Genomic DNA, 60948 nt, shown 5'->3' with positions numbered 1-60948 from the left:
GTAGTGGTTAAGTGCTACAGCTGCTAACCAGAAGGTTGGCAGTTTGAATCTACCAGGAGCTCCTGGGAAATTCTATGGGGCAGTTCTACTCTGTCCTATAGGGTTGCTATGAGTTGGAATGGACTCTACTGCAATGGGTTTGGGGTTTTTTTGGTGCTAAACCCTTACGCACTAAATCATTTAATCCACGTACCGATCCTCATTTTAGAAAGGCAATAATTGAGCTATAACAATATTAGGTAAACCTGCCCAAGGTCTCAGAGCAAGGGAGTGGTGGAATCAAGGTTCAAATTAGGCTATCCCATCCCAGAGCCAGCATTCCCAAGCACTTCTTACTGGAGAACTCAGAGAAAGTCATTTCAGTAGAATGAGAATGGCAGAAATAAGTGTGTTTGGTTTTAAATAGTAGGTGATGAGGAAGCAAAGACAGAGAATAGATTTTCAGTTCAGGATATTTTCTTCATTAATCAAATATCTGAGTGCTTATTTTGTACCAGTCCCTACTGTGTGTGCCTTAAAAACTATGGTGTAGTCCTTGCCCTGCAATTCTCAGGCTAGGAGATGGAGAAAGGAGATTGAAAAATAATACTTTGAACAGGAAGCAAGACTCAGGAAGGCTTTGCTTTGTTTCTTAATTCTAAGATAATGAAGATTTAGGCATATTTATAGATTAAAGGAAAAAAGCCATTGTAAGGGAGAATTTGAAAACTCACCAGACTCATCTATCAACCTTCAGACAGTAGTAATTTTCAATAACAATAGTTCCTTTATAGATGTAAAACTTACAGACCAATTAGCATCCTAGATACTTGGCATTTATGTGGTGAATATGATTGCTATTGATGGATAAATTCAGTTAAAGGCATATTTTAAGTCAGAATTATCTTCTCTAGGTGCCAACAGGGATAAAATTTCTGCTTAGTGGTTTGGAGAAGTAGTTCTAATGTAATATTTTTCCTACCTCATCACCCATTTCTACTTTGTTACTATTTTTGTGCAAACCTCTTCACAATTATCGAGACCTAATTTATTACAGACATTTTTCTCAAGGCAAAAAAAAAAAAAAAGGAATTAATGCAAACTGGACAAATTGAATGAATTAATTAGTACATTAATTAATTATTTTCCTAGATTCCAAAAGCATGAATTTATCATGCAGGCATGCAGTGATTTAAAAAAAAAAAAAAAGCACTATTATATAACTTAGACAGATTCTCCAGAGGCTATCTTGTTTTTCATATAAAGAGCGTTGTTTCAAATGAGGGTGTGGAAACCAGCAAATGTTGGCTCCTGTTTTTGTTGTGTACCTTCCAGAACTTTTTAACTGAAGACTCTTTGCACTGTAGCTCTTTCCACAGAAAGCTGACTGATATTTGAAGAAGTGTTTTCGTTTCTCCAAGAAAAATATGATGCATCTTTTTCAAGCTTCACTCTTATTCTTCAATATATGTACTTTTATTTGTGGAGAACCTATACAAGGTAACTGTGTACATCATTCCATGGTAAGAATTTCAGCAATGTTGCTTTTGCTGGGAAAGTATGATTAGATAGCTTTTAACATAGAGTCTAGAATTTCTAAATAATTTATTGTACTACAAAGTATAATTTGGAGAATATTTTAGGTATTTATTTAGAAATGTTAAGATTTCACTTAAATGATAATATTCTTAAACTTAGGAAATCATAAGCTGAGAACTGGCTCAACACATTTCTTGAGAAAATATTTTAAAGAAATTGCTGACCTAGGTTAAAAACTAGCTAGCAGCTTTCCAATTCACTTTGATAATGAAATATTTGATGGGTAATAAAAAGTTCACCTTGCTGTTTTTAACCAGTCTGTAAACTTCTTTCTTCAACTATTGTCTTTTGAGTGATTACCAAGGAAATTAGAAATTTTTTTCAACTCAATGTCAGAATGATATCTAATATCGTGTATGCAATACTATCGGTAGCTGGGATTTTAACGTCCACGTACTTAAATATTGATTTATAATTTTTAAGTGTCATGAAATACCAAAATCAAATTCCAAAGTTCCCTGACTGAAGCAAGAACAATTCTGGGAAAGCTCGTAGAAATAGTAAATAAGTTAATTCTCTAAAATACTTGGTAAAATTTAAGATCCTTATTTAGATCTGAAAAAACATACCTTGCAACTTAAGTTTTTGAAAACATCTCATGTGTCAATTATTGTAGGAATATAGGGAAAAAGCAGGAAGTTAAAAATAGATCTATGTAACAAAATCCAAGCACCCTTGCATTATTCACAATAACCAAAAAGTGGAAACAACCCAAATGCCCATCAGCAGATGAATGGATAAACAAAATGTGATATATACGTACAATGGAGTATTACTGTGCAGTAAAGAGAAATGAAGTCCTGATAAATGTCACAACATGGATGACTCTTGAAAATATTATGTTGAGTGAAATAAGTCAATTTCAAAAGGACCTATATGATCTCACTAATAGGAAGTACATAAAAAGGGTTTAATAATGGTTACCAGGAAAGGGGGGGATGGGAAAAGAGGGAATCAGTGTTTAGGAAGCAATGAGTTTCTGTTTATGGTGATAGAAAATTTGGCAATGGATATTGGTGATGGTTACAGAACATGATTGATGTAATCAGTCTCACTAAATTATACACACGAAAAATGTTGAATTGACAAATGTTGTGTCATCTATATATTTACAACAATAAAAAATATGTAAGCATTTTTTGGGGCAAACACTTTTATAATTTGATTTGCTTTTTACCTTTTTCTCAATATCCAGGTCAAAACAGAACAAAACTTGTTGTTTTTTTCTTTTAATGACAGAATTATCACATCTATATAACTTCTACCAAAGAATGCTTTTATGTTGAAGAAACCAACAATTAGAGATACCTTTAGAATGACTGTAGTTGGCTTTTTATAATGACATCTGTTGTTGATTTTGCAAAGTAAAATTCCATGCTAAGTTTTGTTTCTGTCGTCACTGCTAACCTTTCAAAACTACGAATACTTTAACTTTCAAATCTGTGACTATTTTAAATTATACAGGAGAGACATGCCTCCTACATATTTCCTCCCAATTCCTAATAAAGGTGGCAGAAAGTCTATTTGTCATAGAATTGTTGCATGCATCTCAAGGAAACCTTTTAATCCCTTTTCAAAGAATTTTAAAATTGCAAGATTTCTGGAAGAGAAATGGCTCAACACTATATCACATGTAGAAATGTAAAAAAGTTAAAGGTCAAGCCCACAATGTCACAGTTATGGAAAGTAGACCCTAAAGAAACCCTCTTAAAATATGAGAGAAAATAGAGAGTGAAAGTTTTGCATTCATTTACACTTACTATTTATAGTTCAAATTTATCTTTAGGGTTTATCTGTGGAAGTTTGAACTAACCAGTTCATTATGTTTTTTTCTAACAATTATCCTCATGTATGTCCTGAAATCTCACCTTTTTCCTATAGTCTTCTTATTTATTGTATTGGATCATATAACATATTTAATATTTTTTTGTTCTTTCTTTTTATTGAAAGGATTCTTCATCTGCCAACGTTGTAGAAGATGAATCTAATGCAAAAGACGAAAGCAAAAGTAATGATACTCTTTACCAGGAAAACTGTGAAGAATCATATGATGTTAAGCCTAAAGTTACACGAGAAGAAAAGCATTTCATGTGTAGTAAGTATTAAGAATAACCAAAATTGTAAAGGTATATGATTTATTATTTTTTGTGTAGGCATAGGAAAAATATACTTTAGCATTTGTCTGGGTCATTTTTTTGTTGTTCATTAAAAACGTTTTTTTAAAATAATATTGCGTTTTCAGCAAAGGTTTACACAGGAGTTTAAGTTTCCATTTAACAATTTTTACCCAAGTTGTTCAGTACGTTGGTTACATTCTTCAGAGTACATGAACATTTTTATTATTTCCATTCTGGTTTTTCTGCATCCATTAATCTAGTTTCCCTGCCCCCTACATTCTCATCTTTATTTTAAGTAATTGTAGACCATTTGGTCTCATACTCGTGATTTTTTAAAGAAGCAAAGTAATCATGGGTGATATTCATTATTTTTTGAGCCAATTTGTTATGTAGCTACAAGGTGACCTCAGGGGTTAGTTTTAGTTCAAGGTTTGAAGAATATCTTACAGCAATAGTCCTGGGGAGTCTTGCAGTCTCAACAAGTCCAGCAGGCCTGGTTTTTAACTTTAATTTTTTTAAATTTGAGGTTTGTTCCACATTTTTCTCTGATTCTATCAGGGTCCATTTATTGTGGCCCTGACCAGATGGTCAGTAGTGGGAGCCAGGTACCACCTAGTTCTTCTGGTCTCAAGGTAGATGAGGCCATTGTTATTGTAGACTGTCTGGTAGACTAGTTTCTTCTTTCAGTTTTCGGTTTCCTTCTTTCCCTTTTGCTGCAGACAAGTAGACTCCAATAGTTGTATCTTAGATGGCCACTTATAAGCTTTTAATACCCCAGACACTACTCACCAAACTAGGATGCAGAATACAACTTTATGAACTATATTATGTCAATCGACCGAGATATCCCACGAGACTATGGTCCTAATCCTTCAAATTCAGGAGTCCAGTCCTGCAAGGTATTTGGTTATGTCTAAGAAGTATCCATAACTGTGCTCCCTATGAGCATTATTATATATATAAATATATGTGCATACAGTCACATAGATGCATATACATATACATATGAATACACCTACATGTACACAAATATTATACATACCTATGCCTTTATGCCTACATACATACATACGTATATGCCCGCACATATTTTTTTAATTGTTTTTGCTGTTGTTTCAACATTTTATATGCCATAGCAATTACTAACAGGTCTTTTTTTCCTGTGTACTTTTTTAGTGACATTGTTTACCTTTGTCAAGCTGTGTGCACTTCACCCTCATTCTTTGTTACCTTTCCCATTACCAAAAATAACAAGTGTGTACTATCTAGAGAGTGAATCCCCCTACCCACCCCCAATCTCTGGTAACCACTAATGAACTTTAATTTACTTGTTCATGTCATTTCATAAAAGTGAGAACATACAACGTTTATTTTTTGTGATTGACTTATTTCGCTTAACATAATGTCCTCTGGGTTCATCCATGTTCCAAGATGTTTTGGAAACTCATTTTTCTTTATCACTGAGTAGTATTCCATTATATGTGTGTACCACATTTTACTTATCCATTCATCCGTTGATGGGTACTTAGGTTATTTCAGTCTTTTTGTTATTGTGAATAATGCTGTGATGAGCATAGGTGTGAGTGTGTCTGTTCGTGTTACTTCTATGAGATCCCTAGGATATATACCTAGGAGTGGAATTGCTGGGTGATATGGTAGCTCTACCTCTAGTTTTTTGAGGAACCTCCAGATTGTTTTCCACAATGGTGTCTGGGTCATTTTATCTACATCTTTATCATCCTAGGCTAGAGGCTTTATGTGTTGGTTACATAGTAAAAGGTGCCTAGTAAATATTTGGTAGATTAATGAACCCTTCCTCTTTAGAGCCTTGTGGCATCAATTGACCGCATAGGGAAGCGGAAAACCAGAGGGCACTAATAATAGTATTGTACAATTGAACTAGGGCTATTTTCTTATTTTCGTCTGAACCATTAGCAAATTTCATCTTAGTTTGAAAGTTTCATTCATTCATATGAAGCAACAATTACAATAGGTGTAATACAAATTTGCAGCTGATTTATGGTTGTTGTTGTTGTGTGCCAGCAAGTTGATTCCGACTCATAGTGACCCTATAAGACTGAGTAGAACTGCCCCATAGGGTTTTCTAGACTGTAATCACCAGGCCTTTTCTCCAGTGAAGCAGCTGGTGGGTTTTAACCACCAACCACTCCATTAACAGCCAAGCGCTTCTTTGATTTATGGTAGCAAATGACAAAAAATAGAAAGTTTTAAAGTCTTGATTTTTGTTTCAAACTGTTTAGTAACATTACAATAATTTTCATGGTCTATCATATGTATGTAGGGTCAGGGATGGAGAAGGAGGATCAGAAGGGGAGTTGGTGATGATCTGATTCAGCTATAGGGCTGTAACTCTTGGGTCAGAAGTATAAAAAGCTCGCTTTAATGTAGCTAATTCTATGTGTAATACAAGTGTCTCAACCTTCTCAAACCAGTGAGCGCAACTTCAGGTCCATTAGCCCAGATTTCTACATCCAGGAAAAAGATAATAGAAAGTGAGATACTGAAAATAATAATAAAAAAAAAAAGAGATGAAACTGGGTGAGGTAGATTAAAAAAAGATAAAAATTATTAATGTATTTTACTTCTAGAGTAAAATTTGGGAACATACATAGAAATAAAAATTTTTAAAGGATAATGTATGCAATAATGTATGGATCCTTTTGTTAAAAAGGACATCGTTGGTATAACTGGCAAAACTTTCAGAGGGTCTGAAAAAGATATGGTAGTCAATGTTTATTTCCTGATTTTGATGGCAGAATTGTAGAGAATGTATTTGGTCTAGGAAATAACATACTGAATTATTCAGGGATGAAGGGACATCATGAGAACTCATTCTCAAATTATTTTGGAAAAAAAGTTCTTTGTACTGTTCTTGTGAATTTTCTGTAAGTAAGATTGGTGCAAAAAACAAGTTTGATAAAAAAAGAAAAATGTACAGTATAAGTTCAATCAGAAACTAACCCAAACATTTGACTAAGGTTTATCTTGTTGTGTATATGGATATGTGTGTTTGCAATTTATTTATCTAAAAATGCAGCATTAACAGAAAAAATATAAGCAAAGATTTATTTTTGAGATGAACTTGCATGGTATGGTATGGGACTGTTACTTTTTCCTATCTTATCTAGTAAAAACTGATGAGTCTTGAACCTCTTGTGTCTATACCCCATCTTACAAAGTGAGAATTGACATTCAGAATGTCTCTCAATTATAACAGATGAAATTATTTTGATTATTCTATATTACTGTTCTATTATATTCTATATTACTATACTATATTATTCTATATAATTATTTTGAGTATTCATTTTACTTGGGTCCACAATCAACTGCCATGGAAGCAGCAGTCAAGAAATCAAAAGACCCATTACATTGTGTAAATCTGTTGCAAAGGACCTTTTTAAAGTGTTGAAAAGCAAAGACGTCACCTTGAAGACTAAGGTGCCCCTGACCCAAGCCATGGTATTTTCAAGCACATCATATGCATGTGAAAGCTGGACAATGAATAAGGAAGACCGAAGAATTGACACCTTTGAATTGTGGTGTTGGCGAAGAGTATTGAATATACCATGGACTGCCAAAAGAACGAACAAATCTGTCTTAGAAGTACAGCCAGAATGCTCCTTAGAGGCAAGGATGGCGAGACTGCGTCTTACATACTTTGGACATGTTGTTGGGAGGGATCACTCCCCAGAGCAGGACATCATGCTTGGCAAAGTACAGCACCAGCGGAAAAGAGGAAGACCCTCAATGAGGTGGATTGACACAGTGGCTGCAACAGTGAGCTCAAGCACAACAACGATTGTAAGGATGGCTCAGGACCGTGCAGTGTTTCGTTCTGTTGTGCATAGGGTTGCTATGAGTTGGAACCAACTTGATGGCACCTAACAACAACAACAATCCTGAGTTAAGAAAAATGTATTAATTAGAATATATAATTCTGAGTATTTATAAATGAGATATTATTGTGCTTATGTATTTATATAAAATCATTTGAAATTTTATATCTTCATTTCCTCTAATAATATTATATTTAGCCCCCATTTTTATTATGGTTTAAGGAAATTTGCAAAATTCTATTGTTTCCTACACACGAAGTACCAAAAAACTACTAAGAAATATGATGGATGAGCAACAAGCTTCCTTGGATTATTTATCTAATCAGGTATGATGTTTTTAGTATTATGTTGTTATTGCATGTGTATATGGACATAGAGTTCGTTGAAGGCACAATCATTTTCATTCTTTCATGCAATCATATTATAGACATTCACTTAGTGCCTACTATTTGAGAGGCATGATAGTAAGTCTCAGGCAAATGGAAAAGAATTAAAAAAAAAAAGGGCCTGCTAAAAAAAAAAAAAAAAAAAAATTTTTTTTATCAAGGGATATACAGGCTATGGGAACAGAAGGACAAAATACTGTATTGAAAAAGTGTTGTGGATGTTGTTAGAATGAGAACACAAAAGAGGGAGAGATTCAAGAAGGCCTCCTAAAGAAGGAAGCCTGTGAGCTGAGTCATGGAAGATGAATAATGCTTCCAAGGTCGCAAAGGTTGGGTCAGATGGGAACTACTTGGGGTTGGTGCAGGGTGGAGTGGTGGGTGAGGTTGAGAGTGTGTAAGGTAAATTGAGGTAGGCAGGAACTAAATCATGCCACACCACAGAGCCACCAAGGTGTTTGAGCAGTGAAATGACATGATCAGATAGACAGCTTGTGTGGAAGATGGTTGGGGAAGGGCAGAGGGAAGAGGGAGGAGGCCAATGAAGAAACTAGAGCAGTGGTTCAGGCAAGATATGAGGAGCAGAACTACAACAGCAGTCAGATGCAGAAAAGGGGCAGACAGGCAATGTTAGGGAGGTAGATGCTACTGAGCTTAATGATTGCTATTTAGCTATGCCTTTAACCAAAAAAAATAAAACAGAACAAAAAACAAACAAAAAAACCCACCCAAACCCATTGCCCCTTCAGTTGATTCCAACTCATAGTGATCCTATGGGACCGAGTAGAACTGCCCCATAGAGATTTCCAAGGAGAACCTGGTGAATTCAAACTGCCAGCCTTTTGGTTAGCAGCCTTAGCTCTTAACCACTACACCACCAGAGTTTCTAGCTAAGCCTTTAATGCTTTGTTAAAGCAGTAAGGGGCTCAATTTAGAAAAATATGCATCATTACATATTTCAGAGCTGGGTTTATAAGGGGCTTGGAGATATTAGAGAATTCAGCTAAATAAGGTTTGTTCAAATACAGACTTGCTTTAATGTGTATGTGTGTGCATGTGTGTATTTAGGTTAACGAGCTCATGAATCGAGTTCTTCTTTTGACTACAGAAGTTTTCAGAAAACAGCTGGATTCTTTTCCTCACAGACCAGTTCAGTCACATGGTGAGAACATTCATATTTCAGCCTTTTAATATTTGTCTTCTATTGCTTAAAATTTTCTTGAACCAAACCAAAAATACAAGCAAACAAAAAAAACCATTGCTATTAAGTTGATTCTGACTCATAGCAACCCTATAGGATGGAGTAGAACTTTCCCCTAAGGTTTCTAGGAAGTGGCTGGTGGGTTTGAACTCCTGACCTTTTGGTTAGCAGACAAGCGCTTAACCACTGAGCCACTAGGGCTCCACTGTGCCACCCGGGCTCCTTTTTCTTGAATAGGTTGGTGCATTGAAAAGTTTTTTTTTTTTTTTAAACATAGCTCATTTCTATCTAGCAGACTAGACAGGTAACACCTGCCATTAAGCAAATTACATTGCAGATAATGTGTCCTTTCCTAAATTGGGAAACTTTTCTGATCACTTACAAGTCATGGCTGTATAAAGATATCCTGAATTTGTTGAAAATAGCATTGTTTTATGTAACTGGGCTCTGGCCTCCCCTTATATGTTAGTAATAATTAACCTCCAGTTAGAAGAAGAGATAATTTCAGAGTTCCTTCTGCCTATAAAAAAAATTTTTAACATGTTCAAACGCTTGCGAATTTGGATATAAAATTTAAAAAAGAAACAAGACAGAAATAAACTTGAAATTTTGTAATAAAATATGGTAGATTAATTCCTAGAGGCTTGGGCTCCTAAGAAAGGTGCCCTATAAACCTTAAAAACTTTACAATTTATAAATTAATACCAAGAAGTTCCAAACAAATAAATATAATTGAGGGCCTAGTATATGATCTTTCTTTTTCCTTCCAAAAGGAAAGGAATGAACGTTACTGAGAATATCCTATGTGCCAGGTACTAAGACAGGCTTTTTCACATGTTATTTTTTATTACTTTGTTGTATCTCATTTATTTCCCATATCTACAGAATCAACTCGATGGCAATGGGTTTGTGTTTTGTATCCCTGGCTAAGTAGTGTAACATGGAGGTTAAGAACAAGGACTCTGATGCCGGACTGCTGGCTTCAGATCCCTGATCCACTGTTTCTTCAGCCTCAGTTTCCTCATTAGCAGACTGATAGTACTTACCTTATAGGGTTGTTGTGAGATTTAAATGAGTAAATACATGAAAAGCTCTTAAAATAGTAAATAGTAAGAGCAATATAAGGATTTTTTATGATCACCATCATTGCTGGATGAGGAAAATGAAACTCAGAAATTCTAAATAATTTGTTTACGTTTATTTGTTCCATTTCCAGGGGTGTAAAGCAAACATAATATAACATTGTTTTATAGCTAACATTTTGTAGATAGCATTATCTGTGTACTTACTGTGTGCTAGGCAATGTGCTAAGTGCTTTACATAATGCCTTACTATGTAAATTTTCAGAATAACACTGTGAAGTAGATGTTGTTAGGTGCCGCGGAGTCAATTCCAACTCATAGCGACCCTATGTACAGCAGGATGAAACACTACCTGGTCCTTTGCCATCCTCACGATCATTATGCTGGAGCCCATGTTGCAGCCACTGTGTCAATCCATCTCGCTGAGGGTCTGCCTCTTTTTCACTGACCCTCCACTTTACCAAGCATGATGTCCTTCTCCAGGGACTGGTCCCTCCTGATAACATGTCCAAAACATGTGAGACGAAGTCTTGCCGTCCTCGCTTCTAAGGAGCATTCTGGCTGTACTTCTTACAAGATAGATTTGATAGATAGTATTGTTATTGTTCTGATATTACACATGAAGACAATTAGGCTCTGAGTGGTTAAGTAGCTTTTTTAAAATGATTAAAAAATTTTTTTTTGTTGTTGAGAATACACACAGCAAAACATACACCAATTCAAAAGCCTCTACATGTACAATTCATGGACATTGACCGTATTTTTTGAGCTGTGCAACCATTCCTACCCTTCCTTTCTGAGTCGCTCTTTCCCTATCAACACAAACTCACTGCCTCCCAAGGTTCCCATCCAATTTCTCGAATTTCTGTTGTCAATTTGATCCCGTATAGATAGATCTGAAAGAGCACAATACTCAAGGCAGGCATTCGTCACTAGTCAGGCAAAACCATTGTTTGGTTCCAAGTGGTTAAGCAACTTAGTTAATAGTTCTTGGCTAGTAAGGAGTAGAACCAGAACTCTGACCCTGGCATCTGACTCCTGAATCCCAAGGTCTCACATTTTATTTACCTAGGTAATTGAGGCTGTCAGGATTGAACTTATTTTATTACATTCATAAGAGATACCACAAAATAGAGTATCTTACAGTAAAATGTATTATCCATCTCCATGTATCTATGTTTATAGTTCCCTGAGGAGTGGGGTTCTTTGGAGAGAGTGACTATGGGGTACTCCAATTTCAACTACAGTGAACAGAGCAGAGTATTGCCTTGAGCGGTAATTTCTTCTTGGTGAAGTGATTTCCTATAGGAAGTCACTACATCCCTATAGCAACCCTATGGGACAGAGTAGAACTTCCCCATAGGGTTTCTAAGGAGCACGTGATGGATTTGAATCACAGACCTTTTGGTTGGCAGCCATAGCCCTTGACCACTACGGCACCAGGGTTTAGTAGTCCGTAAACACATTGGAGTCTCTGAAGTTTCAAGCAGAGTAGTCAAATGTGTGTCAACAGTAGTTAATCCATTTATCCCTGGGTTTCCTCATTTCCATTTATATAGTTTCCTTTACACATTATGCCTAATAAGATAAACCTAAATTCCTGAAGGGGCATTATTTATTGGGAAAGAGGATACATAATTTTAAAATATGTTAAATAAGTGTCTATCCCAAATGAAACTTTTAAACTGTGTAGAACACTAAAATAACTGATTTTATCAGTGAAGGCTCATTGCAGCATAAATCCCTTAATCCCTATTCTTCCATATATTTTCTCTTTATTTCTAAAATTGAGATTATTTTTCATTTCCAAGAAGTCCATCACATTATTTTGGAGATTCTAATACCAATTTCAGATAGCACTATCAAATCTCTCTTATAAAATGATTAAATCTTAAACATACATTTGAACGTACCCCAAATAACTAATTTTACTTTTCCAGGTTTGGATTGCACTGATATTAAAGATACCATTGGCTCTGTCACCAAAACACCAAGTGGCTTATATATAATCCACCCAGAAGGAGCTAGTCACCCATTTGAGGTAAAGTTTTCCTTTATTGAAAACTAAAAACCAAACCCCTTGCTATCATGCCAATGGCAACTCATGGTGACTCCAAGTATCACAGGGCAGAACTACCTCTTAGGGTTTTCTTGGCCGTAATCTTTACAGAAGCAGGTGAGCAGGTTTTTTTCCTACGGTACTGCAGGGTGATCAAACTGCCAAACTTTAGGTTAGTAGCTGAGCACAAACTATCTGTGCCACCTACAGACCTTTTCCCCTTATTATGTGGAATAAAATAGGCATCCAATTTAATTAACATTAACATTTTACTTGTTTTGATATTTACATTTTTTTCTTGAAAAAATTTTATAAACTAATAAAAGCTCCAGTTTCAAAATTTTGGTTTTCTTAATTCTAATTCCCAGTCCAGTAAAAGGACTAGACAGTTTATCTTTCACTTTTCTATTTGAGTTTTCATGGTTGGACTCTTTAAAGTAAATCCATTTGGAGCAGGGTCTTATATTGCCCTTAAGGCAGGCAGAACTTTGCTATATAAATACAGATTTGCTTTAATTACCATATGGATATTAAAGAATAATTGTGCATACTGGCTTGGGGCTTACTAAGAATACTTCTGATTTCTCTTTCCACATATGGTTTTAATTTTCTTTGAAGATAAACAATTTTACATGATTACATAAGAAATTAATAAAAAAAATCTTTTCCTAGTGTTTGAGGAAGATTGAAATGCTGATCCATTCTTTTTTTTCTTTTTGTTATTTTTATTTCACTTTAGATGAAGGCTTACGGAAAAAACTAGCTTCTCATTAAAAAGTTAGTACACATATTGTTTTATGACATGGGATAACAACCCCAAGGCATGTCAACGCTCTGTCCCCTCCTGCTTTCCAGTCTTTGCCCCTGGCCTGGTGTGCCCTTTTAGTCTCGTTTTGTTTTATGGGCCTCTCCAATCTTTGGCTGAAGGGTGAACCTCAGGAGCGACCTCATTACTGAGCTGAAAGGGTGTCTGGGGTCCATACATACTCTCAGGGTTTCTCCAGTCTCTGTCACGCCAGCAAGTCTGGTCTTTCTTTTTGAGTTAGAATTTTGTTCTACATTTTTCTCCAGCTCTGTTCAGGACCCTCTATTGTCTATCAGAGCAGTCAGTGATGGTAGCTGGGCACCATCTAGTTGTACTGGACTCAGTCTGGTGGAGGCCATGGTAGATGTGGTCCATTAGTCCTTTGGACTAATCTTTCCCTTGTGTCTTTAGTTTTCTTCATTCTTCCTTGCTCCCGAAGGGGTGAGACCAGTGGAGTATCCTAGATGGCCACTCACAGGGTTTTAAGACCCCAGATGCTACTCACCACAGTAGGATGTAGAACATTTCCTTTATAAACTATGTTATGCCAGTTGAGCTGGATGTTCCCCAAGACCATGTCCCCACAGCCCTCAGCACAGCAATTTGGTCCCTCGGGGAGTTTGGATGTGTCTATGGAGCTTCCATGACCTTGCCTTGTACAAGCTGTGCTGGCTTCCCCAGTACTGTGTACTGTCTTACCCTTCAGCAAAGTTACCACTTATCTACTGTCTATTTAGTGTTTTTCCATCCCCACCCCTCCCCACCCTCATAACCATCAAAGATTGTTTCTTTTTGTGTGTAAACTTTTTCATGAGTTTTTACAGTAGTGGTCTCATACAATATTTTTCCTTTTGTGATTGACTTATTTCACTCAGCATAACGTCCTTCAGATGCATCCATGTTATGAGATGCTTCACAGATTCATCATTGTTCTTTATCATTGTGTAATACTCCACTGTGTGTATGTACCATAGTTTGTTTATCCATTCATCTGTTGATGGGCATCTAGGTTGTTTCCATCTTTTTGCTGTTGTGAACAATGCTGCAATGAACATGGGTGTACATATGTCTATTCATATGACAACTCTTATTTCTCTATGATATATTCCTATGAGTGGGATTGCTGGATCATATGGTATTTCTATTTCTAGCTTTCTAAGGAAGCTCCATATTGTCTTCTAAAATGGTTGTATCATTTTGCATTCCCACCAGCAGTGCGTAAGACTTCCGATCTCCCCTCAGCCTCTTAAACATTTGTTATTTCCTGTTTTTTTTATTCGTGCCAGTAATGCTGGGGTGAGATGGTATCTCATTGTGGTTTTGATTTGCATTTCTCTGATGGCTAGAGATCACTAGTATTTCCTCATGTGTCTGTTGGCCATTTTAATGTCTTCTTAGGTGAAGTGTCTGTTCATTTCCTTTGCCCATTTTTTAATTGGATTATTTGTCCTTTTGTTGTAGAGGTGTTGGATTTTCTTGTAGATGTAAGAGATTAGAACTGTTTCTGATTTGTAGTAACCAAAACTTTTTCTGGTACTGTAGGTTCTCTTTCTACTCTTTTGGTGAAGTCTTTTGATGAGCATAAGTGTTCAGTTTTTAGAAGGTCCCAGTTATCTAGCTTATCTTCTGGAGTTTGTGTGTTGTTCTTTGTGGTTTGTATTCTGTTAATGCCGTGTATTAGAGCCTCTAGTGTTAATTTTTTTTTTTCTATGAACTTCATAGTTTTTTGGCTTTATATTTAGGTCTTTGATCCATTTTGAATTAGTTTTTGTATATGGTGTGAGGTATAAGTTCTGTTTCATTCTTTTTGCAGATGGACATCCAGTTTTGCCAGCATCATTTGTTAAAAAAGAGTCTTTTCTGCATTTGATGGACTTTGGGCCTTTGTTAAAAATAAGGTGACCGTAGGTGGATGGATTTACTTCTGGGCTCTCAATGCTGTTCCATCAGTCAACGTGTCTGTCGTTGTACCAGTACCAGGCTGTTTTGACTGTGGTAGCTGTATAGTAGGTTCTGAGGTCAGGTAGTGCGAGTCCTTCTACTTTATTCTTCTTCAGTAGTGCTTTACTTCTTCAACAGGGCTTCTCCCATTTCCATGTAAAGTTAATGATTAGTTTTTCCATCTCTTTAAATAATGTTTTTGGTATTTGGATCGGGATTGCATTATATTTGTAAATTGCTTTGGGTAGAATTGTCATTTTTACAATGTTGAGTTTACCTATCCATGAGCATGGTATGTTTTTCCATTTATGTAGATCTCTTTTGGTTTCTTGCAGTAGTGTTTTGTAGTTTTTTGTATAGGTCTTTTACATCCCTGGTTAGATTTATTCCTAAGCATTTTATTATTTTTTTTAGGGGCTATTATAAATGGTATTATTTTCTTTTTTTTAATTAATTTATTTTGCTTTACGTGAAACTTTACAAATCAAGTCAGTCTCTAATACAAAAACCCATAGATGCCCCGCCATGCACTCCCAGGTTTTCTCCCCTTAATGAGACAGCACATTCTTCCTCTCCATCCTGGATTCCCCATGTCCATTTAACCAGCTTCTGTCCCCCTCTTCCTTCTCATTTCACCACCAGATAGGAGTTGCCCACGTATTCTCAAGTGTCTACTTGAGCCTCAATGTTCACTGCTCACCAGCATCATTGTCTAGCTTATAGTCCAGGCCAATCCCTGTCTGTAGAGTTGGTTTCAGGAATGGTTCCAATCTTGGGCTATCAAAGGGTATGGGGACCATGACCATCAGGGTCCCTCCAGTCTCAGTCAGACCATTAAGCCTTGTCTTTTTATGAGAATTTAAGATCTGCGTGCCACTGCTGTTCTCCTCCTCCACCAGGGATTCTCTGTTGTGTTCTCTGTCAGGGCAGTGATCAGTGGTATCTGGACACCATCTAGTTCTTCTGGTCTCAGGCTGATGGAATCTCTGGTTTTTGTGGCCCTTTATGTCTCTTGGGCTCATATTTACCTTGTGTCTTTGGTGCTCTTCATTCTCCTTTGCTCCAGGCAGGTTGAGACCAATTTATGCATCTTAGATGGCTGCTTGCTAGCATTTAAGACCCCAGATGCCTCTCACCAAAGTGGAATGCAGACCATTTTCTTAATACATTTTGTTATGCCAGTTGACCTAGGTGTCCCCTAAAACCATGGTTCCCAGACCCCTGTCCCTGCTACTCTGGACTTCAAAGCTTTTTTTGTTGTATTGAGGAAATTTCCTTGCTTTTGGTTTAGTCCAGTTGTACTGAATATCCCTGTGTTATGTGTTGCCCTTCCATTCACCTAAAAAAATTTTTGTCTACTATCTAGATAGTGAAGAACCCTCTCCCTTCCTCCCTGCCCTCTTAACTATCAAAGGCTATTTTCTTCTCTGTTTAAACTTTATCTAGAGTTCTTATAATAGAGGTCTCATACAATATTTGTCCTTTTGCAATCGAGTAGTTTCACTCAGTGTAATGCCTTCCAGATTCCTCCATGTTACGAAGTGTTTCACAGATTCATCGTTGTTCTTAATCATTGCGTAGTATTCCATTGTGTGAATATACCATAATTTATTTATCCATTCATCCGTTGATGGGCACCTTGGTTGCTTCCATCTTTTTGCTATTGTAAACAGTGCTGCAATGAACATGGGTGTGCATACATCTGTTCTTGTGAAGGATCTTATTTCTTTAGGATATTTTCCAAGGAGTGACGTTGCTGGGTTGTATGGTAGTTGTATTTCTAGCTTTTTAAAAAAGGGCCAAATTGATTTCCAAAGTGGCTGTACCATTTCACATTCCCACCAGCCATGTTTAAGTGTTCCAGTCTCTCCACAACCTCTCCAACCTTTATTATTTTGTGTTTTTTGGGTTAATGCCAGCCTCGTTGGGGTGAGATGGAAGCTCATTGAAGTTTTGATTTGCATTTCTCTAATAGCTAATGATCGTGAGCATTTCCTCATGTATCTGTTAGCAGCCTAAATGTCTTCTTAGGTAAAGTGCCTCTTCGTATCCTTTGCCCATTTTTAAATTGGGTTATTCGTCTTTTTATTGTTGAGTTTTTATAGTATCATGGAGATTTTAGAGATCAGACACTGATCGGAAATGTCATAGCTAAAAACTTTTCCCAATCCGTAGGTAACCTTTTTACTCTTTTGGTGAGGTCTTTGGATGAGCATAGGTGGTTGACTTTTAGGAGCTCCCAGTTATCTAATTTCTCTTCTGGTGTTTGTACATTGTTAGTAATGTTTTGTATACTGTTCGTGCCATGTATTAGGGCTCCTAGCATTGTCCCTATTTTTTCTTCCACGATCTTTATCATTTTAGATTTTATAGTTAGGTCTTTGATCCATTTTTAGTTGGTTTTTGTGCATGGTGTGAGGTATGGGTCTTGTTTCACTTTTTTGCAGATGAATATCCAGTTATGCCAGCACCATTTGTTAAAAGACTGTCTTTTCCCCATTTAGCAGACTTTGGGCCTTTGTCAAATATCAGCTGCTCATATATGGATGGATTTATGTCTGGATCCTCAATTCTGTTCCATTGGTCAGTGTAGCTTTTGTTGTATCAGCACCAGGCTGGTTCTAAAATCAGGTAGAGTGAGGCCTCCCACTTTGTTCTTCTTTTTTAGTAATGCTTTACTTATCCCGGGCTTCTTTCCTTTCCATATGAAGTTTGTGATTTGTTTATCCATCTCATTAAAAAATATCACTGGTATTTGGATCTGAATTGCATTGTATCTATAGATTGCTTTTGGTAGAATAGACATTTTTACCATGTTGCGTCTTCCTATCCATGAGCAAGGCATATTTTTCCACTTATGTAGGTCTCTTTTGGTTTCTTGCAGTAGTGTCTTAAAGTTTTCTTTGTATAGGTCTTTTACATCTCTGGTTAAATTTATTCCTAAGTATTTTATCTTCTTAGGGGCTATTGTAAATGGTATTGGTTTGGTGATTTTCTCTTCAATGCTCTTTGTTGGTGTAGAAGAATCCAACTGATTTATGTATGTTTATCTTGTATCCTGATACTCTGGTAAGCTCTTCTGTTAGTTTCAGTAGTTTTCTTGAGGATTCCCTAGGGTTTTCTGTGTATAAGATCATGTCGTCTGCAAGCAGAGATACCTTTACTTCTTCTTTGCCAATTTGGATGCCCCTTATACCTTTATGCAGCCTAATAGCTCTGGCTAGGACCTCCAGCACAATATTGAATAAGAGTGGTGATAAAGGGCATCCTTGTCTGGTTCCTGCTCTTGAGGGGAATGCTTTCAGTCTCTGTCTGTTTAGAATGATGTTGGCTGTTGGCTTTGTATAAATGCCCTTTTTAATGTTTAGGAATTTTCCTTCTATTCCTATTTTGCTGAGAGTTATTATCATGAACGGGTGTTGGACTTTGTCAAATGAATTTTCTGCATCAATTGATAAGATCAGGGGGATCTTGTCTTTGTTTTATTTATGTGATGGATTACATTGACTGTTTTTTTTCCTGTTGAACCATCCCTGCATACCTCATATGAATCCCACTTGGTCACAGTGAGTTATTTTTTTGATATGTTGTTGAATTCTATTGGCTAGAATTTTGTTGAGGATTTTTGCATCTAAGTTCATGAGGGATATTGGTCTGTAATTTTCTTTTTTTGTAGTGTCTTTCCCTGATTTTGGCATAGGGGTTATGCTGGCTTCATAGAATGAGTTTGGGAATATTCCATCCTTTTTTATGCTCTGAAATACCTTTAGTAGTAGTGGTGTTAACTCTTTGAAAGTTTGATAGAATTCTCCAGCGAAGCTGTCAGGGCCAGGGCTTTTCTTTGCTGGGAGTTTTTTAATTACTTTTTTGATCTCTTCTTTTGTTATGGGTTTATTTAGTTGTTCTGTCTCTGTTTGCATTAGTTTACGTAGGTAATGTGTTTCTAGAAATTTGTCCATTTCTTCTATGTGTTCGAATTTGTTAGAGTACAATTTTTTATAGTATTCTGTTAAGATTCTTTTAATTTCAGCTAGATCTGTTGTGATATAATCCATCGCATTTCTTATTTGGGTTAATTGCTTCGTCTCCTGTTTTTCTTTTGTCAGTCTGGCCAATGGCTTATCAATTTTGGTAATCTTTTCAATTGGTCTTGTTAACTCTTTCGATTGTTTTTCTGTTTTCTATTTCATTTAATTCTGCTCTAATTTTTATTATTTGCTTTCTTCTGGTGCCCGATGGTTTCTTTTGTTGCTCTCTATTTGTTCAAGTTGTAGGGATAATTCTTTGATATTGGCCCTTTCTACTTTTTGTATGTATGCATTTTTTGATATAAATTGACCTCTGAGCACTGCTTTAACTGTGTCCCAAGGGTTCTGATAGTGTTTTCATTCTCATTGGATTCTATGAATTTCTTTATTCCATCCTTGATGTCTTCTATAACCCAGTCATTTTTGAACAGGATACTGTTCAGTTTCCAAGTGTTTGATTTCTTTTCCCTGCTTTTTCTGTTATTGACTTCTCTTTTATGGCTTTACGGTCAGAGAAGATACTTTGTAATATTTCGATGTTTTGGATTCTGTTAAGGCTTGCTTTATGGCCTAATATGTGGTCTATCCTAGAGAATGTTCCACGTATGTTGGAAAGGAAAATAGTTGGATGCTGTTGGGTGAGTGTTGCGTATATGTCTGTGAGGTCAAGTTTGTTGATTGTGGCATTTAGCTCTTTCGCGTCATTATTGAGCTTCTTTCTGGATGTTCTTTCTTTCCTTCACTGAAAGTGGTGTGTTGAAGTCTCGTACTATTATTGTGGAGCTGTCTATCTCGCTTTTCAGTGCTGTTTGTTTTATGTATCTTGAAGCCCTATTGTTTGCATAAATATTTAATACGGTAATCATTATATAGTGTCCTTTTTCCTTATCCTTTGTGGTAGATTTAAGTTTGAAGTCTGTTTTGTCAGAAATTAGTATAGCCACTCCTGCTCTTTTCTGATTGTTGCTTCCTTGGTATATGTTTTTCCATTCTTTGAGTTTTAGTTCATTTGTGTCTTTAAGTCTAAGGTGTGTCTTTTGTAGGCAGCATATAGACGGATCATGTCTGCCACTCTGTCTCTTTATTTGTGCTTTTAGTCCATTTACATTCAATGTGATTATAGATAGGTATGAGTTTAGTGCTGTCATTTTGATGTCCTTTTTTTGTGTGTTGTTCACAGTTTAATTTTTCCACTTTTTTTTGTGCTGAGTAGTTTTTGTTTGTAAATTGTGTGTTCCTCTTTTTCATTGTTATTGATTTTGTTTTTGCTGAGTCTTTATGTTTTTCTTGTATTTTATTTTGATGTGTAGGATTGTTAGTCTCTTTTGTAGTTACCTTAATATTGTTTTTTTTTTTTTAATATTGACCCTTATTTTTCTACATTTAAACCTAACTTGTATCTCCCTATATTGCCTTGATTTCCTCTCCATATGGAAGATCTATCACTACTGTATTTAGTCCCCCTTTATTGATTTAATGTTGTCATCTTTTACATAATGGTATTGGTGATTCTCTGTTTTGAGCATTTTTTTATCCTGATATATTTTTGTGATTTCCCTGTCTGGGTTTATATCTGGCTGCTCTGTCCTGTGTTCTAGTGTTGGACTGATATCTGATATTATTGATTTTCTAACCAGAGAATTCCCTTTAGTATTGCTTGTAGTTTTGGTTTGGTTTTTGCAAATTGTCTAAGCTTCCATTTATCTGGAAATGTCTTAATTTCACCTTTGTATTTGAGAGACAGTTTTGCTGGATATACGATTCTTGGTTGGCAATTTTTCTCCTTCAATGTTTTATATATGTCCTCCTATTGCCTTCTTGCCTGCAAGGTTTCTGCTGAGTAGTCCAAGTTTGTTCTTATTGACTCTCCTTTGCTGGTGACTTTTCACTTATTCCTGGCAGCTCTTAAAATTTTCTCTTTATCTTTGGTTTTTGGTAAGTTTGATTATAATACATCTTGGTGACATTTTTGGGATCTGTCTTGGATGGGGTTCGATGTGCATATTGGATAGATATCCTTTCATCTTTCACGATGCTAGGGAAGTTTTCTGCCAACAAATCTTCAACAATTCTCTCTGTATTTTCTGTTATCCCTCCCTGTTCTGGTACTCCAATCACTTGTAGGTTATTCTTCTTGATAGAGTCCCACATGATTCTAAGGGTTTCTTCATTTTTTAAAATTCTTTTATCTGATTTTTCTTCAAATATATTGTCACCAAGTGTTTTATCTTACATGTCACTAATTCTGACTTCCATCTCCTCAATTCTGCTCCACTGACTTTCTCCTGAGTTGTCTAATTCCGAAACTTTATTGTTAATCTTCTGAATTTCTGATTGCTTTCTATGGATTCCTGCAGCCTATTAAATTTTTCATCGTGTTCTTGAATAATCTTAATTTCCTTGACTGCTTCATCTGTGTGCTCCTTGTTTGCCTGATCTCCATCCTGATGTTTTGAAGAGTTCTGTATATTAATCTTTTGTATTCTATATCTGGTAATTCCAGGCATACATCTTCATCCAGAAGAATCCTTGATTCTTTGTTTTGGGAGTTTGTTGAAGTAATCATGGTCTGCTTCTTTATGTGATTTGATATCGACTGTTGTCTCTCAGTTATTGTATTTATCTATTTTATTTTTACTCACTGTGTCCTGGCTTCTTGCTTTGTTTTGCTTCAATATACCCAAATAGGCTACTAGAGTGAGCTAACTTGATTATTGGAGCCTTTGAAGCACTAATGTCCTGTTATCAGATGGCTAGAGCTGTTACCAGGTATATGAGCCTAGGAGTTCTTTCATTATTCTTGTATAGATTCAGCTCAGGTGTCCCAGTAGTTGGTCACCTAGTGTGTGGTGTAGGCTCTCACCTAGAATCTAGAGGAGAATTGGCAGTTGGTGTATGCACAGGTTTCTGGTAGCAGCAGGGGGTCACGCTCTGAGGAAGGCAGGGAGCTGACAACCTTCTCCTGAATGTCTGTGAGGAAGGCACATCCCTGTTCTCTAGAGCACTCTGGTGGGTGGGCTCTGCTGCCTTACCATAGGCATCCAATGCTTTTAACTGTAAGTACTGGTAGGCAACACTTATCCTTGGACCCCTGTTGTAGACGGCTAGGTGGCGTAGGTGGAGCCCCTAGTCCTCAGGCCCCTTCTGTGGGTAGATGAGGGCCTTGTTTAATAGGCACAGTGGTATCAAACATCAATAACCTGCTTCTCCACCAAACTACTGAAACAGTTATAGTCAGACCTCAAACAGATTCATCCTTGCAATATAGCAGCCAGATCCCATCTGCTGTAATGGGGTCATGTGGATCTATGCAGGGGTGAAAGACAAAGTCTGTGGACTGCTTGTACGTGGACTGGGGCCACTTCTGCTCTGAGTTTCCAGATTAGGTGCTTGTACATGGACTGGGGCCACTTCTGCTCTGAGTTTCCAGATTAGGTGAGTCGGCAGAGTATTTTCCCCCCATTTGTTAATTTGTTCCTTCTCCAAGGCCGGGAGAATAGTTCAGGAAGCACAGCAGGACCTATCTCAGGCCCAGGGAAATAAACTGTTAATGAAGCTGGCTGGGGCAGAGGGAGGAGGGATCAGATAGATAGGAGAGAGTTCTTTCAAAAGGAGGAGCTATTAGATCTTCATGGTAAATTAGAGAAAACCACTTATCTTGTGCTGAGAGCCCTGTTTTATCTCAGATTCTGGAGGCATGTGTAGATTTTGTGTGCTTCCTTCGTCCCTGCTGCGGTCGCGCCAGGGGTTCGGGGCTGCGCCACTTCGCTTGCCTTCTTACGCTGAAGCAGCTGCATCCTAAAATCCACTACCAGCTCCACCACCGTCACTCCAGGGGGTCAGGGTTGCGCCACTTCACTTGCCTTCTTTTGCTGAAGTAGCCATATCCTCGAACACTACCACCAGCCCTGCCGCAGGGGAATAGGGGCTGATGTGCTGCTGCTGACTCGGCAACTCCTCCCTGCTTCCGCACCATCTCTCCCTCCACTTGTCACTCAATCCAAATTCTTAACTTTGTCTTTGACGCTCAGGGTTCCTAACTTGTCATATATATAATCGATTCACTTGTTTTTTTGGTTCGTTGTTGTAAGAGGGACCACCGGAAGTGTCTAACTTCTCTGCCCCGCCTCTTTAACTCGGTATGGTTTTCTTGATTTCCTTTTCATCATTCTCTCCATTGGTGTATAGGCATCCAACTGATTTTTGTGTATTTATCTTGTATCCTGCTTCTCTGCTGAATCTTTCTATTAGTTCGAGGAATTTTCTCGTGGAGTCTTTTGGGTTTTCTATGTATAGTATCATATCATCCACAAATAGGGACAGTTTAACTTCTTCATTACCAATTTGGATGTTCTTTATTTCTTTTTCTTGACTTATTGCTCTAGATAGGCCTTCTAGCACAATGTTAAATAGGAGTGGCCATAAAGGGCACCCTTGTCTTGTTCCTGTTCTCAAGGGGAATGTTTTCAGCCTCTCTCCATTAAGAATGATGTTGGTTGTTGGTTTTCATTGATGCTCTTTATTATGTTGAGAAATTTCCCTTCTGTACCTATTTTACTGAGATTTTATCAGGAATGTGTGTTGGACTTTCTCAAATGCCTTTTCTGTGTTGATTGAGATGATCACATGATTCTTTATTTATGTGGTGGGTTATGTGGATTGATTTTCTAATGTTGAACCATCCTTGCATACCTGGTATGAATCCTACTTGGTCGTGGTGTATTATTTTTTTGATATGATGCTGAATTCTATTGGCTAGAATTTTGTTGAGAATTTTTGCATCTATATTCATGAGAGATATTGGTCTGTAATTTTCTTTTTAGTGGTATCTTTGCCTGGTTTTGGTATCAGGGTTACGCTGGCTTCATAGAATGAATTTGGAAGTATCACTTCCTTTTCTATGTTCTGAAATAGTTTGAGTTGTGCTGGTGTAATCTGTTCTCTGAATGTTAGATAGAATTCTCCAGTGAAGCCATCTGGGCCATGGCTTTTTTGTTGTTGGGAGCTTTTTTTTTTTTAAAATCACTTTTTCAATCTCCTCTCTTCTTATGTGTCTGTTCAGATTTTCAACATCATTTTGTGTTAGTTTGGGTAGGTAGTGTGTTTCTAGAAATTTGTCCATTTCCTCTAGGTTTTCAAATTTGTTGGAGTATAGTTTTTCATAATACTCTGTTATGATCCTTTTTATTTCAAGTGGGTCTGTTGTAACATCCCCCATTTCACTTCTTATTTAGGTTATTTGCACCCTCTCCTGTTTTCCTTCTGTCAGTTTGGCCAGTGGTTTGTTGATTTTGTTGATCCTTTCCAAGAATCAACTTTTGGTTTTGTTGATTTTTTCTATTCTCTATTTCATTTATTTCTGCTCTGATCTTTATTATTTCCTTTCTTCTGGTGGCTGTGGGCTTCTTTTGCTGTTGTCTTTCTATTTGTTCAAGTTGTGTAGCTAATGGTTTGATTTTGTCCCTTCTTTTTTGATGTGTGCATCTATTGCTCTAAATTGACTTCTGAGGACTGCCTTTTCTTGTTCCTCAAAGGTTTTGGTATAAGGTGTTTTCATTTTTGTTTGACTCTAGGAATTTTTTTGATTCCATCTCTGGTTTCTTCTATTACCCAGTGGTTTTTAAGCAGGGTGTTATGCAGTTTGCATGTAATTGATTTTTTTCCTTGCTCTTCATGGTGTTAATTTCTAATTTGATGACATTGTGGTTAGAGAAGATACTGTGTATTATTTAAATGTTTTGGATTTTGTTGAGGGTTGCTCTGTGGTCTAAGATGTGGTCCATTCTGGAGAGCATTCCATGAGTGTTGGAAAAGAATGTGTACTTTGCAGCTGTTGGGTGGAGTGTTCTATATATGTCTATGAGGTCAAGTTGGCTGATTGTTCCCTTTAGCTTTCTGTATTTTTGTTGAGTTTCTTTCTAGATGTTCTGTCCTTTACTGAGAGTGGTGTGTTGAAGTCTCTTACTATTATTGTGGAACTGTCAATTTCTCTTTTCAGTGCTGTTAGAGTTTGTTTTATGTATTTGGGAGCCCTGTCATTGGGTACGTAGATGTTTATTATGGTTAAGTCTTCATGATGGATTGTCCCTTTAATCATTATATAGTGCCCTTCTTTGTCTTTTATGGTGGATTTTGTTTTATAGTCTATTTTATCTAAGATTAGTATTGCCACTCCTGCTCTTTTTTGGTAGCTGTTTGCTGATATATTTTTTCCCATCTTTTGGTTTTTAATAAATTTATGTATTTGTTTCTAAAGCGTGTCTCTTGTAGACAACATATTGACGGATCCTGTTTTTTTATGCATTCTGTCATTCTATGTCTCTTCATGGGTGCATTTAGGCCATTTACATTCAGTGTAATTATTGATAGATGTGAGTTTATTGTTATCATTTTGTAGTGCTTCTTTTTGTGGTGCTGATGTTTTCTTTGTTTCGCTTACCCTCTTGTGCTGAATTCCTTTTGTTTGTGGATTTCTTTTTTGTTTCTTTAGTTTTTGTGGATTTTGTGTTTACTGAGACTTTATGTTTTTCTTCTTTATTTTGATGAGTAGGTTTGTTAAATTTCTTGTGGTTACCTTGAAATTTACCCTTACCATCCTAGGTTTGAACCAGTCTATTATTACTTGGTATAGCCCTGTCTTCCTTTCCGTTAGAAAGTTCTATACATACACCATTTAGTCCCTTTTTTATTGTTCTGACATTTTTTGTCATTTACAGATTAACCTCTCTGGTTCCTTGTTGTATTTCTTTCAGTTTTGGATAGTCCTTGAGAGTTAATTTCCTATGTTGGTATCTGGCTGGTACAATCTTGTGTCTTAGATTTAGGCTGCAGTCTGATGTTGGTTCTCTAACCAAAGGACTTCCTTTAACAATTTCTGTTCATCTGGAAATGTCCTAATTTCACCATCATATTTGATTGAGAGTTTTGCAGGATATATTATTCTTGGTTGGCAATTTTTTTCATTCAAGGTTTTATATATGTCATCCCATTGCCTTCTTGCCTGCATGGTTTCTGCTGAATAATCATACCTTAGTCTTATTTTTTCTCCGTGGTATGTGACTTTTTGTTTTTCTTGAGCTGCTCTTAGAATTTTTTCTTTGTTTTTGGTTTTTGCTAGTGTGATTCTGATATGCCTTGATGATTTTCTTTTGAGGCCTATCCTGTACGGGGTTTGTTGAGCTTCTTGGATGGTCAGTTTTTCATCTTTCATGATATTAGGGAAGTTTTCTGTCAGGAATTCTTCAATGATCCTCTCTGTGTTTTCCACTTTCTCTCCCTGTTCTGGAACTCTAATCACACGCAAATTTTTGCTTTGGATTGTATCTCACATAATTCTCAGGGTTTCTTCATTTTTTTTTTTTTTTTTTTCTGATTTTTCCTCAAACAGAGTTGTATCCAGGTATTTGTGTTGAATTTCACTGCTTCTATTTCAAACCTGCTCCTCAGCCCTTCTGTGACACTGTCCATTTCTGAAATCTTGTTGTTTGTCTTTTTGATTTCTAATTGTAGTTTTTGCATGATTTCTAGTTGTGAATTTATTTTGGCATTTTGTTCCTGTATTATTTTCCTGAATTCTTCCATTTTTTTGGTATGTATTTTCCATGAATTTGTCTATTTTTTCCTCATTTTTGTCTGCTTTTTGCTTCGACCCTTGGATAGCTCTGAATTTAGAGATTTGAATTCTGTATCAGGTAATTCTAGTGCCTTTTCTTCAACTGGAAAGTCATCTGCTGTTTTTTTTGGATGCCTACTGGAACCATCGTGTCTTTTTTTTTTTTTTTTTAATATGTTTTGATATTGCCTGGTGTCTTTGGAACATTCAGTAATTATTTTCTTCATTTATTGGCTGTACATCTGTTTGTTTCATCCTGCTTTTTTGTTTTATTTGGTTATGCCTGAGCAGGCAGGCTCTTTGTTCTTTGTTGTTTGCTTGTCTGTGGTCACGATACTTTCACTTCCTTGTCCTATAGGCAGGTCCAGTTGCTCAGCTATAGTGCAGCAGGGCAGGTCCAGCTGAAGGGGACGGGCTGGGATGGATTGTTTTTGGCATGTACTAGGGCCGACAGGTCGGGCTGGGAATCAGTGTTGGCAGATTTCAGTAGGCTGTGCCTGTGCTGCTCGTCTATGATGTTCAGCACAAGTGCAGGTAGTCAGGAAGGAGGGGAAAGGCTGTGATGCATGGAGCTAATATGGGTATGGGAAAGAGGAGACAGCAGAGAGAAAAACAGGAGCTGAAAACAAACAAAAAAAGAGTGCTAAGGGAGCTTGCCATTAGAGTGGAGAAGTGAGAAGCCAGTAAATAGAGAAAACAAAAAGAAAATGGGGAAAAGAAGAAAAGGTAACTAGATAAAAATTTGAAAAAGAAAAGTCCCCAGGGGTCCCACCCATGTGATTGCAAACACAAGGGAGTGGCTCCCAGGCTGCGCAGTATAGCCTGGTTAGAGGGAGTATAGATGTCACACAGTGTCAGGTATTCAGGAGACAGGAAAAGAAGGTAAGTATAGAGAGACGAGAACTGAGAAATGAAGAAAGACAGTAAAAAAGAGAGACCAAAAAAAAAAAAAAAAAAAAAATGCCCCCAGGGATCCTACCGACTGGGGAAGTAGCTCCTGAGCCATGCAGTGCAGCCCAGCTAGAAGGGGCTCCCAAGGCACAAAAAGAAAAAGAAAGCAAACAAACAAATAGAACAGAACAATCAAAGAAAAAATAAAATAAAGCAAAAAAAAAAAAAAAAAAAAAGCCCCAGGGATCCCACCCCTGTGGTGTCTGGGGCTAGGGGAGTGGTTCTCTAGCGGAGGGGTGCTCCATAGCCTTTCACAAAGAAGGAAAGATGGCACAAGGAGCCCGGTGTTCAAGAGAAAGTGGCAGGGAGGTTGTGGGAGGCATGGAAGAAACCAAAAGAAATGGATAAAAGTGACACTAGCAACAGACAAATGGCACTCAGGTAGCTGGCCAGTGTGGGTGGGGTGAATTCAGGTGGCCGGGGTGGAAGTTGTTGCCTTCTAGCCAAGACACTGCAGCTGACTGGAAGCAGAGGAGGCGGGGGGTGGGGGGGGGGTGGGAAAGGTGGGGTTAGGAAAGCATAACTGGGTGCTCTGTCTCCTGCTGGGAAGTCTGTGAGGTTGCTTTCCCGTACTCCCTGTCTGCTGATCTCTGATGTGGGCAGGGCAAATCCAAGTGGCACAGACGCTGCAATCCTGGCTGGTGGAGCCACCACTGCCAGCCAGGATGCGTGGAGGTAGAGCAGTGGGGAGAGGATGGGGGGTAGGAAAGCTTGTATCACTGGTTACTGGGTGCTCTGTCTCCTGCTGGGAGCTCCATGAAGCTGCTTTCCTGCGGTCCCTGTCTGCCGATCTCCGACAGGAGTCCAAGGTGGTGGATCTGTGCTGTGTTAGCTGATAGGGAAACTTCGCAGGTCTCTCTCCTTGCTGTCAGTTTCTTATTCCGTTCGGTGCTTGGCTGAGTTCTTTTATCTCTTCATTTGACACTCTGGGTTCCAGGAGCGATGTTTGTCTCTGTTTTACTTTGTTTTTTGAGTCTTTGCTGTGGATGCATGGCGTGGTGCTTTTATGGTGCCATGTTGGCCAGAAGTCCTCCTGATCCATTCTTTGAGTAAAATATTCACATCTCTATCCTTAGTAGTTCTATGCTAGCATTTCTAGCAGAAATGTCTACTAGAAATTATGTATTATTGATATATTTATACATAGCTTTATTTTTTTGGGTAATTTTTCTTTGTGCATAAGAAAGTTTATGATACTAATCGATACAGTATTTATTGATAGTCTTTATGAGACAATGAAATATTTTTTCTGAGTAGATACTACCAGTTTCTCTTCTTGGAGCCACTAATATTATTTTCTGAATCCTTATTGACAAAATGTCAAAAAATTGGGAATTAAGTGGGGAATAATTTAAAAAATTACCTAAATTACTCCTCCTACAGATTCAAAAATGGGTTTGAACAGATGTGGAAAGGGAAGGTTTCTAATTTTGTGAGGAGTGGGATGAATAATTACTTCTCTTTTGGGAAAGTGTTGGCTCTCTGACTTTTTCCACGTCGCCTTTCTCTGCCTCCATGTGGGAAGTTTCTAAAGGAGAGAGAGGTTTCCTCCCCATGTCACTCCTACAGGTCCTTTATGCGGGTGCTCTCAGGAACATTTTACACAGCACCAACAGATGCATCTATGGATCCTGCTCAGATGTGGGCACACATATGCCTTTCTGTCTGAAGATGCCCATCTGAACGCAGGCCTTCTAGGCTCGTTGGAAAAAAGAGTAATCAGGGTCAGGCATGTTTAACACTACAGAAAAAATGAATGTTTTAATTCAAAGGAGAAAATAATTTACAAAGAAACATATATGTCACTGCCACATCGGATCAGTACTGTTATTACTAAGCTGAAAAATACATCTAGAGTTGAGGAGTAAAAGAATAAACTTAAGATGCTACAATCATTTATGCATTTTTAAAAATAACTGATACAGGGATAATTAGGCAAGCTGCAAGTTTGTTCTATAATAAACAGTATTGTTTCTAAAGGTTTTTAAAAATCTGAGTATATTAATGGCATATAATTGCATTGGAAACTTTTGGTGGAAATATCTTTTCTTTAGGCTTAAGGATGAAGTATAAGCTTTATAATATTAGAGAAGAATAAATACAATAGTATATAATTTTTCTTTTCTGTGTCAATTTTAGGTAATGTGTGACATGGATTACAGAGGAGGTGGATGGACTGTGATACAAAAAAGAATTGATGGAGTTATTGATTTTCAAAGGTTGTGGTGTGACTATCTGGATGGATTTGGAGACCTTTTAGGTCAGATTTTATGTATTTCTCCCCTATCCTTTTTCTGCTTTCTAGCATTACTGTTATAGACAATGTCCCTATTGATCAGATCTCTAATAAGACAGGTCAAATCTTCATGAATATCAAAATATGAGTTAAAGCACTCTTTTGTCATAAGTAGGTCTTTGGTTGGGATCTTGATATCTTTATTTATAGATATTTGTCAAAATGTAATTTGAGTGAAAATTCTAGCCTGAGAATTTATTAGGTACCTACTATGTAACGAGCAGTGTTCTGTCATATTGTAGGTTCTCACCTACTATTTGCAGAATAAAAAACTGACCGAGCAGGATTGCCATGGACCTTAACATTCTTGAGGTGTATGCTGTGCCTGTATAAGCAAATGAAATGGAGAATTGAGGTACACTGCTATAAAAATTCAAATTATGTCAACCAGATGTAGTGTTTTATAAAAACATCAGTACAAATTAATATGTTCAAAATTTGAAAAAATATAAACCCCAGGTGAATTGTAATATCTGTTTACATTATGCCACATGGCAGCACTATTTTTGCTGGAGAATAGAAACACCAGTGTTTCTGAACCCTGTAGAATTTTACATTAGTTGGAACTTCTGTGGGTGATTTTGGTAATTTTTGTGCTGCTATTTTAATAATTACTGCTAGTATAGTTTAAAATCTTTAATTTCCCACAATAACATCATCCAAGGGGTCAGCAAGTGGTGGTGCTAGTTCTGGGGCTAAAAAACCCTACTAGATGCCGGTGATTTTAGAAGAGACTTTTAATGTAATAAAATGCTGTGAATAAGTAAAATCAAATAGCAGTCTTGGTATGAGGGCATTTAATATACTTGTATTTTCTCAGTATTACCTCTGATTTTCCATTTAGTGCTTCCTTTTGAATTAAGTAATCGTAGATCTACAGGCTCTGAATTGTCATCTACTTACTTTCTGCATATTTCTATGGGGAAATTATGTGAGTTTTGAGTAATAAGATCTTCAGATATCCTTCATATAAACTGAGACTGTTTTGTGCTTCCAGACCTGTTGCCATCGAGTTGATTCTGACTCATAGTGACTGTATAGGACAGAGTAGAACTGCCGCATAGGGTTTCCTAGGAGCAGTTGGTGGATTCGAACTGCTGGCCTTTAGGTTAGCAGCCAAGCTCTTAATCACTGTGCCAACAAGTTTCCAAATTTAGGATTAAGGAAAAGAGATTATTAAGTACTAAATTTGGGGCTGGGGTAGAGGGGAAAGAAGGCAGGGACACATAAATTGAAGAGTTAAAGATTGAGAGACTAAACAGATCCCTTAGGGACCCAGTTTACTATTTTCCCTTTCTTCTTACACTTCTTTAGGAAACTTTTCAATTCTAAGGGACTGTGTAGCTTAAATGCGCCTGTAAACCCTGGAATGCTATAGTTTTAAGAGTTTCAGTTTCATCTCTATCACAGTATTCTCTACTCCTTGAAGTTTGTTTTGACTACACCCTTACTTCTTTCAGTAATTTTGTAATTCAGGTAGAGGGATATATCTCAGAACAGGGGTGTACACATTTGAGGTATGGCATGGTACGTAAAAGGGAGATAAAATGCCATCAGCTAGACTATGCATGCAAGAAATATGTAGTTGAACTACGGAGTTTAAGAATTTATCCTAGATCTACAATGCTTCTAGAAACATTGACTAAACCTGGGAATACGCCAATGTTGCTACATGGTGTTTGCAGTCATAGGCAATTAACAAACTCCATTATAACAAACACTTGTTCAGAAAGTATTCTCCAAGACAGAAAAAAAAAAATTTCCACCGAGTATTTGCAGCAAATGTTTCTTTAGGAGCTGCTGATTTTGAGGTTAAACCTCCACAGTCATTGGTTATCTGTCATTATTTTGTTGCCCTATTTTGTTATCTGTCATAAAATTTCAATTCTCTTTTTGTTGACATGCCTGAAGGTGAAACTTTAGATTTTACTTTATTAATCTTTAAATGACGTTCTTTTTGATGATGAATGCAACACCATTCCTCTTCAAGTTGTCATTCCCAGCATAGTACACTATATGATTGTCTGATTCAAAATGGCCAATACCAGTCCATTTCAGCTCACCAATGCCTAGGATATTGATGTTTGTGCATTCCATTTCATTTTTGATGATTTCCAATTTTCCTAGATTCATACTTCGTACATTCCAGGTTCTGATTATTAATGGATGTTTGCAGCTGTTTCTTCTCATTTTGTGTCATGCCACATCAGCAAATGAAGGTCCCGGAAACTTTACCCTATCCACGTCATTAAGGTCGACTCTACTTTGAAGAGGCAGCTCTTCCCCAGTCATCTTTTGAGTGCCTTCCAACCTGGGGGGCTCATCTTCCAGCACTGTATTAGACAATGTTCCGCTGCTATTCGTAAGGTTTTCACTGCCTAATGCTTTTCAGAAGTAGACTGCCAGGTCTTTCTTCCTAGTCTGTCTTAGTCTGGAAGCTCAGCTGAAACCTGTCCTCCATGGGTGACCCTGCTGGTATCTGAATACCGGTGGCATAGCTTCCAGCATCACAGCAACACACAAGCCCCCACAGTACGACAAACCGACAGACACATGGGGTACAACGCTGTCAGTAATAGGATAATATCCATACGCCTACAAGGAAGACCAGTTAATAAGACTATTATTCAAATTTACGCACCAACCACTAGGGCCAAAGATGAAGAAATAGGAGCTTTTTATCAGCTGCTACAGTCTGAAATTGATCAAACATGCAATCAAGATGCATTGATAATTATTGGGGATTGGTTTTTACTTGGAATGTGAAAGTTGGAAACAAAGAAGGATCAGTAGTTGGAAAATATGGCCTTGGTGATAGAAACAATGCCGGAGATCGAATGATAGAATTGTGCAAGACCAACGACTTATTCATTGCAAATACCTTCTTTCACCAACATAAACGGTGACTATACACATGGACCTCAACAGATGGAACACACAGAAATCAAATTGACTACATCTGTGGAAAGAGATGATAGAAAAGCTCAATATTATCAGTCAGAACAAGGCCAGGGGCTGACTGTGGAACAGACCATCAATTGCTCCTATGCAAGTTGAAGCTGAAACTGAAGAAAATCAGAGCAAGTCCACAAGGGCTAAAATATGACCTTGAGTATATCCCACCTGAATTTAGAGACCATCTGAAGAATAGATTTGAAACATTGAACACTAGTGACTGAAGACCAGACGAGTTGTGGAATGACATCAGGGACATCATCCATGAAGAAAGCAACAGGTCATTGAAAAGACAGGAAAGAAAGAAAAGACCAAGACAGATGTTAGAGGAGACTCTGAAACTTGCTCTTGAGTGTTGAGCAGCTAAAGCAAAAGGAAGAATTGATGAAGTAAAAGAACTGAACAGAAGATTTCAAAGGGCCTCTCGAGTAGACAAAGTATTATAATGACATGTGCAAAGAGCTGGAGATGGAAAACGAAAAGGGAAGGACACCCTTGGCGTTTCTCAAGCTGAAAGAACTGAAGAAAAAATTCAAGCCTCGAGTTGCAATAGTGAAGGATTCCATGGGGAAAATATTAAATGACACAGAAAGCATCAAAAGAAGATGGAAGGAATTCACAGAGTCATTATGCCAAAAAGAATTAGTCGATATTCAACCATTGGAAGAGGAGGCATATGATCAAGAACCGATGGTACTGAAGGAAGAATTCCAAGCTGCTCTGAAGGCATTGGCGAAAAACAAGGCTCCAGGAATTGATGGAATATCAGTTGAGATGTTTGAACAAACAGATGCAGCGCTGGAGGTGCTCACTCGTTGATGCCAAGAAATATGGAAGATAGCTTCCTGGCCAGCTGACTGGAAGAGATCCATATTTATGCCTATTCCCAAGAAAGGTGATCCAACCGAACATGGAAATTATAGAACAATATCGGTAATATCCCACGCAAGCAAAATTTTGCTGAAGATCATTCAAAAACGGCTGTAGCAGTATATCGACAGGGAACTGCCAGAAATTCAGGCTGGTTTCAGAAGAGGACGTGGAACCAGGGATATAAGTGCTGATGTCAGATGGATCCTGGCTGAAAGCAGAGAATACCAGAAGGATGTTTACCTGTGTTTTATTAACTATGCAAAGGCACTCGACTGTGTGGATCATAACAAACTATGGATAACACTGCGAAGAATGGGAATTCTAGAACACTTAATCGTGCTCACGAGGAACCTTTACATGGATCAAGAGGCAGTTGTTCGGACAGAACAATGGGGATACTGATTGGTTTAAAGTCGGGGAAGGTGTGCATCAGGGTTGTATTCTTTCACCATACCGATTTAATCTGTATGCTGAACGAATTAACACGAGAAACTGGACTATATGAAGAAGAACGGGGCATCATGATTAGAGGAAGACTCATTAACAACCTGTGTTATACAGATGACACAACCTTGCTTGCTGAAAGTGAAGAGGACTTGAAGCACTTACTAATGAAAATCAAAGAGCACAGCCTTCAGTATGGATTACACCTCAACATAAAGAAAACAAAAATCCTCACAACTGGACCAATGAGCAACATCATGATAAACAGAGAAAAGATTGAAGTTGTCAAGGATTTCATTTTACTTGGATCCACAATCAACAGCCATGGAAGCACCAGTCAAGAAATCAAAAGATGCGTTGCATTGGGCAAATGTGCTGCAAAGGACCTCTTCAAAGTGTTGAAGAGCAAAGATATCACTCTGAAGACTAAGGTGAACCTGACCCAATCCATGGTATTTTCAATCACATCATATGCATGTGAAAGCAGGACAATGAATAAGGAAGACCAAAGAAGAATTGATGCCTTTGAATTGTGGTGTTGGTGAAGAATATTGAATATACCATGGACTGCCAAAAGAACGAACAAATCTGTTTTGGAGGAAGTACCTCCAGAATGCTCCTTAGAGGCAAGGATGGCGAGACTGCGTCTTTCATGCTTTGGACACGCTGTCAGGAGGGATGAGTCCCTGGAGAAGGACATCATGCTTGGCAGAGTACAGGGTCAGTGGAAAAGAGGAAGACCCTGAACAAGGTGGATTGACACAGTGGCTGCAACAATGAGCTCAAGCATAACAACGATTGTAAGGATGGCTCAGGACCGGGTAGTGTTTCATTCTGTTGTGCATAGGGTTGCTATGAGTCGGAACTGACTTGATGGCACCTAACAACAACAACAACAAATCTTTAAATGAACTTTTGGAGAGATAAAAGTGAAAGAGAGTTTCTTATCCCCAGCCTAGTGAAGAAGAAGTGGTTGGATTAAAAAAAAAAAAAAAAAAATCATACAAATGTTGACAATTTGAGCTAGAGTCATCCAGTCTTCTCAAATTATTTATGTGAGTCATCTCAGAGTTATCCAAACATTAAACAACACCAGACACTCAATAATAAAGGGCTAGTCTAATTTGTATTAAAATATATTAAAAGAAAGCATCTTCTTTTACAGGAGAATTTTGGCTAGGACTGAAAAAGATTTTTTATATTGTGAATCAGAAAAACACCAGTTTTATGCTGTATGTGGCTTTGAAATCTGAAGATAACACATTAGCATACGCATCCTACGAAAATTTTTGGCTAGAGGACGAAACAAGATTTTTTAAACTGCACTTAGGACGATATTCAGGAAATGCTGGTAAGTTTTTACTCATAAAATTATCCAAAAGGTTTAAAAAGAATTGACTCAATATTAGGTGAAGCTAAAAATATATGACACATACGTGGTAACAAAACTGAGAAAACTGCCATGTCTTGAGTTGTGAAACTGTCCTATGATCATTGTACCAAATCAAAATTTTGAGGTGTTTTCTATCTTTACAATTTGCCATATGCGATCTCAGTTGATTCTTTGGACAGATAACCTGTGAGATAGGCTGGGAGAGGCTGACATTTAGAAATTATAGAACATTTGAGCTGATCTCCATTCTTCTCACTTCACAGTTGAGGAAACGTGACAGACTAAGTGACTTGCCCAAGCTTCACAGTTTATTACATCTGAGGCAGGGCAAGAATCCAGGTTGATATAGAACAACTAGTTTAGTGCCGTTTTCTCTATGCTTTAGTGCATCTACTCATTTCCAAATCATTTTAATTTGTTAGCACTTCAAAGTACTTCATGTTAAATTTACATTCTGATGCTAAAATTTTAAAGGTACTTGAGTTCAGAAATGCTAAATTCAATTCTCGTGTTGTTGCTGATTATAGAAAGTGCTTGTTAGAAATCCAAAATTGAATAAGCTATGTTCTCAGCTCTCTAACCTATCACAAAATAGAGTGGGAGGTAAACAAAACTGAAACACAGAATACTGATAGTGCTTTGGGGTTAAAAAGAGAGAGAGAATGATTCCAACTGTTATATCTAGAAAATATTTAGGGAAGAGTAGTTATCAACAAGGAGTTAATATTAGATTTAATCTAGGAAACTTTTTAAAGTACATGTTCCTGGAGAATCTGATTCACTAAGTTTGGGCTTAATGGTGTTATTTACTTAGGGTACTGCACTGGTCCTGGGCACTTGGCACCACGGAGCAGTTTCTATTAACCTGGTACGTCCCAACATCTTTTCTCAGGCACAGTAACGTGTTAATTAAAAGATTAAAGCGCTTAACTTGTATTTTTGAGCTGATATTATAGTGAAGTTATCTAAAGGAGGGGTGTCAGATGTTTGGACAGGGGCACAATTTCAGTGCTTGCCATAGGCGCCATTTTCTGCAGATACGCCGGTGGCTGTACTGGGTTAATAGAAACTGTTCAATGGCACCATGCACCCAGGGCCAACGCAACACATGCCATACCTTCCATACCCTACTTATACCTCTGTGGTACCCACATTCCATGGATGGATATATTGGCACCTTTGCAGTTGAGAGCCACTAGTCTGTACTCAGAGCAATGGACAGGTTTTTGGCACATGAATGTTGGCAAAAGAAGCAGCTTGCAGTCAAGGCACAGAGGGAGAAAAATTACAGAGCAGATAATTGTCTGGTATGCTTGCCATCTATGACATGTGAGGGGCTTAGGCTCGGAATTATAGGTAAAAGTCTGAAATTTATGTAGGTAAAAGTTTAAAGGGTTACAATATAGGTAGTCCCTGACTTACCTGGCCTCTGTTCATTGTAAGTTGGTTCTCAAGGATGTTGAATACCTCATTTTCTTTCTTTTTTTTTTATGTTTTAATTATTATTGCCTTTTATTATCAGTATCTTTATAAACACGATCTTTGTCTTTGGGGGTTGGAAACATTACGTCTGAGAATGATAACATTAGGAAATTATACACTGCAACATTGTATGTAGTACATATTAAAAAATTACTAACGATAAAATGTACAAAAAAAAAGAAAACGGAAGGTCATTAATGTGGTTTGTTGTAACTAGAAAACGTAAACTGGGGACTACCTGTATACAATTTTCAGTGCCTCATCTCTGAGAGTGTAAAGACATAAATACAAAATATGCTATGTTAGGAAACGTTTATGTATGGGTGCTCTCAGGGTCGGATTAACCAGTAAGCAAGGTATGCACTAGCTTACATAAGCACAGCACACACGGGCTCACTTGTGTTTACGTACTAATGTGTAGTGCATAATTTCACATGGGTTTCACCATGTCTCCATTTGATGTGGTGAAAAACAGGAAAATTGTGCACTACAGATTAGTAAGTAAGCCCGTGCATACTTTGCTTATTGGGTAATCCGTCCTGGAATTCTCTAAAAGACAACTGGATCTAATTAGAGGATAAGATTTGTAATGAATGGCAAAAGTTTTTTTTCATTGCAGAACCCTCAGATTTTGCCATCTACTCTACATTTTTCCAACAAGGTTGTTAAATAACTTTCAGCTGTTGATCACTTAATATGATCAAGACAACTAAAAAAAAAGGAGTCAGTGGAACGTAAGGATAGCTAGAAACAGACAAAACCAGAGGGTTAAGTGTGATCGTGTGTGGGAGAGGTAGGCTGCACATTTGGCTTTTAGCTCAGAGCCAAAAAAGAAATATGAATTTGAACATTTTAGCAGCACAGTTGTTCCATGAGAGGCACAAATATTCCTGGTTCTAAAACTTGAGAGAAATGTCTCTGAGTTCTCAGAGAAAACAATGTGTCATATTCTCCAACCACACTCTCAGAGAAAACAGTGGTGAGATTCAAAGGGCTGTTTCTTAAGAAATAGATCTATGCAGTATATTTAAAAAATAAGTTATTAAATTTAATACAGTGAGGAGCCAAAATGATGGATGATCTTTCTGGTGGTTGGACTTATTCAAGGAAGAGTACTTGTGGAATGATCGCATAATTCAGGCAATGCCCTATAAGTGTTGTCTGTCTCTTTGAACTTTTGAAAGGTATTGCCCTGTAGGGTATGGAAAATAATATTCTCCCTGACAAACCCCTGAAATGTGGCTATTTTGTTTCCTATGAAGGGCAGTCAGAGGCTTGGATAATCAGCAGAGCTGGGGTCTTGGATGGGCCACTGGTGCTAATGAAGTTCTCCACAGTCCTCAAAGATATATCTCAAGAGATGCCAAATACTCAGAAGCATAATGAAACAAATACGGGCTTTGGTGTCTCTCAAGATTTTACAGAACTTCTTTTTTTAGTTAGTGTTTCAAAATGTATTGGCCGAAGTTTAACTATAGGTGATATTTAAGTGCTTTGGGTTTAATTAGAGTCTTTTAATTTTATTAACTTTTATAAAACAAATCTCCTGTCTCTACTACTTAGTTAACTGGGTTGCCTTGGACAAGGTACTTAATTTTGAAGGGTTTTTGTGAAGATCGAGGATGCCGTAATACAATGTGCAGTGTAAGCCCTTTAAAAATGGTATTGTTTTAGCTGCTATCCAATTTAGTCCACGTATCTTGTGAGGAGATACAGAGAAAAGGCACATCTCAGGAGTAGCTGAATTTTTCTTGAGGGCATTGGTTTTATATGCCCTAAACAAAACCAAACATCTTTTGCAACTATAAATCTAAGTTTCTTAAAGGTAGGTGTTTCACCTTCCTCTATACCTCTCTGTTTACAGTGAAGTAAAATGGTAGGAAGTAGGAACACTTATTAGGTGTGAGGGATTTTTATTTTTTAAAATCATCAATCTACATTAATTTAATTAGTTAATTAATTCAATGAATTTAAACCTATACTATTACTTTTTTCTGAAATATGATAGGTATATACACCATTATTTTTGGCTAAACCATCTGATTCTGCCTGCACAGCCAAAACTTCTATTTCCGGTTGTGATTTTATATCAAATGTCCACTTAATGATGCTTATCACACTGAGGAATTTATCACCAGGTTTGGGCATATTGCAACCTGGAAGAGAGATTTTTTAACATGATAAATAGTAGAAAAATAATTTAAACCTTATTTTTAGGTGCAATGATTTTGCATAATAGGCTGGTAATGATCAATGAAAATAATGAAAAGTGTCTTTAAATTCAACTATTAAAAAAAAAATCTATTTCATCCAGGTGATGCATTCCGGGGCCTCAGAAAGGAAGATAATCAAAATGCAATGCCTTTCAGCGCGTCAGATGTTGATAACGACGGGTGTCGTCCCATGTGCCTGGTCTGTGGTCAGTCTGTAAAGAGCTGCAGTCACTTCAGTAACAACACTGGTTGGTGGTTCAGTCAGTGTGGCCTGGCAAATCTGAATGGCATTCATCACTTCCCCAGAAAATTACTCGGAACTGGAATTCAGTGGGGTACATGGATCAAAAACAACTCACCCGTCAAGATTAAATCTGTTTCCATGAAAATCAGAAGAATGTACAATCCATATTTTAAGTGATCTCATTTTAAATTGTAATTCAAGTTCCATAGTTATTTTTGATAGTGTATATAAGATTCTACATAGTTTCTCTTCGTATTTAGTGTTTCAAACATATTAGCCAATATTTAACTATAGATAGCACCCAGGTGTTAGGAGTTTAATTCAAATCTTTTAATTTTATAGAGTTTTATAAAACAAAGCATGACTCAGTGTATGTTTTTTTTTTTTCTACTAACTATATTAAGTTTGTTTTGAGTGAATTACAACTTGTCTTGGAGTCTTCAGTGCTTTCGAGGACTTCCCCTTCCTTTGAAGCACTTATACCAGAGTAAATTGTTGGGAAGATTGAAGAGAGTCTTACACTATTAATCCTAAGTGGGTAACTGTATAATCTGAAAACAATTTCTATTGAAGACAATTACATAGAATAGCTTTTGTGCAGATTAACATATAAGCTCTATGCAGTTTGAAAACCTTACTATTTCCAGGTGATACCACAATAATAAGAGTTTACTGCCAAAATAAAGTCCTACTTATTTTTACATCTTATCATGGTTAATAATTTTGTTCTTATTTATAATAAATTTACTGTATATTTATATCCTGATCAATTGCATTCTAAAACACTTTTGATTCTTTACTCTTTTTAAACCGATAGGAATGGCATGAACTTGAAGTGAAGGACAGCGGAGAAAGAGTGATGAATCAGTAGTCTAGGTATGGCTCTAGGAGCAAGCTGGTCGCCTCCACTTCTTCCACTGAGTTGGAAGACGTTGGGACGGTAAGGATTCCATGGGAGAAGACAGTAGGAAGATTGGAGCCAAGTGTCAGTTATTGATAAGAAAGAAGAGGGAAACAATTAAGAATTAGTTTTGAACGGGAAAGTACTTTGTCCGCAGTAGAGTTGTTGTTGTTGTTAGTTGTCGTTGAATTGATTCTGACTCTTGGCGACCCTATGTGTACAGAGTAGAACTGCTCCATAGGGTTTTCAAGGCTGTGACCTTGCAGAAACAGATCACCAGGGCTGCCATCTGAGGCATCTCTGGGTAGGTTTGAACTGACAACCTTTCAGCTAATAGTCGAGCATTTAAGTGTTTGTGCCACCCAGCGTTATACAACACACAAAGGAGAAGTAGCTGAAAAATGAGGTGAGAAAAGGACTGGATTAAAAATAGGTCTGAGGATATAGATACCTGAGCAGAGTAGGGTTGAGCTATGTCAGAGCAGAACTTGATCTGGGTTCAGGGATAGGCAAATATGACAACATGGTCTCCTTTCAAAGTTGCTTTCAGCCTGATCTCCTATCAAAGCAGTGAGTAAAATATGAACAGGATATACATGAGGCAAAGTTGCAGGTGGGTGAGCATGGTTTCCTTGCATTTCACAGAGGCACAGCTGAGGTTCTGTTGTCGCAGCGATTGAGTAAGATATCTGCTAGTTGGTGGAGCACAGAACTGTGGGTTCACTGCCTTTTATACCTGCAGTGACATGATTTAGGAGGTAAATTAACCTAAACATTATGGTAATAATTTTGTTACTTGTTAGTTGCCATCAAGTTGATTTTAACTCGTGGTGACCCCACATGTGCAGAATAGAACTGTTCCATAGAGTTTCCAAGGCTGTGTGTTTTCAGAAGCAGATCACCAGGCCTGTGTTCTAAGGTGCTGCTGGATGGGTTCGAATCACCAACCTTTAACAGTACGGTTAGTAGTCACGTGGTTAACAGTTTGTGTCACCCAGGGACTCCTCAGAATTCTTGCTGAGCTTGTACAGGGGCAATCTCTGCTTATCTAGGTCTGCTTTGCAAACTCTAGTGACTTCACGGTTTCATCCCTCCATAAAGGCTGTGGAGATGAGGAAACATGAAGAGTAAGGCAGAATGGGAATAAGTGTTAGGATGCTAAGTGAAAGACAGATTCAGAGAGCAGCAAAAAAATTTAATTTCTTTGGGCTTGGGTATAGAGGATACATTTGACTCGTGAATGGCTATGGGTGGTTAATGGTCCCCAGGATGAGAAGCTGTACAAGTTTAAAAAAAAAAAAATTAAGAGCTCTCAAATACCATTGCAGACAAGAAGGTACATTTTGGGTAATAATTCTGAGCCTTGGACTCCCAGAAATGAAGTGACCTGACTTAGCAGAAGTTAAGACGTCAGGACAACTGGTCCCCTTTTGCTGTCTAGCCCCCACAAGGATGCACTCATTCCTTGGGAGTAGGCGTGAAAGGTAGCAATCACCTGCTTATGGCCTGAATGACACTATTATAGATTCATTCTTTCAGGTTCCTAGGACTTCCCTGACTAAATTGTCCCATTTAAAAACACAAATGCTTTATTCTTTCATGAACTTACACCTAACTTATTAGTAAACACTGTATCCAGTTAAAAATTAAACAAACAAAAAAAGAGAATATAGAATTCAATCACTTCTCTCTATATCAGCATCGATTAGGTGTACATAGAAAAAAATGAACTTCCTTGTAAAGGTTTGAGAGCTAAAGTCCTTAGAGTTAAGATTAAAAAAAAAAGTAATGATTTAAATGTAGTGATAAAACATTGCTGAAAAAATTAAGGGCTCTCAGTAGCAACACACGTCGTAATTTTCAATTAGAAGATTTGATGCAAAGGGCTCAGATGTATGAAGCTATGTGGTGGGGTGAGAATCAAGAGCAGTTTGGCATTGTGGGAACAATATATGAGAAATACTTATGTTGTGCCAAGGGTTTACCAATAACCACCACCATTGCCTCAGTGGCACATAGGTCATCAGGAAAAAACATACAGGCAGGTAGGTAGGAAAGCCCACTCATTCTAACAAGCATTGAGCTCTAGGAGGGTATTGAGGAGTGGTCTTGTTTGAAATGGAGAGCTCACTGGAGCCAAGTGGCTAGCACCCTGGTCTGCTGTTTCCATTGAGCCACCTGAGATCTGCTGAGCCTGCTCTTTGATAAGCTACCACAGGAGTGAGATAATGAGCTGCCAGGGCCATCTGGATCTGTCCCTAAAGCAATTGATAAATGTGGCATGAGGACATTGTCTTAGGCTGGGTTCTGTAAAGAAGCAAAACCTGTGAAGCGTGTGTGTGTGTGTGTGTGTGTGTGTATGTATCTCAAGGAAATGACTCTCATGGTTGTAGAGGCTGAAAAGGCCCAAGTCCATGGGTCAGGCATCAGGCTGGAGGCTTCTTCTGACTCACATACCTGTGGGAACTGATGAACCTGATTGGTAGGTAAGAGTAAGTTGCTGGATCAAGTTCCATGAACTGGTGGTCAGATGATGATGAGCCAAATGCAGGATCCATAGCAGAGCAAAAGCTAAGCGTTGCCAGAAAGTCCATATATATTGGATGCAGGCTATACCCCCAGGGACACTCCTTTTCAACTAGTTGGCTGCTCATAGCAGATCTCATCATGGAGTTGATTACATTATATCAGATCTCATCATGGAGGTGATTACATCATTACACAACTGCAAAACCACTGAGAATCATGGGCCAGCCAAGTTGACACACAACCATCACAGACACCATGAAAGATCAACAGGACTTTTTGAGTTCTGAAAAATTTTGAAGTGCATCTAGAAGTATAGTGTTCTCAAACATGAGAACGGATGACATGTTTCAAAAAAGTGTTGATTGATGGAGCCTGTCATCCAGCTGAGTTCTCCTCTGGGCTTGGGGTCTTCTTCCAAGCTTGCTAGTTATTGGTAGGATTCATTTCCTTGAGGTAGTAGAACTGAGGTCCCTATTGCCCATCTAGCTGTGGGCTGGACTACTCTCAGCTCCTAGTGGCCACCTGCAATCCCTGGCGATGTGACTCCCTTAAGATGGATGTTTCATAAAATGGATGTTTGCTTTCTTTCAGGCCAACCAGAAGGCATCTCTCTGACTTTCTCTTTTGTGACCAGTCAGAGAAAACTAACTGCTTTTAAGGGGCTCATGAATTTAGGTTAGGCCCACCTGTATACTCTCCCTACCTTAAGATTAATTGATTTGGAAACCTCATTACATCTGCAAAATTCCTTCAGAGCAGTACTTAGATTAGTGTTTGATTTAATAACTGAAAGAAGGTGTGTGCACAGTAGGGGTCAGGAATATTGGAGGCCATCTGAGAATTCTGCCTATCCCAATAAACAAAATCAAAACAGTTGAAATGTAGGAAAACAGAAATGTCAATAGACTAGAAATTCCAGAACATGATTAAAGATATATAATGTAGTATATGATTTTCTCATAGATTTTTTGCAGAGTTTTATATCATTAGGGGAAGAGACAAACCCATAAATGGTGATAGGAAAAATGGTTAATAATTTGAAAAAAAAAAAAAAAAGCAATATCTTATTGTACCAAAATGTTTTCAGATTGATTGAGTACCTGAAGGAGCAAAATTATTTAGTATTAGTCAAACAGAAAAATCTTTTAGTTTCTTTGGAGGTAGGGACTTTCTATGCACGATATCAAAGGCAGAAACATTTCATTTGATTATGTGAATATTTGAATCCTCTGTATATCCCAAAGAGTCCCTGGATGGTGCAAATGATTAACACGCTCAGCTGTTAATTGAAAGATTGGAAGCCCAAGTCTACCTAGAGGCACCTCAGAAGAAATTCCTGGCAATCTACTTCTGAAAAGTCAGCCATTGAAAATCCTATGGTGCACGGTTCTACTTGGACACACATATGGTTGCCCTGAGTCCGAATCAATTTGACGGCAACTGATTTACTGGTTTATATATATTCCAAACATCATAAATAAAATTAGAGATAAGTGAAAAACTAGAAGTGTTTTCAACAAATGACATCTTATATTCCTTAGATGTAATGCATCCTAAAAAATAAGAAGCTGGACTATATGAAGAAGAATATGGCATCAGGATTGGGGCAAGACTCGTTAAAAACCTGCAATGTACAGATGACACAAACTTGCTTGCCAAAAATGAAGACAACTTGAAGCACTTACTGATGAAGATAGCACCTGAATGTGAAGAAAATAAAAATCTCACAACTGGACCCATAAACAACATCATGAAAAATGGTGAAGAAATTGAAGTTGTCAACGATTTCATTCTACTTGGATCCATAATGGATGCCCATAGAAGCAGCAGTCAAGTAATCAATGTTGCATTGGAGAAATCTGCAGCAAAAGACCTCTTCAAAATATTAAAAAGCAAAGATGTCACTTTGATGACTAAGGTGCACCTAATTTTCAGTCACTTCATATGCATACAAAAGCTGGACAGTGAAAAAGGAAGGCCGAAGAAGAATTGGCACGTTCAAATGTTTGTGAAGAATAATGACTATACCACGGACTTCCAGAAAAATGAAGAAATCAGCCTTAGAGAAAATACAGCCAGAATACTCCTTAGAAGTGAGGATGGAGAGGTTTCATCTGCTTACTTTGGACACATTATCCGGAAAGACCAATTGCTAGAAAAGGATATAATGCTTGCTAAAACTGCTTTGAGAAACAGAAATGAGAAAAATTGAGAATAAGGTGAAAAGGTTTTTTTTACTTCATTGGTCCTAGAATTATACATTTAATATAATCATGCTTTTTGTTTTCTATGAGGGTTTAAGAAGTCAAAATACCTGTTACGTGGCACTTAAGAATTTAATGCTTTCAAGTGAATAAGAGGGAGACCTTCAATGAGATGGATTGACAGAGTGGCTACAACGATGGGCTCAAACATAGCAACGATTGTGAGGATGGTATAGGACCCGGCACCATTTCATTCTATTACGCATAAGGTCTCTGAGTCAAAGTGGACTTAATGGCACCTAGCAGCAACAAATAAAATAGACAAATGACTTGAACGGCAATTCACAGACTATAAATCGTCAATTAGCATATGAAATTGAGTCTCATGAATCATCATGAAAATTAAGACCTAATATTGAATCTGTCAAATCAGCATTTATATGAGAGAACACAGCTCAGTTTTTGTAAAGAAGCTAGGAAATAGGCTTATCCATACTTCTGTAGTAATGTAAATTGGTATAACCTTGTTGAGAGGCACTTTTCATAGTATTTGTCTAGAGCTGAGGAATAAAGTCAAGAAGAAACAAATTTGTCCCAATTCTATGAAGCATATACACATACATGTAATTATGAATGTTTAATCATATCTAACATTCAGTGTTTATTCTGCACCTGACAAGGTGCTAAATAGTATACGTGGATCTCATGCAGTCCTCAGAAAAATCCTATGAGGTAGGTATTATCCTCATTTGACTAATAAGGACAGTTGAATACCCATAGCTATACCACTTATGTGTAGGTAAAATGAAGTTTAAACCCCTTCTCAACCCCTTCCACCATGCTGAAACAGCTAGGTGAGGTGTGCAATATGGAGGCTTACTGACGGCTGACCCTGACTCCAATCTACTTTAAAGACCTTGTCTCCATTGTGCTAGCAGGTAGTGCAATGTTCTTATAAGAAAGGACAAGACAATTCTTATGCCAGTTCTGAGACTGGGTTTGTTTTTTTTTTTTTTTACACATAATCTTTTTTTTTTTATTATTGTGCTTCAAGTGAAAGTTTACAAATCAGGTCAGTGAGACTGGGTTTTAGTGATATTATAAGGAAAGAGTTTGAAAAACCTTTTATGTTGACGTAACAGCGAGAGGTCCCAGGAAAGGTAGGAGAAACAAAGTCAAAAACAATCCCTTATTGCTTATTAAAATCTGCCCTAACCAGGCTTGTCATCAGGCTCAAAGAGGTCGCTCACTATGCAAGGAGTGATGTAAGAGGTTCACAGGACTCATGCTTTCAATTCAAATAAACAAACATAAGTAGAAAAGCTTTAAGAAATAGAAATGAGAAAAATTGAGAATAAGGTAAAAAGGTTTTTTTTACTTCATTGGTCCTAGAATTATACATTTAATATAATCAAGCTTTTTGTTTTCTATAAAAGTAGAATTTAAGAAGTTCAAATACCTGTTACGTGGCACTTAAGAATTTAATGCTTTAAACAGCTGGAAATGAGACTTGAGGTATTTCATTTTCCACTAATGCCTGAAGCATTTTGTATTTCAAAAGACCAGTCTTCTGAAACAAATGGTATAATGAAAACTTTGATTTCCTGAAAATTATACAAATTTCCTAGAAACTGATTGAAAATATTTAATTTACGTGTTTAACAATATAGTAATTTCACACTTGGATGTAAGTTTTATTACAAAAAGGCACTTACGATAGGGTTTAGAATCTGAATTTTTTAATCTTAATTTTTTATTGAAGCACAATATGTGTATAGGAAGATTCACATACCATAAGTGTGTAGTTTGAATAGCCATAAATCAAAAATATTCATGTAACCAGCTCCCAGAAGAGAAGCAGAACATTTCCTGAACTTTTGGAAGCTTTCCTCATGCAGCCTTCTAGTCACTAATCCCATAAAAGTAACTATGATTCGGACTTCTTACAGCATAGATTAGTTTATGCAATAGCCTTTTGTTTTATTATGGCAAATATATATGTAACAAAATATTTGCCATTTGAACATTTTTTACATGTAAAATTTAGTGATATTAAATACATTCATCATGTTATTCAACCATCATGAATATCTATTTCCAAATATTTCCATCACCCTTAACAGAAGCTCAGTGTCCCCTAATCAGTGAGTCCCCTTTTTTCCCACATGCCGCTGGTAAGCATTAACACGCTTTGGTCCCTATACACCTGTCTGTTCTAGATATTTCATATAAGTGGGATCACACAATATTTTTCCTTTTGTGACTGACTTAATTTACCTAGCACAATGTTTTCAAAGGAGTGCCTGGATGGTGCAGTTAAATGCTGGGGTACCAACAGAAATGTTGGTGGTCACTAAATCCACCCAGTGGCACCTAGGAAGAATTCCCCGATGACTGACTTTGGAAAGACAACAGCCATTAAAAACCTAGTGGAGCACGGTTCTACTCTGACACACTTGGGGTCACCATGAGTCGGTGAATCGCAATCAACTCGACGGCAGCTGTTTTTTTAATTTTTTTCTTTTGAGTGTTTTCAAGGTTCATCCATGTTGTAGCATATCAGGACTTTATTTTTTTATGGATGAATAATATTTCTTTGTATTTATGTACCACATTTTTTTTTTTTTTAATATATTCATCTGTTAATAGACACTTGGGCTACTTTCACCTTTTGGCTATTGTGAGTACTGCTGCACTGAACATTGGTGTACGAGTGTTTGGGTTTCTGCTTTCAATTCTTTATATATGTATGTGTTTATATATATATATTTTCTAGGAGTGGAATAGCTGGATCATATTGTAATTCTATGTTTTTCTTTCTGAGGAATCACCAGTTTTCCACAGTGACTGTACTATTTTAAAATCCTGTCAGCAATGAATGAGAGTTTCAATTTCTCCACATTCTCGCCAACACTTGTTTTCTGTTTTTTTTTTAAATCATAGCCATCTCAGTGGGTGTGCGGTAATAATGTCATTGTGGCTTTGATTTGTATTTCCCTAATGACTAACAGAGATATCAGTCATTCAGTGATAAAATTCTTGCCTTCTATGTGGGAAATCTGGATTTGATTCCTGGCGAATATACCTCATGTGCAGCCAGCACTCATCTGTTGGTGGAGGCTGCGTGTTGATGTGATGCTGAACAGATTTCAACGGAGCTTCCAGACTAAGATGAACTAGAAAGAAAGAAATGGTGATCTACTTCTGAAAATCAGCCAACGAAAACTTGTGGATCACAATAGTTTGATCTGGGGATGGCGCAAGACCAGGTAGGGTTTTGTGCCGTTGTGCGTAGGGTCATGCAGTTACATTTTTTCCTTGAGTACTGTGAAATGAGCTAGCAAACTTGTAACAAATCCCTCTCTTTTGCCTTAAACAGAAGTAACAAGTACCTTGGCCCAGATCCTAGGCTCCCATCTAACCATTACAGTTGATGTTGTTAATTCGATCCCATATAGATAGTTCTTTAAAAGAGCACAATGCTCAGAGCAGACATTCTTCACTAATTAAGCTGAACTATTGTTTGGTTTAAAGAAGACTTCAGGGGATTTTTTTTTTTTAATTAATTTTTATTGTGCTTTAAGTGAAAGTTTACAAATCAAGTCAGTGTCACATACAAAATTTATATACACCTTGCTTTACACTCCTTGTTGCTCTCCCCCTAATGAGCCAGCACACTCCTTCCCTCTCTCTCTCCTCGTGTCCATCTGGCCAGTTTCTGAGCCCCCCTGCCCTCTCATCTCCCCTCCAGACAGGAGATGCCACCATAGTCTCAAGTGTCTACTTGATCCAAGAAGTTCATTCTTTACCAGTATCATTTTCCTTCCCATACCCACCCAGTAACCCAATGCCATCAAGTCGATTCCATAGTCCAGTCCAGTCCCTGTCTGAAGAGTTGGCTTTGGGAATGGTTCCTGTCTTGGGCGAACAGAAGCTCTGGGGACCATGACCTCCGGGGTACTTCTAGTCTCAGTCTGACCATTAAGTCTCGTCTTTTTATGAGAATTTGGGGTCTGCATCCCACTGCTCTCCTTCTTCCTCAGGGGTTCTCTGTTGTGTTTCCTGTCAGGGCAGTCATTGGTTGTGGCTGGGCACCATCTAGTTCTTCTCGTCTCATGCTGATGTAGTCTCTGGTTTATGTGGTCCTTTCTGCCTCTTGGTTCACGGGATATTTTTGGTTGAAGGTTTAAGGTTTAAAGATTATCTCAGGGCAATAGTTTCAGGGGTTCATCTAGTCTCTGTGGCTCCAGAAAGTCTGGATTCCATAAGAATTTGAAATGCTCTTGTGTTTTTCTCCCTTTTGATCAGGACTCTTCTATAGAATCTTTGATCAAAACATTCAGTAATGGTAGCTGGGCACCATCCAGTTATGCTGGTCTTCTGGCAAAGGAGACAGTTGTTCATGGAGGCATTTAGGCACACATTTCATTTCCTTCTCCTGTTCCTGACTTTCCCTCTTTCTCTGCTGCTCCAGGTGAATACAGACCAATTGTTGTACCTTGAATGACCACTTGTAAGATTTGAAGACCCCAGGTAGTGCTTTGTTCTTAAAAAATATTGAAATGAGGAAATGATACCCTTGCCCTCCATCACGGAGGATCAGGAACTCTGTCTTCAAGTGAACAAGGCTCAGAAGTTCCAGAAATAGTTTTGTAGGTGAATCAATGACTAATGCTTCCTAACAAGGCTGGCAACAGTCATTAGCAAGGCTGGCAACAGTCATCATAGGAAGTGAGTTGGTGGGGTGTAAGGGTGTTAGTGATTGGAAGCGCTTATTCTTCTCCAACTGAGGATCCCCATGTGTGGAGAATGGACAGTACTATTCTCCCCTTTGATTCCCCAGAACAATCCCTTAGGGGGTCCAGAAAGGCTCAGTCTCCTCCTTGGGCTTAGTCTTTAGAAAACTTCAGGCTCTAATCCTGAGTTGGCCTCCTGACATCTTCTGAGATGTCCTTGATAGGTTTATTCACAGAGGCTGTGAGGCTATATTTCCAGTCGAGGCAAGAGCCCACTCCTATCTGGAACCATCCTACTTCCTGTCCAGGGTACCCAGTCTCCTGCTCAGGAATTAACTTGAGCTAAGATACATTTACCCAATATTCAGGCTCTGCTGGGGCTTCAGGGAAAATGGTGAGGTCAGGACTCAGGATTTTATAGAATTCATTTAGCATGAAATAGGACAACATAAATGGTATCAGAAGGTGTTTATATGTGAAGTACAATTTCACGCCACACTTCGCTCAGTTACATACTAACTGTGCGATATTGGAAAGATTATGTAACTTCTCAACCTCACTATATAATGGAAATGATAGTGTCTAAATCATTCCAGGAGCACTGGTGGCACAGTGGTTAAGAGCTACGGCTGCTAACCAAAAAGTTGGCAGTTTGAATCCACCAGCTGCTCCTTGGAAATTCTGTGGGTCAGTTCTACCCTGTCCTACAGGGTACCTATGAATCGGAACCGACTCAATGGCACCTAAAAACAACAAGTCATTCTAATGCCAACTTCTTAGAAAATGGGAGAATTGGTGGAGACCTTTAGCCACAGTAGCTTCTGAGAGGAAAGACATTATCAGAAGCAGCCACTGTAGGTGGAAAGGAGTTGGTGAGTACCAGGACTATAGCCAGAATCCTAGGAACACACCAAGGTGAATCTTCACAGCCCACACAGTGACCTCATGGAGTGGGATAGTTATAGGAGGCACTCATGGCCACAGGTGCTCTGAAGAAACTTCCAGAAAAATCTTAATAATTAACCGCCCCAAGGCCAGGGTGCTTTTTCTAGCAAGTATGAGGCGTAGAGAAGTACCTGAGACCCACAGCTTGACTGTCCTTTTCTCTTTCTTTCCTGTGAAGTACAAGAAATATGTGCAAGGAGTCAGAGTACTGATTTTTTTCTGAAGTTCAACACATGTTGTTAAGGATTATTCTTATGCTATCCCTCAATCACTGTAAAACCAAATTTGGACATTCATGGTAGAGATACCAGCCCAGCCAGAGGCAGAAAAGACCATCTCTGAGGTGCTTAAGAAGCCTTTTTCCGTCATTGATGGTCTACCATACACCAGAATATAGTTTGTGAATAATAGAAACCCTGGACCTCAGAGTCTAGTGAGTTTGGGAAACTTTGTCCTTCAAAGGAGAGGTAACTATATTCCTAATTGGAGCCCTTAGAATTAGTTCCTTCTTGTGGTCTTAGAAGTGACATTCTCACAGTGATACTAGTTCAGTGATTTTGGACCATAAATGTACTTGTAGAGATTGTGGACAGTCTCAAGCCCAAAGACAAATACAGCCTATCAGGAAAATCTGCTTCAAATGGCTTCTTACCTCTGAGACAAACATTCTCCCTCTTATACCATTAAAACATATTCCCATCCCCCTGCAAAAAAATACTCCATCTAGCTGCTTACTGTAGCAGAAGAAATTACTTCAGAGAGGAGTTAGTGATTGCAGAACTTTCTCTGCATAGATGCTTTGATGTGACTCCTTCCAGACACAGCCATCGGCTTTCTCCAAGCAGTTCCCTCACAAATAGGTTGGCATGGTTGACCCCCTCACACATCTTGGTTACAAAATTCTGACCTAAATATATTCAGTACCATATTTCTATAGTACTCCAAGAAGCTTTGGCCAATCTTTAAAACTAGGCCAGGCACGTAAAAGTCCTTGTCTCATAATACTAGAACTAGGTTGGGCTGTTCTCTCATTCTATATTGGGTGTCTGAAAATTTTCCCTACTTTCCCATAATCCATAGCCCTAGAAAAACAATCAACACCCATGGAAGCAGCAGTCAAGAAATCAGATGAGGAATTGCACTGGGCAAATCTGTTGCACGAGGTCTCTTTAAAGAGTTAAAAAGCAAAGATGTCACTTTGAGAACTAAGGTGCACCTGACCCAAGCCATGGTGTTTTCAATTGCCTCGTAAACATGTGAAACCTGGACAGTGGATAAGGAAGACTGAAGAAAAATTGATGCCTCTGAACTATGGTGTTGATGAAGAATATTGAATATATCCATGAACTGTCAGAAGAAAGAATAAATCTGTCTTAGAAGAAGTACAGTCAGAATGCCCATTAGAAACAAGGATGGTGAGACTTCTCTTACGTACTTTGGATGTGTTATTAGGAGGGACTATTCCCTGGAGAAGAACATCATGCTTGGTAATGTAGATGGTCAGCGAAAAAAGAGGAAGACCTTCACCGAGATGGATTGACACAGTGGCTGCAACAATGGGCTTAGACATAGCAATGATTGTGAGGATGGGGTAGGACTGGGCAGCATTTCGTTCTGTCATACATAGGGTCACTGTTGGTTGGAATTGACTGGGTGTCACCTAACAACAAAAAAACACTACTGTCATTTTTGCATGTCATATTGGCACCACAGATAAAAGCTTGGATCTGTACTCATTGCCCCTAGTTGGGAGATGGGCCTCCAGTCTGGCTCCTTCTGCTTTTCAGAGAGCATTAGTATACGCTATATTAGCTTGTTTAGGGTTACAGTTTTCTTTATAGAAATTTCCCTTCAAATTCTTGTACAAAGCTGACTGCCAATGAAAGTAGGAAGAATTCTGCTCAAGTCTTGACCTGCCTTTATTAGCAAAATTTGTTCATTATAGTTACCTGAAGGGAGTCCTGATGGCGCAGTGTTTAAGTGCTCAGCTGCTAACCAAAAGGTCAATGGTTTGAACCCACCAGTGGCTTGGCGGGGGAAAAAGATGTGGCAGTCTGCTTCCGTAAAGATTACAGCCTTGGAAACCCTATGGGGCCATTCTACTCAGTTGGAATTGATTTGACTACAGTGGGTTGTAGTTACCCGGTAACTCAATCCTCTAGAGCCTGCTAGTAATGAGACATATCCTAGTCCTGAGCCCTGGGAGACATGAAGACCCATGACCACATGATTTTAGGGCTAAAAGAATGTGAAATGCTATACGAGCCGTAATAGATTGGCCTCTGACTCTTCAAGCCATCTTAGTGTGAGGTTGCAGGGGCTGAACACAACATGAGAAGACTATTAGAGGGCAGGTGCCAGCTCTGAGGTCAGAATGGTATCAAACATCTAGGACTGCATTCCTGTCCCATCATGGTCTGCCACTTTGTGTAACCTTAAAAAAAAAAAAAAAAAGGCAAAGCCACACAACTGCTTTCAGTCAAAAGGCATTAGAAATAACATCTTCCTGTTACAGCTCACTGGCCAGAACTGTGTCACGGGGCTACCTGTAACTACAAGAATTCTCATTATTAGCTTGGATGAATCTTTATGCCTCACTTGATGTTCATTCTCTCAGCAAGAAAGAGGTGGCTGATTTATGGGTAGAAGTTAAAGGCGTATGCTATATTCATTGACCTAATTCCACATGGCACATGGAAAACGAGTAGACCATTTTAAAACCCCACATTCAACTGTTTTTCTGAAGATAACTCAGCAAGACTTTTCTGAGTATTTTTCACGCATGAGGAAGACAAGTTTTCAGTTTGAGCCAGTTGCCCACAATTCTAGGGCAATTGTCACCTTAGAATTCTGATAAGTTCTCTTTGATCTCCCAAGAGTCATTTGATTTGGGAAGTTCTTATTGGCAATTGCACTAATCCACGCAACTGCCACACTAACCTAGGCCAAAAAGCCACATATTCAGCATCTGATTCATTTCCATGATTAAACCACCAAACGCAGACACACACACGCAGACAAGTCAGGAAGGCTGAAGGTATCTCAATACCTCTATTTGCTTCTGGTTGTTCCCGTGAGGTCTGGCCCTGTCATCATGAACATATACTCACAATTTTCAGCTCTTGAGGCCTCCACTACCCACAAGGAGGTATGTATATTCCACTAATACCATCACCCACTCTCAAGATACTGTCTCTTAAGAAAAACAAAGTGAAATATCTGATTGCAACCCTTTTGCCACTGCTAAAGGTGTTGGGGCTACAACCTCAACACTTACGCTGAGTAAAGCCCTTACTCAGGCCACAAGGACATTTGTAGGCTTCCACTGGAGGCAGCCTGAATGCCAAACCCAGCAGAAGGCAGAAGCATTAACTTTATCTTTTCCTTCTTTACTGAAGATAAATTGCTCCAGAGGAAGTGAAATCTTTTTTCCATCTGGCACCACTGTGAAGTTTGGGTGCTTAAGTTACCCAAACATAAACTTGATACTGGTTTTCAAAGACTATTCCAACAACATCATTCTGTCCAGTTTGGATATCCAGCATAGACACTAGACATAGCAAACCTTTCAAGGCTATTCCTTTCCTAACACTGCCAGGACACAGCAGGCTTCTTACCCTCTTTCTGAACAAACAAACACTCTAAGTCCTCATTGTGAGCTAAGGAGACCTTTACTGACCATTGCATCCCCCCTGCAGTTCCTCCCTTCCCTACTTCATTCTGGCCTGCATTTGCACGGCCCTGGGAATGAGCATGTCCTTAAATTTCATGCCCAGACACCTCACTTTCCTCATATGGTCTAGGCCCTGGATCTCCTTAAGTGCTGATGCTCTCCTGAATTCTGTTCTAGGATCTCTTCTTAGCCTTCTCCTCTTTCCAAAGTGACTCTGTTTACACATGGGGCTTCAGATGCCACCTGAGGCTGTTGACTCTAAATCTGCACCTCCATTCCAGATATTGCACCTCCAATAATTACCAGTTGTATCATGGAAAGTCATTTATAAATCAGGGGTGTAACCATTCTTCACAGCTTCCACAGCTCACAGCTGTTTAGTGCCTTGTTCTTTTTTGAATTTAAAGAACTTATATTTATTTTTTGGCTTTTTAACTTTTTTATTGTTGTTGAATAGGACAATGTAGAACTGCCCCATAGAGTTTCTAAGGAATGACTGATGGGTTCAAACTGTTGACCTTTTGGTTAGCAGCCAAGCTCTTAACTACTGCGCCACCAGGGCTCCAAAAGTATACGTAGCAAAATGTCTACCAACTCAACAGTTTCTACGCGTAAAATTCAATGATGCTGTTACGCGCTTCTAATTGTGTAACCATTCTCACACTAATTTTCTGAGTTGTTCCTCCCCCATTAACATGAACTTGCTGCCCCCTAAACTCCGTGTCTAATCTTTTGAGTTACTTTTGTCGATTTGATCCTGAACAGATAGTTCTTAAAAGAGCGTGATGCTCAAGGTAGGCATTTTTTTTTTTTTTTTACTAGTTATTGCTTGGTTTTAAGAAGATTTCAGGGGATATTTTTGGTTGAAGGTTTAAGGTTTAAACACTATCTCAGAGCAATAGTTTCAGGGCTTCATCCATCCTCCATGGATCCAGAAAGTCTGGATTCTATAAGAATTTGAAATTCTGTTCTGCATTTTTCCCCTTTTAATCAGAATTCTTCTGTGGACTCTTTGATTGTACACATGCAGCTTCAGCAGCTACTAGTTTTTTTTTTTTTTTGTAAATATATCGCATCTCAATCTTAATACTGTGACTCTATCACAGTTAGTGGTAGGTCCTGCTGTCGTTAGCTGCCATGGAGTTGGGCCCCCAACTCATGGTGACCCTATGTGTTACAGAGTAGAACCGCTCTGTAAAAGGGTTTTCTTCGATGTAATTTTTATGGAAGAAGATCACCAGGCCTCTTTTTCACGGTGCGGCTGGATGGGGTTGAACTACAAACCTTTAGGTTAGTAGGTGAATGCAAATTGTTTGCGCCACCCTGGGACCTTAGTAATTATTTACTCAAATATTCTTTCTGTCCTTTTTTTTTTCTTCTCCTTTCCTTCTGAGACTCCAATAATGCATGTGTTAGTCCACTTAACGATATTCCACAGGTCTCTTATGATCTGTTCACATTTAAAAGTTGTGATTTGGAGAAGTCGTAAGTGTGAGAGTCAGGGTCCATGGCGTATGGTCAGAAGTTACATCAAGTTACCAGCAAAGACAACAGTAGCCTGGAAAGAATGGGGCTATCAGCTACAGTAAAAGCAGGGTCTTGCTTCATGACTTTGAGGACATATCTTGAGAGAAATTTAGGCATATGGGACTTTAGATAAAATATGTATACAACCACAGGAAATTGTGAATATGCAGCTATTTTGACCTACAAAATGTCTATTTCCTAGAGTTTAGTCAAATACATCCTTTTTGCAAATCTGGAGAGCATACCTGTACACACAGAACCCCTTGTGTTGCTAAATCCTACGTAGCAGGGAAGCTTGGGATAAGGGTCAGAGAATTCATTTCAGCCTTACCTCCTGTTCTGGGAATTGCTGTTCATTATATTTAAGGTTGATTATTAACTGAGAAAGGGAAGCTGAGTTTCCCTAAATCTTATGTCCCTAATCCTTGAAACATTTGATCCCACATTATTCATGAATTTTCTTTTGAATGACCATGGCTGATTAGAAATGTCTGATGATGGGATTCTGCTGTTTTTAAACTGCTCCCTGGCCTCATGAAAAATGACCCCATTGTGCATGCCCTCCACTTTTGCTCTTGCACTGCCACTCCCACTCCTCTGTGCAGTCCATGTACCTATTAATTTTCCAGTTTTATCTACCCCCCACTGTAACCTCAGAACATATTTAGCACGGTCTTTTCCAGACATTTTTTTTTTTCAGCCATAACTTTACTTGTGCTCCCTCTAGTGGTGCCGTAGTGGATCTGCAACTTGGGTCTACAGCATTACAAAAAATTTGAGATTGGTGTGAAAATTCTTGTTCTAGCAGGGTTGTTTCCAGTACTTGCCTAGGCTTGATATGCCTTCGCTCTCTGTGGTATGGCTGTTTCGCCCATTGGAGTGGGGTTCTGAAGGCATATTTTACAAACGTTCAAGAATAAGTCCATGATTACGAGTCCATCCCAGTAGGTCATTATGGGTCACAAACAGATAGGGATGTCTCGTTGCAATGCCACAATCCTCCTTGATAGAACCCTACTGCTAGAGTCTGATCCTTGGGAACATGTGTATGGACAGACCTCAGGCTTTAAGTTTTCTACCTGAAGATGGGCAGCAGGAATGCTAGCTATCACAAGATACTTAGTCTTGTTCTCTTCAGAGCTTATGGGAGGCCATTCCCTGCTGACAGGCTAAGGCCTGTGGAACAGTCGCTTAACCTTCCATGAGATGATGCTTGTTGGGGTTTGGTTCTCTTCCACAGGGCCCTTTGCCATCAGTGCCCAGAGGTGCAAATTGGATTCCTGAAAGATTGCCCAGCAGAGATGTTTAGCTCAAGCTTTGATTTTGGCTGACTAACTTGCAATATATCAGAACTTTTTTTTTTTTTTGGTTCATGTGTTTATTTTGTTCCTGTGTAATTTATCTAGAAATTATATCAGCACTTTGACTTGTGAAAAAGGCCTACAGCCTAGTACCTAATGATTAAATTAAATTATTTTCTGAGAATGACTTGAAAGATGAGGTAGCATTTATTTGCTATCAGATATCTATCCTTCCTTTCTTTTGTTGTAACAGACCCTTGATTTTAATTAGAGTAGCAACACATGTCAAATAAAAAACAAACCTAGATTTAGGGAAGGAGAGATTTTATTCCAAAGGATTATTGCAAGAGTGGAGAGAAGGATTACTGCAATTGCAGGGGCTCCTATTGCAATAGAGAGAATGTTGATCATGAGATCTGCAAGCGTCTCATGCTGTTTGCTGCCATTGAGTAGGCCCCCAAACTCATGGTGATCCCATGCACAATGGAAGAAAATGCTGCCCATTCCTGTGCCATGCCCATGATTGGTTGGGGATTGGACCATGGTGATCCATAGGGTTTTCACTGGCTGATTTTTGGAAGTAGGTAACCAGGCCTTGCTTCCTAGTCTGTCTTAGTTTGGAAGTGTCACTGAAACCTGTTTAGACTCAGAGCAAGCTTCCACTGACTGGTGGTAACTGAGCTTGAGGTGCACTGGCTAGTAATTGAGCCCTGGCCTCCTTCATGGAACTGGAAAATTCTACCACTGAACCATCACTGCCCCAAGGCTAGAAAGAACGAAGTGTGAGAAAATGGGATGAACGGTGAAGGGATGGGACAGTAGATCAGAGAATGTTTTACCCTGAAGACAGCCTATTCTGGGAAGGACCATTAAAATGGAGTTATAACCTAGTTCAGATTGAGAGTGGATCAAAATTCAGGGGCCTGGGCAAAGGTGAGAAACTTAGTTAAAGTTTGGTTAACTAGTATTTTGTTCACATTCATCAGTGGGGACAAAATAGTTCTTCTGCTAATCATTTATGAGGCAAAGAACAGGAATTTGAAGGGTTTATGTCTGGTCTTGTCCTATATAAATAAAAGGGCACCAGTAAGTCTTATCTAAGTCATATAGGGAAGGGTGTTTCTTTGCTGTAAACCATTTCTGGGAACACAAGGGTAGGGGAAATTCCTTAACCTGTAGATTGTTTTCTAGGATCACAGAACTTGGGTAAAATCAACATTGTCAATCCAGCAAAAAGTCTACATTTCTTAGCTTCCTTTGCTGATAGGTGTGGCCATGTGATTAAGTTCTTACCGAGGGGATGGAAGTTGGAAGCCTTCTTAAATACTCCGTTTTATAGGTTGCTGACACAGCTGGGGTAGGAGTGGGGTTCTCCTCTTTCCTTCTGCCTGCATAGACACAACTATGACGAAGTTTCAGTAGTCATCTTGGACCATGAAGCAACTTTGGGAACAGAAGTTACAGAAGTGCTGGGGTAAGCAGAGTAGAAAAATAGAAGACATCTTTGGTCATAAGCAGTCACCTAGCCCTGTCAACCTAAAGGTCTTCTTTTTTTTTGAGAAAATCACTCTTATTTTAGACTGTTCTATTTTCAGATTTCCTATTATGTGAATAAATGAAATTCTTATTGCCAAAGATATTAATATACTGTTGCAACAGCATGGAATCCTTGGGTGGTGGAAATGGTTAACATGCTCAGCTGCTAACTGGAAGGCTGGCAGTTTGAGTCCACCCAAAGGCACCTTGGAAGAAAAATCAGCCATTGAAAAGCCTGTGTAGTGCAGTTCTACTCTGGTACACATGGGGTTACTATAAGTCAGAATTGACTCAATGGCAGTTGGAACTGGAATGGCAACAGCATGAACTCAGAGAGCAGATGAGAAATTTTCCATGGGCACCAGTTAAGTCTGAATTTACCACCAATTTCTTTCTTCTCTGTAAAGCAATACCGTATTTTCTAAGCACAATGACCTCAACAGTCCATGTTTATAAGCTCTCTCAAAATCTCTGTGTTTTTCCTACGTTTGACAATATTTTGTAAAAAATTATTTGACTTTTACAAGCAATTTTAAGTATCGTATCTAATTGAAGAGCAGGAGATAGTTACAGCCAGCATCATCATGACTTGTGCTGTTTTTACCTCTATAGGCTGTTGTTGAGTACACAGTGACCTAGTCTTTGAGGCAGCACTAATAGACCAGAGCTATACATCTGGGTGTGTCTGCTCCCTGGGTGTGATTGCTGGTACGTGTAATATGACTAATCAGTCAGATAATATAGCCTTCATCCTTACTTGTTTTAGTTCCCTATTATCACTACCTTTTTGTTTTGTTTTACTTCACATAACCCACTAACCAATTAGCTTTACAGTGTTGGTCACCTAGTCAATTATGCTGGATTACCCATGAACACATTTATTTCTTAGATGACACTTCTCTATCACTGGACATTCAAAGGATGGAGTATAAATGTACCTTTTAGCTATTTTGGAGCCCTGGTGGTACAGTGGTTAAGAACTTGGCTGCTAACCAAAAGGTTGGCCGTTCGAATCTACCAGCTGTTCCTTGGAAATCCTGTGGAGCAGTTCTACTTTGTCCTATAGGGTCACTATGAGTCGGCATTGACTTGATGGCACTGGGTTTGGTTTGGTTAGTTTTTAGCTATTTTGATATGTGTCCTGACTCCTGCACATTTCCTGGGAACCTTTCATGGTAGAAAAAGCCCTCCTTGAGACTGCAAGGCTCATCCTAGGAGGATGAGAACAACTTGGCTATGAAGGCTTCGATCTGTTATGGTCTCTTTTAGTAATTATTTGGGTGAAACATGCTCTTCCAGTCCCTTGTCAGAACAAGGTCTTTACATGCTGTGGTAGGTAGATTAGAAAGGATTTAAGAGGCCTTCTGTTGAATAGACTATAGTTTGTAAGGAGTAAGTTCAAGGACCAAAATTGAGACTAGGGTCTTCAGGGTGGTGAGTTGGTGGTAGAAGGTTTCCTTTAAATAGCTTCTTAGCTGATTGCAGGACTCTACTGGAAGTGCCAGGCTCAGATGTGTGTGTGTGTGTGTATGAAAGTGTGTGTGTGTGTGTATGAAAGTGTGTGTGTATACGTTATATACATTGCTTGTCATCCAGTGGATAATTCCAGAACTAATGGACTTTTTATTTTCAGAGCCCATTGTGGTCTTTGCCTTTGTCTTTAGCTCAGTTTTGCTTGGTAGTTGTTTCTCATTCCATGATTGTTTCCTGTCTAAAGAGATTCACATCCATGGGCAGCTTCCTTCTGTTCCCCAAACTTGTGAATAAATGAGTGCAGATGGCTTCCAACCTTTGCCTGGGAAACATCTGAGGGTGATGCAGAGAATGAGGATAGTTGTTCTGGATAGGGCTGTTTTGTGGGGAGAAGGGGCACTCTGGCAAACCCCCAAAGGTTGGAGGATTCAACCTTCTATCAAAATATGTCCTAGCGCTTTGTTTACTGAAGCAAGGACTTATTTTGTCCTGTTTCTACAAGGCACACTTTTAGTTAATGGCCTCAATTGCTTGAGATCCCTAAATATCATTACTTTCTTAGTATCTTGTGGGGCTGAGACAGACACCAGGCTAAGCTCTGACACC

The 60948-nt window shown here is 38.4% G+C and overlaps 1 protein-coding gene across 1 annotated transcript; it reads left to right on the top strand.

The window, feature by feature from the left end:
• Window positions 1-1084: 1084 nt before the first annotated feature.
• Window positions 1085-40295, top strand: ANGPTL5 (angiopoietin like 5). Its single transcript, XM_003415660.4, has 8 exons — window positions 1085-1502; window positions 3529-3673; window positions 7778-7881; window positions 9007-9100; window positions 12162-12262; window positions 29757-29877; window positions 35351-35536; window positions 39375-40295. The coding sequence occupies exons 1-8, from the start codon at window positions 1407-1409 to the stop codon at window positions 39692-39694; spliced, it is 1167 nt and encodes a 388-aa protein (XP_003415708.2). The 5' UTR covers window positions 1085-1406; the 3' UTR covers window positions 39695-40295.
• Window positions 40296-60948: the final 20653 nt, after the last annotated feature.

This window comes from Loxodonta africana, chromosome 7, assembly GCF_030014295.1.
Source record: "Loxodonta africana isolate mLoxAfr1 chromosome 7, mLoxAfr1.hap2, whole genome shotgun sequence".
NCBI lineage: Eukaryota > Metazoa > Chordata > Mammalia > Proboscidea > Elephantidae > Loxodonta > Loxodonta africana.
The sequence above is the reverse complement of the archived record's forward strand: the minus strand, read 5'-3'. Positions and strand labels throughout refer to the sequence as shown.

Excerpts from the sequence above, each read along its gene's own strand:
- ANGPTL5 (XM_003415660.4), top strand. The coding sequence starts at position 1,407 with ATGATGCATCTTTTTCAAGCTTCACTCTTATTCTTCAATATATGTACT. Across the intron at positions 1,503-3,528 it reads ACTGTGTACATCATTCCATG|GATTCTTCATCTGCCAACGT; the intron begins GTAAGAATTTCA and ends TTTTATTGAAAG. Across the intron at positions 35,537-39,374 it reads ACGATATTCAGGAAATGCTG|GTGATGCATTCCGGGGCCTC; the intron begins GTAAGTTTTTAC and ends TATTTCATCCAG.